At 47.0% G+C, this 60,948-nt stretch overlaps 6 protein-coding genes across 11 annotated transcripts in view; 3 read left to right on the forward strand and 3 right to left on the reverse strand.

Annotated features, from left to right (window-relative positions):
• Positions 1–3,236, reverse strand: part of HNRNPLL (heterogeneous nuclear ribonucleoprotein L like) — a 24,583-nt gene extending 21,347 nt beyond the window's left edge. Inside the window, exon 1 of the mRNA XM_062490694.1 lies at positions 3,030–3,236. Within this exon, the coding sequence (XP_062346678.1) occupies positions 3,030–3,236 (207 nt within the window). The remainder of the gene's footprint in view (positions 1–3,029) is intronic.
• A 12,326-nt stretch (positions 3,237–15,562) lies between these two features.
• Positions 15,563–22,691, forward strand: GALM (galactose mutarotase). Its single transcript, XM_062489487.1, has 7 exons — positions 15,563–15,758; positions 16,235–16,389; positions 19,155–19,361; positions 20,708–20,789; positions 21,719–21,860; positions 21,956–22,130; positions 22,614–22,691. The coding sequence occupies exons 1-7, from the start codon at positions 15,563–15,565 to the stop codon at positions 22,689–22,691; spliced, it is 1,035 nt and encodes a 344-aa protein (XP_062345471.1).
• A 2,944-nt stretch (positions 22,692–25,635) lies between these two features.
• LOC134042790 (serine/arginine-rich splicing factor 7) lies at positions 25,636–32,025 on the reverse strand. Of its 4 annotated transcripts, XM_062490695.1 has the most exons (9): positions 31,970–32,025; positions 31,463–31,643; positions 31,148–31,324; positions 30,183–30,257; positions 29,988–30,089; positions 29,560–29,613; positions 27,480–27,524; positions 26,865–26,900; positions 25,636–25,949 (listed from the first exon to the last, which is right to left on the reverse strand). In XM_062490695.1, exons 1-9 carry the CDS (start codon positions 31,995–31,997, stop codon positions 25,895–25,897), a joined length of 753 nt encoding a protein of 250 aa, XP_062346679.1. In that variant the 5' UTR covers positions 31,998–32,025; the 3' UTR covers positions 25,636–25,894. The 4 variants fall into 4 exon arrangements, with proteins under 4 accessions (XP_062346679.1, XP_062346680.1, XP_062346682.1 ...); XM_062490696.1 differs by lacking the exon at positions 27,480–27,524; XM_062490698.1 differs by lacking the exon at positions 27,480–27,524 and having other exon boundaries at positions 29,560–29,620; positions 29,986–30,089.
• Positions 32,026–32,096: 71 nt separating this feature from the next.
• GEMIN6 (gem nuclear organelle associated protein 6) lies at positions 32,097–37,177 on the forward strand. 2 transcript variants are annotated; one of them, XM_062489491.1, is made up of 4 exons: positions 32,347–32,489; positions 32,611–32,927; positions 33,512–33,657; positions 35,513–37,177. In XM_062489491.1, the coding sequence occupies exons 3-4, from the start codon at positions 33,530–33,532 to the stop codon at positions 35,919–35,921; spliced, it is 537 nt and encodes a 178-aa protein (XP_062345475.1). In that variant the 5' UTR covers positions 32,347–32,489; positions 32,611–32,927; positions 33,512–33,529; the 3' UTR covers positions 35,922–37,177. The 2 variants fall into 2 exon arrangements, with proteins under 2 accessions (XP_062345474.1, XP_062345475.1); XM_062489490.1 differs by lacking the exons at positions 32,347–32,489; positions 32,611–32,927 and adding an exon at positions 32,097–32,327 and having other exon boundaries at positions 35,513–37,176.
• Positions 37,178–37,338: 161 nt separating this feature from the next.
• Positions 37,339–43,559, forward strand: LOC134042792 (serine/arginine-rich splicing factor 7-like). Of its 2 annotated transcripts, XM_062490701.1 has the most exons (9): positions 37,339–37,410; positions 37,742–37,922; positions 38,060–38,236; positions 39,197–39,271; positions 39,398–39,499; positions 40,014–40,067; positions 41,326–41,370; positions 41,989–42,024; positions 42,674–43,559. In XM_062490701.1, exons 1-9 carry the CDS (start codon positions 37,389–37,391, stop codon positions 42,696–42,698), a joined length of 717 nt encoding a protein of 238 aa, XP_062346685.1. In that variant the 5' UTR covers positions 37,339–37,388; the 3' UTR covers positions 42,699–43,559. The 2 variants fall into 2 exon arrangements, with proteins under 2 accessions (XP_062346685.1, XP_062346686.1); XM_062490702.1 differs by lacking the exon at positions 41,326–41,370 and having other exon boundaries at positions 42,674–43,545.
• A 182-nt stretch (positions 43,560–43,741) lies between these two features.
• Positions 43,742–60,524, reverse strand: DHX57 (DExH-box helicase 57). The gene is made up of 23 exons (XM_062490700.1): positions 60,101–60,524; positions 59,221–59,373; positions 58,777–58,941; positions 57,620–58,422; positions 56,095–56,294; positions 55,839–55,960; positions 55,382–55,577; positions 53,841–53,965; positions 52,583–52,716; positions 51,745–51,799; positions 51,249–51,445; positions 50,679–50,795; positions 50,257–50,353; positions 49,628–49,801; positions 48,542–48,742; positions 47,821–48,097; positions 47,163–47,258; positions 46,980–47,063; positions 46,720–46,857; positions 46,211–46,285; positions 45,663–45,797; positions 45,109–45,309; positions 43,742–45,017 (listed from the first exon to the last, which is right to left on the reverse strand). Exons 1-23 carry the CDS (start codon positions 60,292–60,294, stop codon positions 44,874–44,876), a joined length of 4,083 nt encoding a protein of 1,360 aa, XP_062346684.1. The 5' UTR covers positions 60,295–60,524; the 3' UTR covers positions 43,742–44,873.
• Positions 60,525–60,948: the final 424 nt, after the last annotated feature.

The following is a 60,948-nucleotide window of genomic DNA, read 5'->3' on the forward strand; positions in this document are numbered from 1 at the left end:
TCCTCTGATAAGGATTCACCATCACTTCAACACTGCTTCTGTAAAGGTCATTTTTCCAAATCATACTCTCTCCCACTGAGTACTTCTGCAGGAGCACATCCTGCTCCTTCCCTGGTCAACACCCTGGTTTGTTCCTGGCTCTCCAGGCTCCTCAACCTGGAGATGGGCCATGAAGGAGAGGGTACACCTCTGGCTTACAAGAAGTGTCCACACAAGTGGGAAACTGAGGAAAACAAAGAGCAAGATCAATGTCAGATTCCCTCAGGATCTCACATAGAGATTACTAGGCACCCTTCTCAAAAAAAAAAAAAAAAAAAAAAAAAAAAAAAAAAAAAAAAAGAGGGGGAGAAAGAGAGAGGCATGAAGGGCTTCTTCAGCCAAATGCAACAATCCCAGAACAGGAAACTGCCACAATAATAAATACAGGCCAAGACAGTGACCCCAGCAACCTGCCAGAAGAGTCCAAATACAAAAGAGCTTTTATGCAAGGGTATATAATCCATAAGAGTGTACAGTTCACTGATATTCCAGGGCATATGCAAGGAATTTTTTTAAATCACATTAAATTAAACTAAAAAAAAAAAAAAAAAAGAAACAAAACAAAAAAAAAGAAAGAAAAAAACAAACAGCAAAACCCAACAAATCATAAGGCTGCCAGACTCCTCTCACTCTTTACCCCGATCATCATTTCACCATCATCTCCCATTTCTCCTCCTAATTTCCCACTTGCTGTAGTTCCTCCTACTTATTTTTCTGTTCTCTTCTGAGTGATCCAGGACACTTGCACTTCTTCCCTCCTCTCAACCCACCTTCATTCTGTATGTCTGAACCACATACAACTTTTACAAGCTGAGGACATTTCCCTGCAGAGGAACAAGTAAGATACGTCACAGAACAAGTTAGTTTCCTGCACATTTTTGTAGGTGTTAAAGAGAAAAAAAAAAATGAAAATTCACATTGACTAACTCTACCTAATAGAACTTGGCATTTTGCTATTAAAGCTTCACATAAAATTACTAACAAAACCTCTCAGTCATTCACTTTTCCAATCTCCACTTGATGTTACAGCTTAAGAAACCAGTTTGATCTCCAGCATCAAGACAATTTCTGCCTCTCCAACAGTAAACCTGAGAATATTTTGCCAATAAATTGTCAATGACACTGCCACAGACACAACCAGCTGCTGAAAGACCTGCTACACATTTGCTTCAGTTTCTTTACTCACATGCCTCAGCAGGTGCCATATTTGAGATCCAAAAGGTGAAGTTACATACCCCATGCTCCCATTACCATGAAGGATAAACTTGGTTAAAGTGAGATACTGAGACATCATTAAGACACTCTGAGCCAGAGCCCAGAAAGAAGGAAAAAGAGAAATACAAGAACTAGTTGATTTCATAAAAGTACTGCTGAAAAGAGGAAAAGCAAAAGCACAATCTCCTTTCTACTTGAAACAGTCGCTGCATGGTGTTCAGCTCTCCTACATGACAAACTTTGCAGATAACTTAAGCAACTGTAAGGATTTCTTTCAGCACTGGCCTGTAAGACAGAGCACATGAGTAAGTCTTCACTGCAACAGAGGTGATGGTCTGTCACAAGAAACTTGAGAGTAAAAAAAAAGTTCTCTACGGAAGTATATTTTGCTACAATTTATCAGCAAACTATTGTAATAATGTGCTGATTTGGGCTGGGGTAAAGTTAATTTTCTCCATAGTAGTACGGGCTGTATTTTGTACTCATGCTCAAAACAGTGTTGTTAATACAGAAGTTTTCCTTCCTGCTGATCAAGAATCAAGGCTTTCTCTGCTTTTCCTGCGGCTCCACATGTGAGCACAGCCAAAACAGTGACCTCAAGTGACCTAAGGAATATCCCAAACCCTATGAAATCCCCCTCAGCATATATAAAGTGGGGGAAGAACAAGGGAGAGCAGGGTTTTCCTCGCTTGTACCCTTGATTCCCTCCACCATCAGACCGGGCAGGAGTCAGTTGCGCAGCGCTTGGTTGCAGGAGAGGGTTAAACCACGACAACAAATTTAGCACGCACCTTCACTTTCAATAGGTTTAACTGATGGAGAAATGGTAACAACAAATGCTCCCTCATTAACCCATCCCAGTGATAAGCAAGTTCATTTTAACCAATCACAAAATACGTATTCCAAATTTCATCCACTGACACCGAACCAATGGTCTACTGATTTGGCTTATTCAAAGAAAAAAAAGAAAGAGCCATCAAGGAGAAAAATGGTTCGAATCAGGTGAATAATTAGTTAGATTAGGAATCCAACAGCAGACAGAAAAGACTCGTTAGCTCAAGTTTATAGGTCAAGGACTACCTTGATACTTAGATGCAAATTCACGAGGAAAAGGTACGTAGGGAAAAAGTCAATCATCGCGCTCATAGCAGTGGGAGGGAGGGAGAAAGCAGAATTAGAAATTAATTTTAAAAGGAGGCGATGGTTAAAGACCAGCCTTATCGCCGAAAGGCGCCGGACACAAAGGCAGAACGGAGGATGAAAAGAAACCCTCGGCAGCCGCTTCAGCCCCCGCCGCCCTCCCCGCTCCTCGGTGTTTCTATAGTTACGCTCAGCAACAGGGCCGGCACAAAACTTGCAATGGCGATACCCCGAAAGGCACCCGGCTGCCCGCGGAACGGCGGCAGCCCGCGAGCTCCCAAAGCCCCATCCCTCACACCCGCGCATCCCTCGGGCCCCGGGCTCAGCCCGCGCCCCAGGGCGGTCAGGAACACGCGCGCTTGAGGCGGGGAAGCACGGAGCGCAGCAAGGAGCCGGCCGGGAGCCCCCGCCATTCCCACCCCGCCGGAAGCGCCTCCATGCCTGGGAAGCTGGTGGAGGGCCCCGACCCCGGGAAGGCCTCGCGGCCGCGAGCGGCCCCCCCGCCCCTCCCCGGGGAGCAGCGGAGGGGGCGGCGGCGGCCTCGCCCGCGGTAGGGGCGGGGCGGGACGGGCCCCCTCCCCCCGCCGGCAGCCTGAGGGGAGCCGCCCCCTCCCCGCCGGCCGCGCGTCCCTTACCCCCCCCGAGAAGCCGCCGCCGCTGCTGCGCGACGCGGGGGGCTTGTCCCGCCGGCCCTCGCTCTCCTCCGCGCCGCTGTACTCGATCTCGCCTTCCTCGGCAGCGGAGCTGGGTTTCAGCCGCTTGGCCTGGCTCTCGTAGGCGCCGTCTTCCTCCTCCTCCTCCTCTTCCTCCTCGTACCGCTCTCCGGATGACGGCGACGACATGTCCGCGGGAGGGAAAGGGCGTCCGGCGGGGGAGACGACGCGGGAGCGGGGACGGAGCCGGCGGCGGCACCGAACCCGAGCGATGCTCTGTGCCGCGGCCCCCGCACACGGCCCGCCCCGCGCCGGCACACGGCCCCGCCTCCCCGCCCGCTGCCGCCGCCGCGATTGGATCCGAGCCGAGGAGGGGACGGGCGCACCGCGGCGATTGGTCGCTACACGTGTCCATCAGGCGACGGCGCCGTTCCATTGGAAGGGAGCGCGCCCGTCACCGAGCTGTGGGGCCGCCTCGGCCCCGCCCCCCCGCCGCCGTGCCTGAGGGCTCTGTCGGGGGGAGGCGGCGGGAGATGCGCTGAGGGTCCCGCACCGCCCGCCCTGCGCCCCCGGGCATTTTCCTTGCCGATCACCGCCTCCAGCCGTCCTGGCCGCCTTTGTCTCCTTCCTAGAGCCACCGGCTGATGGGGCAGCGGGTGACGCGGACCCCGGCGCTGCGGTCCGCGAGGAGCGGCGCGGCCGGCGTGTCCCGGCTGCGGGAGCCACGGCAGCTGTGAGCTACCAAGGTCACAGAGGCCTCGGTGAGCCGTGAGATCGCTCCCCGCCCCTCACACCTGGCCCTCGGCCCCGAGCGAGAAGTCGGTGCTGTTTCACGTGGGCCGCTGGTGTTCGGTGTCCAGCGGGGGAGAAACAGCAGCGCCCTCGGTGTGGTCCCTGCGAGCTCCGTGAGCTGGAGACCTGTCCGGACAGCTGGCACTGTGGAGCGTGCAGGTCTGCTTGATGGCAAACGGTGGGGCTGGCCTGGTTCCTTCTTCAGGGCTATGTTGGTGAAGATGGCTTCAAGAGCCCGTGCACAGTCATAGAACCACGGAACAGCCCAGGCTGAAAGGGAGCTGGAAAGATCATTGGTCCAACTTTTGTGGGTGGGAGCCTGGATGAGATTATCGAGCACCCTGTCCATTTGCAGCTTGGAAGCCTTCCGCGACAGGGACTGTACCATTACATCCCCGTGTTTCAGTCATTGGTTGTTCTCACCATAAGAAAATTTATGTTGTGCTTTGTCTTCTCCACGCGGTCCTTTGTGAGGAGAGCCTCCACCCTCTTTGTAGCACTCGGGTATGTTGAGATTAGCTCCCTGCCTCCAAGCCTTCTCTACTCCAGGGAGATAAGATGTAACTCCTTTGGCCTTTCCTCACAGGGCAGGTTGTCCCCACCACCCACTATAGTGGTATCAGCAACCTGGGTGAAGGTGTTTTCAAATCCATCGCCCAAATCCCTGTGAGGATGGACAGCGTGGAGCCCAGTGGCAATCTCGGGGAGACCCCACTTGCAGCAGGCTGCCACCCTGAGTTGAAAGCATTGGTCACAATCTTCTAAGTGCAGCCTGTTGGCCAATTTTCCACCCGTTTTGCAAACCACCTAACCAGTCTGTGTCTTGCCACTTAGTTCAAGAGAAGGTTTCCTCATCAGTGGAAGGAGAGTGAGAAGACTCCCAGTGTAGAAAGTGGCTTACAGGACTTTGTAGCTGAATTTGTTTCTGTGGCTGCCAAACCCAGAGGGATGCGGAGTGGAGCCCTGCTGGAAGTAGATCCGTGGAGAATGGGCATAGGATTGCTTTTTCACTTGAGCAGCCAAATAAGAGGGAGGGAAATCATTCAGAAGACAGCCAAAACCAATATTGTTTTCTTCTTCCTTTGCTGTGTGTGTGGGGAAAAACTCAACCCCCCACACTTGTGTCAGATAAAACGTTGTTCAATCTGAAATGGTGCTCGTAAGCTTTCTAAGGAAGAAAGGAAAGCAAATGGTATGCTGTTTACTCATTTTCAGTTTTCCTGAAACACAGTAATAAAGGCACTCCTCCAAGAAGTTGGAGGAGGTTCAGATTCCCATTCTGCCCGGCATGATCTGAATTTGCATCTCTCAGCTCATCTCATCATCTCTGTGAGCACATACATCTGATTTAACTCAACTTGCTGTATTTCTCACCTTGTTTTCTCTTTGGTCTTCGTTTTTTAGTTTGTGTTTTCCTCTCAGTATTTCTTATACTTGCACCTATTTTTAACAAAAAACCCTTGCAACTCTGAGAGCACACAGCCCACAGGGCTGGAGCTGTGCACACATCTCTTGTGGTTGAAACAGTCAATGAGGAACACGCCATCTGTGAACACGAAGCTTTCTTTTCTTGGCACTTCTTTTCAAATACACCACTGAAATTTCTGCTATGGACAAAAATGCTTACGTGCTACATAACATTTCTAGTAAATTAGTTTTGTGTGACAGGGCTCTGTGATTTTAGCAGACAGTTCCACTATAACACTGCAAAATATAACAGCCTGAGAAATCACAGAGTGTTTCTCCAACCAGAGTTGCAGAACGGCACTGGAACACTGCAATAATCAGATTTTCTTTAATAATTAAATTTTCTTAATGTTTTTAGAACTGCTTTTCTGAAAACGAGGAAACGACATACTGTTTGATCAAATTCTTATTTACTCAGTGCTCCCTGAAACAGAAAAGTTTCATTGTGCTTCTGTGCAGCATATGGGCTCCAGTGTCACTGGGCAGCAGACCCTGTTTTGCTGACTTAGTACAGTATTTAATTATCCCACTGGGAAGATGTTAAGGTGTTTTAAATATTTAAGTTGCGACATTGAGGCTTCCACGTTCAGCTACTGTGACCAGCCTTGGAGCAGACATTCCCTCTTGTCTGTGCCTCCCTCGTGCACAGGGAAAGGAGGGAAGGAATATGGAAATGCACCCCAATTATGTAAGTTTGGAACTGAGCATCTGATTCAGCAGAAGGATTTCACTGTCATGTTGCTTGTCAGACCTGCTTTTTTTAGTGTAAAAAGAGAGATGAAATGCTAAAACTGCCTGAAACAGATCTTTTCATACAATTTTTATAACCTGGAGCTGATAAACAGAATCTATGGTTTCAGTCCACTGCCCTCCAATACAAGTAACAATTAGTGTTATTTGCTTACCACCATGCAGTCAAGTACAACCACATAATTGCAGAAAGAGGAAAACAATTGCATGAAAAAAATTCCCCAAATCTGGTAGAAATTTAAATCACATGATTATGCTCATAGTTTGGAAGAACATGTTACTAGGGCATTTTTGTGTCCTCTTCCTTTTGTGTCTTTCTCACATCCTTTACTGCAATTTAAATTAAATTCTTAGTCCACTGTGGCAGGGAATGTGTCTCACAATGCTAAAGCATTACCTTTGTAGGGTGTTTGTTCCTTCTTTGGAATTCAGTCTCAGCAGTTTAAGAAAGAAAGTAGTGGACTGATCACCCTCCTATTGGAAGGTAACACTACCTCGGTTGCAGAGGGATGGTGAAAACACCAGCATACCTGGACAAACTGAACTAGACATTTTTGTCAGTTTTTATTATTTTCTTTTCAATTTGTCCATGCTCTCCTCTAGGCTGGACAGCATTTACTGCTCCTTGCCGCTTGCTACTCTGCATCAGACCCCAAATAACTCTTGAGTTTCATTCTCTAAGTAAACTTGGTCTAGTGAGTACTTCTGGGGAAAAAAAATTCCTTTGATTGAAACTGAAAAATGTGATTTTTAAATGCTCCCATGCCAGGGGAAGCCCAGCTGCAGTCAGTCCAAGCACACGATCCATAAATTCCCAAAACCAGAACTGAGTGCCAAATAAAATTGCATTATCTGTGAAATCAGGTCGTAAGCATTCTAAATGGTCCCTAAAAAAGTACATGGCTGGAACATATCTGGCCAAAAGCTGTCTACACATCACTCTTCTGCCCCTGCAGCATAGTACAGCAGCTGCTCACCTCACATGACAGCGCTGCACTTTCCCTGAGGCAATGAAAAATACTCAGAAGAAAACAAGACAGCTTTACCAGCGGAAGGAAGAGCTGAGGAGCTGCTCTGGGCACAGCCTGGGCTCCCTGGCTGAGTGGGAGGACAGCAAAGCCCCAGCACCTCTTTGCTGCCTGCTCAGTACACCACAGGAGGCTGAGCCCCAAGAGGAAATGAATCAATGGCTGTGGAATAGAAGTCCTTATCCCAACAAGTGAGGCACGAGGGGACAAAAATCGGTCTGCTTTTGCAACTTTCATCTTGGCATTTTCCCTTTTGTGTATTTTTGACTTCGCATGCTTTGTTCTTTTTCTTTGTTATATACACGGTGTGTGATTACCCTCTGCTAAAAGGATAAAAAGGCAACCTGACGGGTTATTCTGTGGGATTCTTCAGATGTGAATGCAGCAGAGATACAGCAGGAGATAAGAGCCACCACACTTGTTTGCACTAGTGCAGCCAAAGCAAAGATAAAAATCTCAGTGTCACAGGCTTTTACCCAGGTATGGGGCCCCTCGGTGGGTGGTGGTTGTTTTTTACCTTTATGGTTAATTTGGTTACCAGCATTCCTGCTTGGATGGACAGTGTAACCAGACAGTCTAGTCTGTACTTCCTCTCTCTGGTTCATACCACTTTTCTCTGCATAAACACTAGACACCATTTGCTGCTCAAGACACTGGAATAGTACTTTCACATCCCCATCCAGGGGATTTGCTTCTTTGGAGCTGTAGAAAAAAATTACTTCTGTTCTGGAATGTCTTCCTTTCGGTGGCAGGTTGCTGAATTGTGAGCATATTTGGAAGAGGTGGATGCCTCCAGAGACCTATGGGTGTGCTGCACACATTGCCTATGCCCTGTGCAAGGTCAAGTGCTCAGAAAGAATCCCAGACAGCTTCTTTGTCCTGCCTGGCTCAGGAAATGTGGGCACAGAGCCATGAGGAGTGAGCAGGACATTGGGGTGATGGAGAGAAAAAAGGACTGACCCACGTGGCATGCAGGGCTAAGAGGCCCTGGCTACCCGTCAGTGTTATGCTCTCAGGACTGCTCGCACAAAATAACCCTGGGGCAATTTGTGTTGCTGAGGAAGCCAAAAGCCTTCCTGTCCCATGGACACAAACCATGCCCTTAGCCAGCTCTGACCTTTGCTTACACCCTGAACTGCCATCTGTGGGGACAATTGTATCCAGACACACAGACTGTCCTCCCTATCTTAAAACAGCTGCTCCATTTTAAAGAGATTTTGGGAGCATGTTTTTGTTCCTGAGTGTTGCATCCCCAGAGGAGGAAGGGGTAACAATTCCGTAGTTACATTAGGCAACAGTTCCTAAAAATTATCAGCGTTCAATTAGTGAAGCAGGGGTTGCTTCTCAGACTCACCATTTGGTAAGCACCTGTGAATAAGAGCTACCAGAGCTACCAGAAAGGATGTGATCGACTAAAATAGTAATTTATGTCTGGTGGTTTGTATTTGCCTCTTTATTGGTGAAAATTCAATTGAAGCATAAAGCTCAGTGTCAAAGCAAGAAAATTTCTGGGAGCCAGGTGCTTTCCTATGAGTTTTTCCTGTTTCTGATCTTAATCTCCTTTGTCTCTTTCCATTCAGGATGGAGCAGCAGCACTGGACTACTTTGCTTGCTGTGGTAGGAACACAAACTGGTGATGGATTTTGATCTGACTGCTACACAAGGATGTCTACAGGGTGAGGCTGGGTACAGTACAGAGGTTTCCCCACTTTTGTGTTGGCTGGAGATGTGCCAATCCAGAGCACAAACTTGTGTTTTGCTGGGGTTCCCAGAGTGGTTTAATGCACATTACACAGCATGAATACTTTGTAAGACCAAAGCAGCTCTGCTTACTGATGTCCTTGTGCTTGATGTGGTACATGAGGATTGCTTCTATTGATTAGCACTGAAATGTTGTCTCTGCCTATTTTTGCCTATTCCAGAGAAGGTTCTGCTGGCTAAAGCCAAACAAAACATTTTGTACCATTCCACCCAGTTAAGTGCAATAGCCTTGACATAAATCCCTTGTGATTTCCCTATGGAATTACTTTTGCCACCTTCCTGGGCTCCCCATGCCTAACACCGAGCGCAAGGATATTGACTGTAACAAAGGGGGTGAATTCACCAAGTATTGCTTCACAGGGAGGAAAAATGAAATGAAATGAAATGAAATGAAATGAAATGAAATGAAATGAAATAAAATGAAATGAAATGAAATGAAATAAAATAAAATAAAATAAAATAAAATAAAATAAAATAAAATAAAATAAAATAAAATAAAATCATTCTTCCCACTTGTGCTTCGCCCAAACTGACAGCGTCTAAACCTGTGACAATGACGTGGCTGCTGCTGGCAACCACAGCTGACAGTGCTCTGGTGGGGGTGGAGGATCAGGCTCAGTGAATTCATGGAAGGTATCTCTGTGCACTCAGCTTTCTGTTGTGCAATTGCAACAAAATTCACCACCTGAGCTATCCAGGACTACTCATTCACTACTGCCCTGCCTGAGGAAGTGCTGTGAATACAAATAAGGGCTGTGGAGCATCTTTGCTGCCCCTTCAGAGCTCCAGTGACTTGGCTAGGAAGTTGCACTTGATGAAGCATGTCCCTAAGGTGCCATTGACACACATACTTGGGTGACACTTCATCTTTTCACACTCCAGGAGCATTCATGCGTTGTCCAGCTGCTGCCACACATTTAAACAGTCTACCTGCCATATGGTGATGGCTTTTCATCATATATGGGAGAGCAAACTTTTGAGGGTTTTCTTTTTCATCTTACAGTGTCTTTGCTGGAGAAGAGCTGCTGCTGAGAAGAAATCATTATTGTGCCAGCAAAAATACTTGTCTAGCACAAACAGTTTCTCCAGTAGAGGAAAGTTTTTGAAGCATCCCTGAATTTTTAAGGTAGCTGCAGCTTTTGCTCTTAGTGCAACAAGGCTTCTTAAAGTATATGTTCTAAGTCACTAGCAGCTCATTGCAAATGCCAAATATCAAACAATTAATAAGAAAATTGACTCTGAAAGAAAAATTTAGTGGTCCAGAAATACTCTCATTAATCATTCTGTAGACCAGTAGAAATCAAAAGTTATGAATTGCCCCTGTCCTGTTCCTCCCCTAAACTATGGTTTAGAAATCAGGAGTCATATTTTTGTGGTTAGATCAATCTGAATTATTTTGTTCACTTTGTGGTAACTTGAGTCTGTATCTCATAGCTGGATCATGTCTTCAATTATGATTTGAAGTCCCCACAACAACTGCAGATTTCCTGTTAAGAAAAGCCAAGATTCTCCCACACCTGATCCATTGTGAGTAAAGAAACTAATTTTGTTACTTTGCTAAAAGTGCAGGTGCTGGCCACTGTGAATACAGGTGGTATGTTTCAAAGACAGACAATAATCTACAGAATCAACTGTAGAATCTACTGGGCTGATTGTGAAATTTTGTCTTCACATGCCTTTGAGTTACTTTTTTGTTTCCTAAAGCATCTTGCCAGATAAATACTCTTTTTCCCCCCTTGTGCTTAGGATTTTGCTTCTTAAATATTGTTTCTACTGCTGTGCTTCAGCAACAATTTTAAGCTCTTGGTATGCTGCAATCCACCAGCACTTATGATGAAGCTAAATTTTCTGATACAAAAGCAGAAAACAGCCTGAGAGGTTTATAAAAAGGCCATAGGAAATAGTTGCTTTAGTTGCAGCATTATTGTTAAATTCAAGCCTCGAATAGAAGAAACAGGTGAGCATGGAAAAGGGTCCTTTATCCAGCATTGCCTGGGGGGAGTGAGGGTGCTCATACAGCTCCCCTCTGCTCAAGATCTTTTGGTACAGCACTGTGCTTCAGCTGCAGAGCTGTGCAGGCACAAAACCTGTGTGTATCCTATGCCTAAACTGGGGAGGGGGTGGGGATAGATCTGCACATCTACAAGTTCTTATCACCTGCAGCCTGCAAGCCAAGCACATCCCCCTCACACATGAAGGCCCAGTTTTGCCCTGTGGTTTCCCCAAACACCCCCCTCCCTGCATCTCTGTGTAGCTGTTGCTCAGAACAGGAACTGTTTTGCCTTCGCAGCCTTTAGCAGATGATGCTCTAATCTCCCTTTGGCATCTCCCTGCCAATTGTCAATACAGCCATGTGCACATCTGAGAGCAAATTTTCTAGGACAGCACTGGGAGGTAAAATTTATTGTCCCTATTTATTTTTGCTCTGCTTTCATCCTAGCTCCTCCTGCTCCCTTCTCTGACCCCTTTTTTATATCCTCCCCACCTTTTGCTGGCAAAACCAAACTGGTACTTGTTGCTGGTGCTGGGACCCTTACGTAGGTCAACCCCTGTGAGTCAAGAGTCTGAGCTGCAGTCAACCTGCACCTGCTTCATGATGCAAGAGGGTAATCAGGCTTATCACTTCTTGTGCCGCTTGCCCCTGCCTCTCTTCTGCTTCCTTGGAAGATCCAGAAATGCCATGTTGTGCCAGCCCACCTGGCTGCAAGCTGCACAGAAATCCCTGGCCTGTCAGTCCAGGAGCCCAAAAGCAATTCTAAGACCTTCCCAGAGCCATGAGCATGGGACTTGTCCCACTGCTGGGAAATGGTTGTGCACTGTGTTCTTTCAAGCAGACATCCAGAGCTGCAGTTTAAAATGTCACTCAGAAATGTTCTGTGCCTGCAGATGGAAGGGGAGAGGTGGTGTCTGCCAGCTGTTGGGTTGCTCTGAAAGGCTGTTTTGTCCACTGTGAGACTCCTTTGCCCCCTCCAGAGATGCAGGTCCACACAGGAGTTACCTCACCAGAGAGAAAAACGCTGAATGATGCAGAGCTGCCCTCCTTGTCACGTTCCTGCTATGCTTGCTTAGGCATTTTTGAAACTCCTCTGAGCCCCCACCCAGTGTTTTGTAGGGTCCTTAGCACCGAAAATCCATCTCATCATGAGCCTCAGTCCCTCTCCTACCAGCTTTCAGTAACAGTAAATGGACAGCAAATAGGAATCTTCACCCCATCAGAAACCACAGATGCAAAGCTGTCCTATTGTTTCATAAGATGCTTTTACTTTTGAGCCTTCAGACCTGTGGCGCATCCTCTGCAAAGGTTAAATTCAAAATTAGCTGCACAAGCATAGGGAGGAAAGTCTGTCTCTCAGCATGCTTGAGAGTCCCCAGCCCCCTCCAAAACAAAATGGAAGTGTCTCTGGTTCAAGGCAGCCTACACGGCAGCGAGCTGCAGGAGCTATAAGCTATTATTTTAGTTCCCAAGAAAAGTAATTACTATAGCAACCAACACATGCGAGTGGCTCTTTGGCTGCTGCCGAGACACAAACAACTTGCACACAAAGGCACATCAGAAACGTGCTGTGTAAAATGGTCTCGGGTAGCTCTGTGTTTTCGAGAGCTCTATAAAAATGCGTGTAACAGGCTTCTGAGAAATGACTGCCAGAATAACAGCAAGCAATTGTGCCATGCCACGATCCCAAAATAACCTAATCAATGGCTCAGTAGATTTGCCCCTGAAGAGATTAAAAAAAAAAAAAAAATAGCTGAGGCTCCATTTTACGCCTATGTGGCGGGAAGTTCCCAGCAGAGCTGAAGATGCATTCAACAAACAGATAATAAAATGGTGGGGGAACGTCTCTGCTTTTGTTCTGCGTGCTGATTCCAGCTCCCTGCAGGCTTCACGTGCCAGCTCATCCCCTCAGGCTTGTACAGAGTGTTGGAAGCAGGGATTTAATTACAGCCTTGTAATGCTGGAGGGTGTAAGAAGCAATGTCTGCGTTCCTTTCTGTGTCTGTGCAGCAACCAGCCCCCACAGACCACATCTCCAGCTGCAGTGCTGGGCACATCGCTGCTGCTGCTGCTGAACAAGAAAAGTTTATTGAGCAGCAACAAACTGTAACCATTGGCCACTGCTTAAGTATCACAGCGTTTGGAGTGTCCCTGTCACATTCAAATCAAAATGCCACTGGTGTGATAACAGCTTAAGGGCTCCTGGCCTCTGCCTGCAAAGCTGCACCACTTCATCGTGCCGAGACAAACACCCTGGGTTCCCCAAAACAAGAGATCTGGTCCAAGCAACCTGATCCAGGAGTATTGTCCAAAGTTTCCCCACAGGATATACACACGTCACCTGTCTCAAGGATGGTGAGCAGCATTAACGTCACTCTCCTGCTCCACTGCAGAAGGCAGCTGTAATGAAAATGGAGCTTATGGATCTGGCTGACTCAGAACAGAGTTGGATCCTATAAGTGAGCACAACACATCCCCTCTGAGACTTGAATTGCACTTTAAAATTAATTTCTTCATCAGTTGAGTCCTCAAGTCTTGCTCTGTGTCCAGAATAAACTGAAAATCATAGCTGGATTTAACATAAAGACAAAATGAAGGAAGGAAATGTAGTGATGTAACTTGTTACAGAAGTACCTTATGACCAAATAAAAAAGTATCTTCTCATATAGAGAAGATAGAGACAGACTTTTGGTTGACTGTAGCCTTTTAAGCAAAGTTACTGTATTTTGGATTAAAGAAAAGCATCAGGGAAAAAAACCACACACAGACTGACTCCCCAGTTTGCCCTTTTGTACTAAACAGAAATATCTTGCCTGGTGTCAAGAAGCTTGGACCAGTGTACCAGGCACAAAACCTGCCCTCATGTCACACTTTTTCTATACCTGCTGTGACAGAGGAGATAAATCCTTGTTCCTCACAAGCATTTTGCATTTTGGCCTGGGTAAGGCTGCTGCATTTCCAGTGAGAGAGAGGGCAGATAAGGAGTGCATTGCCCAGCTGCTCATGCAGAGCTGCAAGGCAGAGAAGTGAAACCAAAGTCTCAGAGATGAGTGACAAGCTCTTCTGTGCACTCTCTGGCTGTGGAAGTGCCCTGCTGCCAATGCCAGGTATGTTCATGCCCAGTGCTGCTGTTATCTGCTGGAAAGAAAAAGGAGAAAATGAAAGGAGGTTGCATTTGACCATCAATCTAAGCAAAACTCAGTGCCACAGTGAACAAGGCTCCAAAACCCCACTTTCTTAAAAGTAGGAATGACTAAAAAGAAAATCCAGTGTGGATGACTTGCTTGTATCCTCCCCAGCTCACCAGCAGCAGAGGGGCAGGATGCATGCAAAGGTGAACCATGAGAAATCCTCAGTCATGAAGCAGGACTCTTGGAATTCCTTGCTCAGATACTGAAGCTGACATTGCTCCTTACTGTTCCCTGCAGGATTCAGGCTTGTGCAAGCTGTTCTCATTTCTACTTTATCTGCCACCTTGAAAATTATGTGACTGGTTCACAAACAGATTTGTCTCTGGTATTGCTTTTGCAACCACACAGCCTTAGATGGCCACTAGGGCTTGAGTGATCTTGCATCTGTGAAGGGAGGTGAGAAAATCAGCGTTCATGACTGTTAGCTCCGACAAAGAGTTGGATCTGGACCTTCTCTGTTGTGAATCAGAGAAGTAAATCAAAATGGCAGCTCCTCTTGTGTTAAAAACTCCACAGCTTAATGAAATCTTATCTTTGCAGAGCGGGAATGCTGCTTCTGTCTGGAGAAGTACATTAACAGAGAGGTGTTGAGGGAGCCGAGGTGCTAAGGAGCGCACTTCTGGGAATGCTCTGCACGTGAAAACATTCCATGAACCAGTTATAAATGAGCCTGACCTCTCATCCATCCATCAAGATGCTCCTCACTCCAAAATTTGGGCTGCTCCCTGTCCTGTCTCATATGGGAGGTGATACTGATGAGCAGGAAAAAAAGGTATGTTTGCTTCAAATGTTGTTTTTGGCTAGAGAGCACAGGTTGGGAAGGTGCAGAAGGAAACACGGGAATTGCCATCACTAACAAAGAAATGCAGATTTCCAAACCATCTCTGCCCAGCCCCGGGTGGGAGGTTTTGTTTCTGTGTTGGCTTGAAATTTGTAGTTGGTCTTGTCAAAAGATTATGGCTGTGATGGAAATTAATATTTAGCAACCTCTGGTCGACCAATTGAGGCTTCTCGGTGGGAATTATTGCTTCTTTAAACAAATTTTGAAAATGAGCCCTCATAGAAATACAACCATATTGAATTGTAGTGAGGTGCTCCTGTGCCTTGCACCTAAGCCTTGCCAACAGAGGTCAAAAATGTGCAATACGTTACTTAAATGTTGCCTGAAAACACTTGCAAAGACAGGCAGAAGTCGGTAGGAGCTGCTGGCGGCGATGCTTCGGACCCCGAACTTGGGAGGCGGCGGCTCCGCTGCCCGGCCCGGCAGCGCCCGCAGCCTCTCCCCGTCCCCTCGGCATCCTTCCCGTTAGCCCCGGCATCCTTCCCGCTGCCCTCGGTGGGATACCCGGAGCTCCGCTCCGCCGGGCACGGCGCGGCTCCGCCCCGTGCGGGAGGCGGCCGAAGGTTGTTGTGGCTGCCCTTTGGAGCTGGGAGCGCTCCGAACCCGCCGCCATTGCTTCCTCGTCCTGACCGTCCTTCCTAGGCAGGGCTGCGGCTCCCGCCGGAGGTGCCGGCGGCCGGGTTTTAGGGAGCGATGACAACGGTGCGGAGAGAGGCGTTCGGGCGGATGCCCCCGGAGGAGGGAGGCGGAGAGGTGGAGAAGTTCGTCTTACAGTCGGACAGCGTGAGAGTGGAGATCCTGTCTTTTGGGTGCATCATCACCACGCTGGAGACAAAAGACAGGGATGGGCAGTTTTCAGATGTTGTCCTAGGATTTGACACTTTAGAAGGTGGGTCTTAATGTGTTTCTTGGGAAAAAAAAAATAAACAAACCCACAACCAGGCAATTTAACTAACATTTATTGGTTTATTGCCACACTGTGTGACCTGCTTGTAAGGCCCCCTCCCCCTTCCCAAATCATGGGCTGAAGAGATTGAGCTCCTGCTGCCTCTCCTGGGCTCTGTGGTGGATGTGGAACAGGGACACTGGTGGCAGTGTGTCACTCTGTTGAGGCGGCTCTGAGTCATTCCTTGGCTGGCTATGATAGAGACCTTTTCTTTGAAATTGCGAAGAATACAACACAAGGCTGGGCTAAACAAAGATGCGGAAGACTAATGAGCCGTGTGTCCTGTGAAAGGCTGGGACTGCAGTCACCTGTTTAGTCCTGGAGGGAAGCAGAGACACCTCTGAGTCCATAAGCACTCCTGGAGACCACCCATCCTGTCCCAAGGGTTCTGTTTAACCGTGTGCTGTTTCTCCGGCCAGGTTACACAAGGAAGCACCCGTTCTTTGGTGCCGTCGTGGGCCGTGTTGCCAACAGGATTGCAAACGGGAGGTTCAACCTGGACGGGAAGGAGTATCAGCTCTTCATCAACAATGGGCCCAACAGCCTGCATGGAGGAGCCAAGGGATTTGACAAGGTGAAAATCCTGGTGTCCTGCCAGCATACAGCCTGTGGGGCTGTGGCAAAATGTGTGTGATGTCTACACCCCTGAACCCTGTAACATTTTCTGGTGGTTACTGAGCTGAATCAGCTCAGAAAAGGTTGTGAGTGCAGAAACAGGGGGAAGTGAGACAGATCCCGTGAGCTGCTGGGTTGGCTTGTCTTCGCCTGAGTTTGCAGGACTGACTTACGTCATCCTTGGATGCCGAGCAGAGGGTTGCTGTGCTTCCTCTGCATGGCTGCAGCTCTGAGCCTCATGAGCCCAGTTCTGACAGGGCTGTTCGGGCAAGGTGCTGCTTCTGCAGAGCCTGGGCTGGGACATGGCATAGAGGACCCAGCCTCAGGAGCAATGGAGGCTCCCCAGGCACCAGCTGCACCATCCTGGAGTGTGTCATGGAGTTGTGCCAGTGCCCAAAGAAAGTTTCATGGGGAACAATGGTCTGTCCACGCAGACTCATTTCCACCTGCAGTTTCGTGGCTTTTAGCTGCCCATAGCTCTTCCCAGAGTCAGAAGGACTTGAGTTTGCAGAAATTTATCATTGTTGCTTGCCTGTGACAGCACTCCCAAGTAAGGGGAGAGCAGCGTGGTGCTGCAGGTTCAGTCATTGCACTGCCCCTTTCTGTGCTGCTTTCATCCTGTGACAGCATCCCCCAGGCTCTCACTCTGACTCACAGCAGCGGGGGATTAGTTCAGGCCTGCAAAATGCCCCAGGATTCAGGATCACTGTTTCTCCTTCCCAGCCCTCCCCTATGACCTCCTGAGATGAAACAACCTTTCCCTGGCCCCAGGGCATTCAATCTTTTCTCTCTCCTCCCAAGAGCTGGTGCTCAAGTCAGATATTTGTGGTAGAGGTGGTGAGAGCAGTGGAGGATCTCTTCTCTTGAAAGCCTTGCTGATAACCTTGCTTGATTGCAGAGCAAGCTCAGAAGTCTCTGTTTTCCTGAAGCCTTGGGCTTTGTTGGATCTAGTGCATTTGTAACCAGCAGGTAGCTGATCCTCCATTTCCCCCAAACAACACATGAATATGCTGGTGCAGCTGCTTTCATGGGGTTAATGGGTTTTTTGTGAAAGGAATCCCGGCTGATGGGACAAAAGCCAGGGTGCCTGGAAAAAAAGTCACAGTGTGAACTGCATCGGGTTGGGATGAAATGCTCCTAGCAGCCTTAGAAAATAGTGAGTATTGGGGGTGACTCAGCTGTTGTACCCCCAAAGAGGACTATTTGGTTGGTTTAAAGTTTCTTTATACACCCTGACACCTGTGATCTGGAGCTGAAAACGTGCATTTCTTTGTGACAACGCTTCCAAGCTGTCTTCTGCAGGCAGGGGATGCGGTCTCTTCTTCTGCTTCTTCACCGTGCTTGCTGAAGTCTCACCATCTTGCTGGGGACAAAGCAGTGACATCTCGCAGCCAGAGCTTTGTGTCCCCTGGCCCATAGGGCCCACTTGGACACCAGCCCAAGACTGCCTCCAGCCAGGAAACAATTAGTGTTCAGTAATTGTACAAGTACTGTTCAGCCCTAACTGGTCAGCCCTAACAAAAAACACACACTGCCATTTGGCTGTAATTATCTTGGTCATTTTCTGAGCTTTTCCTGATCTTGCAGACAGCAGTGCTGTGGTCAGCGTGTGGTCTGATGAGAGCAACTGGCAGCTGCACTTACAGGGCAGCAGCACATGACCACACTGCTGGAAGACTTCAGAAAATAGCGCTCTTATCTTAAAAGAAAAATAATGATACTTGTATGCTTCCTGGACTTTAATACCTTTTTTTCAGAGAACTTAAATAGAAACTTGTCTTTTAAAAACCGCAACATCCTTACAACTGTGGGAGCTGCAGTCAGACTGCACGCTGTGCAGGAGGGCCTGCTCTGCAGCCAGGTATATTTGGTGCCCTCAGGTTCTGTGTTTGGTGAAAATGCTGGCTTTTGACCACGACCCATATTGGTGATCTCTGTGTAAGACATGAGAGGGATCAACTCAAGAGCGTTATCTGAACCCTGTTCCTAAATGTGTCCACTTTGATTAGACAGTAACTGTTCCTTAGGGATATGTGAAGCTCCAGGGAGCCTCTTGTTGCACATCCGTCCTCTCAGCACAAGGCCCATGGCCAGTGCCAAGCAGCCTGTCTAGGCAGCTGTGTACAGTGTGCTGGCTTGCTTCCTTTGCCAGCATGTTTGGCTCCAAGCTGAGCACTGGTGCTGGTTCTCTGGCAGAGACAAGAGCTGGAGAGGTCCCAGCTCTCTCTGGATGTGTCTAACAGCACATCTAGTACCATTTAACCCAGTCCCAGCCCCTGGGCAGGAGTTCCCAGTGTGTTCTTACACGGCTCTAGAAGCCAGCACCTGGTGAGCAGAGGGAAGCAGGGCATCTTGTTGAAGTGGTGCTGCTCATGAGAAGATCCACAGAAAGGGAGATGAGTCCAGCTGCAGGGGAAAAACCAAACGTGGACTCTGAGGCATGGCATAACACAGGCTGGAACAAACCCCCTGTCAGACTTGCCTCATTGCCAAATTGCCTCATTTGTTTGGCTGCTCAGTGGAAAGCTTGTTCCCTGCTGGTGGTCTTGGCTGACCAAGACCAGGCTGGTGCTTGCTTTTTCTTTGGAAAGGTGATTGAAAAAGCCTTTGTTTCAGTGCAACATCCCTTGCGTGCCTTCTGCCCCCATTTTTAGCCCAGCCTGGGGCGGGAGGGAAGGGCACCGTGTTCCCATTCCTGTCCCACTAACGCCGTGCTCCTTGCAGGTTCTCTGGAGCCCCCAGGTGCTCCCAAACGGCGTCCGCTTCTTCCGGCTCAGCCCCGACGGCGAGGAAGGCTACCCTGGTGACCTGAAAGTCTGGGTGACCTACACCCTCAGTGGCAGGGAGCTGGCCATCAACTACCAGGCCCAGACCAGCAAGACAACCCCCATCAGCCTGACAAACCATGCGTACTTCAACCTGGCAGGGCAGGTAAGTGTGGGGAGATGGGCCCCGTGGAGACACACTGTGCAGGGGAAGAAAGCCTGAGGACCCATGGGTTGATCATTGGTCTGGGGACACGTCATGGTTTTGGGGGCACAGCAATGAAGGTTTTCTCTGTGTATCATAGGCTGCAAGCAGGAACAGGATTGAATTGTATGGACCTCAGCTGAGGACACATTGTCTCAGTGCATCTTGAACAGAGACATCCAGTTGAGCATGTTTGTTCTCCTTTTGTGTGTAACCAGGGAGTTTCCGCTCTCTCCCGATCCCTTGGGAAGATTACAGAGGAGATGCAGAGCTGGCATGCCCTAGTGATGGCCTGGCATTTCTTAGCTGTATTCTGTTGGCATTTCTGAGAGGGTGGTGCAGTTGAGATCAGGGCCTGGAGTGGCAGCACCAAAGTATCCTGGTCAAAATGCACAGAAGAAACATCATGGAAAGGGGGTGTGAGATTGCCAGGTTGCAACAGCAGGATACAGAGGGCTCCCACACGCCCATACAGGGTTTTATCAGCCACACAGACAGTGAATTGCAGCCATGTTTTAATCTCACAGTTTATACCAGGCTTGGAGGGAAAAGGATCTGAGAAATAAAGTGTTGCTGGGCAGAGCAACAGGATAATACAGTGCAGTCACATTTGGATGTGAGACAAAGGCCCTTGAAAGTGTTTGTGGGAGACAACCCGGCCCCTCAGAGCAGGAGCTGTGCCCCGAGAATGGCTCTGCAGTTGTTGGTGTACCCTCTGCTGGCACTCCCAGAGCTGCAGTATTACCAACACCTGCAGTGTGCCACTCAGGCGTGTTCCAGAGGAACAGGAGACCTTTGGGCACGAAATTGCTGCTCAGATTAGACAGTGGCCTGAAGGCTCAGCTTCGAGCCTGCTCCCCTTCCCGCCCAGCAGGTTCCCTGCCAGCATTGCTGAGGCTGTGGAAGAGGAGGAGGAGGAGCACATCCCCGCTGCAGTGTAGATGAGACAGGAGGATGGGTTGCATTTCCCCTTGCTTGCTTCCTTCCCCTTCTCCCTGCTGCTGTGTGCTCAGTACCCAGCATGTTTTGGCTAGTCAGTCTGCAGGGTGGTAGTGCTGGGTGAGGTACAAGTACAGACTGATGGTCTCATCCCTGTGGGATTTACAGCTCCTAGGGCCCATGAAAGTTTTGACATGAAAGTACCTTTGTCCTGTGCCCAAGGTCAAGGTAGAATAAGGGCCAGGAGGTGCTCCAGGCACTACCTGATCAGCTAGGGCACCACTGTGGACTGTTGCTTCACAGCTGTGCTTAGGGCTGCTTGAACAGTGGCTGCAACAAGAATCCCCGCATTTCCCATCCTCCTGCAGGGCTCCCAGGATATCTATGACCACGAGATCTCCATTGAAGCAGATTCCTACCTGCCTGTGGATGACACCAAGATCCCTACTGGTAGGTGGTGCAGCCCCTGGTGTGGCCCCAGGTGGAAGTGATCTTTCTGAGCCATGTTGGTGGGTGTGGGCAGCAGCACTGCCTGGCAAGGGGGACGCACCAGCACCCAGGAGACCCAGGCACACTGGTGCCTTCACCTTGGGGTGCAGTCCCACTACACCTGAGCAGGGTGGGCAGAGCCAGGTGCTGGTGACCGGGTCCATCACCAGCCCCATGGAGCAGGCAGGAGCAGCAGGAAATGGGGCCAGAGGCACATTGGATGTGAGGCTGTTATGTGAGTCCCTCCAGGAGACAAGCTCCCTGTGGCACCTGGAGGAGTGGATTCTCTGGTCCAGGTGGCTTCTGCTCAGCTTGGTGTGTCATGCTTGTGCACAAATAGGATCCAGTGCCCTGCTTCTCCCTTCTGCTTTCACCATGGAGTATTTCACATCTTAGTTGTGGCCAGCTTGCTACCCCTGCCTTTTGCAGTTCCTTCTTGTGTGGGTAGCCTTAGTCCTGGGGTGAAGATAAGATTTGTGCAATGGCTAAAGACAGACCCCTTACGTGCAATGCTTGCTGTTTTTTATGTAAGTGCCTGAATTGGAGTGGTTTCGTTTTTTTTTCCAAGGTGTTCATTCTGCCTTTCATGCAAAACCCCTCACCTTTGGGTTGGGGTGACTGTTTTTGCACTGTGTTCAATTATGTCCTGAGTTTGTTTGTGCTGCTTTATCACGGGACACTGTATGCCCACAGCAGATCTTAACGAGGGCTAGGTAGAAAATGCTGATTTTGTACATATCCAAACTTCTGTGCATTTTCTTGCTCCTTGTCTGTGCTTTGCCCTTGCTAAGAACAGCAGTGTCCCCAGGAGCTGCCAGCTGTGCTGGGGGACAAAGTAGGGCTTGCTGGCAGGTGGGTGAGTAGCTGAGCCTGCTGTGCTCCTTGCTTAGGGGAGGTGGCTGCCGTGCAGGGCACTGGATTTGATCTCCGGCAGCCTGTGGAGCTGGGAAAGCACTTGGAGAAGTTTCATCTGGATGGTTTCGACCACAACTTTTGCCTGCATGAGGGGCAGGACCGACACCTCGTGGCCAGGTAGGCCGGGGACCTTGGCAGGAGTCCCCACCCCCTGGAGTCAGGGCGTGCCCATTCAGCCAGTTCTGTGTCATTCTCCGCTGGCATCTCCGCAGGGTTTTGCACCCGCCCACCGGCAGGACCATGGAGATTCACACCACCCAGCCTGGCATTCAGTTTTACACTGGGAACAACCTGGATGGCTCCCTGAAGGGCAAAGGTGCTGCCACGTACCCCAAGCACTCGGCTTTCTGCCTGGAAACCCAGAACTGGCCCGATGCCGTTAACAAGGTGAGCTGTCCATTCTCCCCCCACGGGTTACTTGGGTCCTGTGACAGGGGACATACCCCACCACCCTCCATGTCTCTGGGGCACTAAATGGAGAAACAGAGTCGGCTTGTCAAGGGGACACTGCAGACACCAGAAGTGAGGCAGGCACAGGTCACAGTGGCTTTAGACAGGGGTCAGTCAGCGCAGCAGGGACTGGCCCTGTGCAGCCCAGCTTCCCAAAGGTGTGGAGTCTAGAGCAGATGACCCCTCTGGGGCCTCGCCACATCCTCTTATATCTGAACCATTCCTCATGGCCTGAATTCATCAACTGTAGGACTCATCCATTCAGCCCGCTGGCATGTGGTGGGTGGTTACACACTGCCCCTGGAAATGGCTGGGCGGAGCTGTGGGAATATGCCTTGGGAAGAACAAAGGGATGCAACCGTGCTTTCTGGTCCCACGGAATGTGCTCACAGGCTCACGTGTGCTGCTGCCTCTCCCCAGCCTCACTTCCCCAGTGTCCTGCTCCATCCGGGTGAGGAATACAACCACACCACGTGGCTCGTGTTCAACACTGCTTGAAGAGAAGGGCTGCTGATTCTCACCTCTGAGAGGGGTAAGTGCCTCCAGCAGCTGAGCCAGAAATCCTGCCAGGTGCCAAACAGAGCTTTCCAACTACCCTGGGTGATGCATCTGATCTGGGAGCCTTTTTCCTCCTCTGTCATTTTCACCTGTGGTTTCTGCTGGCTTTAACTCTTGTCACCACCTCTGTTGCTGTCCGGTCTGTGCAGAGCTCTCACACTCTTGTCCAGCCTCTCACCCTGGGCATTGGGTTTTATTTTGGAGTAAAAATGCCAGAGGCATGGCATGTCACAGCTCTGACTACTGCAGGGGAATATGTGGTAATATACAGGTGGAGCATGGGGGAAGGCTGATGCAGTTGTGATTGTTTGTTACATCTGCTATTTCCATCAAAGTGCTCTCTCTAAGTGCTGTGCAGTGCTCATGCAGGATAGCTTTGAGGAATATGGTGTACTGGGATTATCCCAGTTCCTGCTCTGGATGCTCTGGTTAAATTCCTGTACTCTGCCCTGGTTGCTGAAGTGGGCACACCCGTTTAGTCCTGAATGTACAACTGTAGGAGAAAACCCATCATCAGAACACTGTGTTTCGATATGAAATCTCCAAAACGCTGTATCGGGGAACTCCCTGATGAAAACCTCCATGTTTCTGAAGGTTCAGAAAAATTGGCACAAGCCAGGGGATGACAGCACCATCTTTTAGGGACCTGATAGCCTCCTCCCCAGGGAAACAGGTAGACATTCCTTGCTTCAGGCACAGTATCCCACCTTCTCCTGCCATGCTGCTGCACCCAGGGCCTGCAACACTTGACCATGCTTTCTCAGCTGCAGAGATGCAGGAATGCCCTTGACCCCAGTAGAAGTGCCTGGCCATTGGGCTTGCAGGTGTGGCAGCCCTGTCACAGTCACTTCTGCCACCCCGACACTGGAAGAAGTGCCCTGCTACTCTCCTGCTGTACACAGTAGCACTTTTATTACCTGTTAAGGGCTGGTATCCCTTGGAAAACAAAGCCCACCAACAGGAAACTCCAGGTTGGAAACCAGGGGAATCCCATTTTCCCTGAAAGTGGGGTTTGCCCACCACACTGGAGACTTCAGATACACTTCCCCTTGCCCCCCACCCCCAGCCAGCCCATGTGGGGCTGTGTGGGCACAGCCTGCCCAGAGGCACAGGGGCGCAGCAGCACCAGTCACACAGTGCACCCCTGTGTCAGGAGATCTTTTCCAACTGCTCACAAACACTGTATGCAATTTGTGGTGAAATCCAACTCAGGCCAGAGCTCAATTTTGGACAGCAAAGCTACACAGAAGCCACCTTTGTGACTGCTCCCCCTCTGCACCTTACAAGTGCTGGCTGTCCTTCGGAGTGACTGTCTGCACCAGCGCAGCCCTGCTCCTTGCTCAGCTTCTCACATCTGGGTTTACAGGAACCCCAGCCCCCCTGGAGAAACCCCAGGCTCTTCTGCTCGGTCTTCCAGTGTCTCTGGGTACTGAAAAACAGGTACCAGTAGAGCTGTCGTGTCAGTCTGCAGGTTTATTGTGGAACAGGCTTGCCTTGGGAGTACAGAAAATAAAAGGTGATGAAATTCCAGAGCAGTGGCGTAAGTGTGCCTTTCACCAGGTTCACAAAGCACAACCAGTAAAATATTCCAAACACTTATCATAGGCTTCAATCACTGCAGGGTTAACATTTGTGTCAGCCCTGCTCTCCCACTGCAGCAGCGGTGGGATTTGGTGAGGGTGGCCAGAATCCACCTGGAGCATCAGTGGCCATGGTGAGCCCCAGCGAGGATCCAGTCATAAAAGGCCAGAGGATGCTGCAGCAGAACAGCACCTTCAGCAGCTGGACTGTTGACTCATCCACTGGAAAAGCTCCATGCAGTCATTATTAACAGGAAATCTGTTTCTTGAAAACCATGAGCTACCCCAGGTATAACCAAGTTTATCTTTTATTTAAGCTGTTCTGCAGTGGTTTACACAGTGTAAGCAAACTGCCATGATAGATTTCATTGGAAGACCAAACAGGCCTGGCTTTCTATTCCAGTGCTTACTTGCTGCTGAAACTAGCCTTTATTTCTGCTAGATAGCCAATCCCAGCAAAAAGAAAAGATGCTTTTCTCCCCTCTGCCTACCAGTTTTTTGTTCACAGTCCAACATTGTTGCCAGTCCCTTGCTGTGATCAGTGCTGAAGTGCTTTATCATGCAATTCCTTCACACACTAAGAGGACAATTTGACACACCTATACACAAATAATGACTCCTGCAAGTTGTGTATTTGCCCTAAGAAACTGGCACCGTTCAACAAAGCCATCTCCAGGACATGGGATGCTTTACAACCATACCAGTTTCTGTGAAGCAGGTTAGAACTCCTGAGGGCAGCTGAGAATCTTTCATTTTAAGGATCTTCCCTCAAAGAAGGAAAACACACCTTGAGATACTTTAAAAAGTTTTCTTTATATCAATAGCCTAAGGAAATGAAAAATGCAACAAGTGAAAGTAGCAACTGTCAAGTTATTAATGATTTCTATTACCTCTAGAGGTTTCTGCATATGCAATTTGCTTAAAATATGTGTTTTGGAGGAAAGTATATCCTTACATTTTGGGGGCATCTGGTATCAACAATCAAACATCAGAGAATGAGCTCTGCAGAATAAGCAGATCAGGCAGAAAAATTAATGCCCACTACATACCAAGGAATGAAAATGACATATGCAAATTTTTATCCACCTGCAGACAGAGATGGATTTTAAATTCCATTTCAAGGAGAGAAGGAACTGATCCTTCCACCAAAGACCATTCAACAGTAGATGTGAAAAGTGACTACCTTGAGAAGACACCAGCTGGGATTAGTGGTTCCCATTTGAGACATTTTTCATCCACGTTACATGGCACACAGCTAAAATTACCCAAACGTTAACAGAGGCAGCAGGGTTACTACAAAGAAGTTTTAGTTAAAAATACACGTTTTATTTCAATGTGCCAATAAAAAAGTCCCACATTTTCGAATCACAGGAGGTTAATTCAAACAATAAAAAGAGACCTGCGCTAGTCTATTGGTGTGACTAACTCAGAATACCCAGATCATGCCAAATTTTAGTTGATATACTCTTCTATCTACATTCTTACATTTACAAAGACACCACAAAATCCCTTATAATAATGTAAGCAAAATAACTTTCTTCCTAAAAGATTAACTTCATAATTTTAATCCATTCTTTCAGGACTTGCACTTCGTTGAGGGCTTCCTGATGGTGAACGGCTGAAAGGAAAAGAATCCACAATTAACATTTCAGCAGCTGTTTGGGAATCACACATAGAGGAAAAAGCAACAGGAGTATACCCAAACTCTGGTTCCCTTTAAGCACTCTTTTTAAATAAAATAACCAATCACTATTGACTAAAGTTAACGGGTTGATGATCTGGAGATAACACTTTCCTTTTTTACTGTTATTTTTAAAATGAGATCACTGTAATGCCATCTAAAGGGTATTATTTACAGTGGCCTCCAAAGGGGCAAGATACTCCTTCACTGTTCTGATACAGCAGTTTGTCAAAACCTATCATGGTCATCACTCAGCATTTAGGAGGACTTATTCATGCCCTTGTGACTGTTTGACACTGAAGTTGTAAAAATGAACTGTTAAAGAATTCTAAGTGGGGGGAAAAGTGCTGCTGATTCTGTCACAATACCTATTCTACACATTACTCCATGCAACACAGAGAGAGAGAAAACTATTTACTGACTTAGTGGGAAAGAAAAATAAATCTAACAGCAGTGAACATAATAGGCTTGATCTTCCATTCCTGACTGCTGTGCCAGGTTACTCCACTCTACCTTCCCCAGTGTCACTGTAGCTTTTAATGAGACTGAAAGCTGTTTTCCTACATTTATTCTGTGCTTTAAGCTCATCAGTCTCTGTGCAGTAAAACTGTCAGTGAACCAAAAGGAGCAGGGCAGCAGACTGCTACATAACCCTGAGGATTTATCACCACATATACGTATTACCATATAGAAAGCCACAACCACAACACTGTTGCTGTGAAAGAGGTCTCAGCAAAATACCTTTCCAGTATTTTCCTACAAGCAGCAGTCAAACCCCTCAGCAGAGACCAGTGCAGATACTAAAATGCCAGCTCTACAGGGTCTGTGCTATTAGTAGGGAGACCAACATACCTTCTCTTTGGAGATGGTGACCGGGACTTGGAACGGCTGTCAAAACAGAACAGCATCAATGCAGCTTACATATCAAATGCAACCTCTATGTTTAAAAAAATCCCCAACCTATCAGAAAGTCAGTTACAGGGATCTAGCCAGAAGGTCTTTCCAATGGTAGTTTTCAGATCAACTTTTACTCTGATAGAGAGAGATTCTCCATTCATTTAGTGTGGAGGTGTATTTTAAGCAACTTTTTTCAGCAGACAAACAGAAAAACAAGGGGTGGTACTAAGGTGAGGCTTTGAGAAATGCAACATGACCAGATTTGTGTTTTATGAGAAGCATTAACAAAGCTCAAGCTCTTTATCAGATGGACAGAAAAATTTAACAGAACTGAGCACAAAGGCACAAAAAATTAGTACCCTGTTGGGAACTACAAAGAGTAAATGAAAACCAACAGGTAAGGAACACATTCCAAACAGCTGCAGAGGAAATGTTATCATTTCTGTCGTGTCACAAAGAGATTAGCTAGGGACCCATGTCTGGGGGATATTTTTCTAATGGACCAGGCTCTGTTGATTATGCAAACCTAAATCTGAGATGCTACTGCAGGCTCTATGTGTGTGTGCTCACCTCTTAGCCGGCGAGCCAGACTTCGATCTGCCATGAGACCTAGACCTGCAATAAGAAAAAGCACAGCTCAGCAGGGAAACTGAGAGCATGCAGGTTGCCTCTTCTGGGACTGCAGGATTCACATTCAGTAGATGAGTGCTGTCATGCTGAATACAAAGAATCCTGCAAGTTTCCAGGGGTTTGCCTTTTAAGTTTCCGAAGAAGTCTTTTTACATGGATGCTGCACATGTTGCTCTGTACTTTGGTCCCTACCTGATGACCAGTGTTTGCTCGTGCAGGTGGCAAGAACACAGGAACAACCCAAATCCTGACCAGCATTTTCACAGAAAGAGTAAAAAGCCATGCTCTGAACTTGCAGGTTTTATTAGACTTGAGCAGTATCTGCCACTGCAGTTGCAGACAGCTCGTTCCTTCCTTTTCTCTAAAGTTCATCTTTTATATTCACTTGCTTCAAGACTTTTTTTTACTTCATCATTATGAAAATAAGTGTGGGAAACGTCTGCCTTTGATACTGCTGCACCACAGGAACACTAATACTGCCCGACAGCCTCACTGAAATTTTGAGGTCCCCCAAGGTAGTGTTGTACATTCCACATCCAAGGCTTTCCACAAAAATTTCCAGATGTGTGCTCTGACACTGTCAAACCAGCAAATGTCAGGTACTCATTTGGTCTGTCTCCCTCATGAACCCAGAGCCTGTCTCTGGGTGCAATGCATTCCTTGGACTCTCCTATAAAGAAACAATCTTTCAATTGCATAAGCACAATTCTTTGGCCCCTTCTGTCTAGCTGTACACCTGTCATTTCCTACGCCTCGGCCACTTAAATCCCTACTTACAATGCAAAGTGTCACACAGTAGTCTATAGAGATGTCACTACAAATATCCTTTTCCCTGCAGAAAACCAGCCTGGCGCCAAAAAGAGGAAGCAATGGTCATAAAATCAAGATGCTTTCCTCGTTGATAGCCTGCTGACTGTAGCTGTTTCCTGCTCATCACTGACAGTGAACAGTGGTAAGCCATGATTAAGTCAGGTTGGAACAACCAGTACTAAGATTCAACGTGATTTAGCCACAGGTGTACCCAGTCAGAGAGGCACTGCTCTCCTGCCTTGGGCAACCTTCTCTTTTTACCAGCTTCTGGACTACTTGTGTGAGCTTCTGCTCTTAATTAAGCCATCTGGTCTTCATCTCTCCTTCCCCTTGAAACTCCCATCACAGCTTGCTATCCATCCTCAAAAAATGCCACCTTCAGCTGTGGGCTTTTCCATTTGCTCCCTCTAGCAGAAGCTATCCTGTATTTTCCTGTGCTTCTTCATGGTTGACTGTTCCTCGTTTCAAAGAACAGCCATTAAAACCAGCACAGCAGGCACAGGGATGGGCTGGGTCATAAACAATTCCAAATCGAGATCAGAATTTCCATTTCCTCTTGTTCTTGTTGAGGACATCCAGACAGCTGTGCTGCCAGGACAAGGCTCCATGAAGCACAGGCTGCATTTACTAGCTAATAAAGTTTAAGGGAACAAATAGCATAAGGTGTTCCTTGGAGATCTGACTGTTACTCTTGTGACATGTTTATTGGTACAATATAATTGTGACAGGTGTTTATCTCATATTAAAATCAGCTCCTGCAGATTGATGCTGATATTCAACAGAGCTGGAATTGCAGCTCTAACATTCAGGAGGCACCAGCAATCCCTTCAAGATTTGCCTGGTTGCAGACAATAAAGCATTAACACACTACTTGAAGGGCATCCTGCTTTCCCTGAAAAATACTGGGAAGAACCCACAATCTTGTGTGTACTACACAAATAAAAAGAAACTTTTGATATTAATTCTACATTGGGTAGCTCTTAATGCAACTTGGTCAAACTAGTATTTGTGATCATTATGGGGGCCTAGATGTTAGCAGTGTGCAAAAGAAACAAAAGAGGAAGAAAATCTTCTGCACTGCTTCTTAAAACTAGAAACCGCTGAGTAAGTGGAGGGAGAACTTATTTTTCTGGAAAAGAAACATTCCAGTTGTTAAGAGAGTCTGAAGAGAATTTTAAGCAGCTTTTACCAAGTGTGTACAGTCACATACCTGCTTCGGGGCCATGTAACAGATCTGGATCTAGATCTGGATCTCGATCTAGACCTGAAATTTAAAAATTGAGATAAATTAAAAGGAAGTCAGCTCAAGCAGAAGCGATGACAATTACAGCACTGTATAAAGGAAAGTCTACGTGTGAACTAAAACCTACACAATCATAGACCTACGTGGTCATCAGACATCTTAGACAAAGAAATTCATTGTGGGAGATGCCACTGTCTCAAGGTAAAGTCTCAAAACTCATTAGCACGCCTGTGGAATTTCACTAGGATTATCAGAAACTTTTTCAAGCATGCTGACTTGTGGAAGTCAGCATCTTTTGAAATACGCTATCCAATACCTTTTGGGATATAATTAAAACAAGAAAACACCAACAAAAATAAAAGTACGTGGCCCTTTAAAAATTAGCAGTAATTTACCTTGATCTCTTCAAGGAACCCGACCGGGAGCGGCGGGGAGACACAGACCTGGACCTACGAGGAGACACGGACCTGGACCTACGATAGGAAGCTGACCTGGACCTGCAAAGGAAAGCAATTCCAAAAGTAGGTCAAGTATAGCTTTTTCTGGGCAAAAGAAGGCAACGGGATAATAAAAGACAAACTCAAACATACCTCCTACCACGGCTGCGACTGCGTGAGCGGGAATACCTTCTTCCTCGGGACCTCGAGCGGGATCTGGAGCGGGACCTGGGTTTAGGTTAGAAAAAACAGGTATCAGCAGACAGCTGCAGCAACCAGCATGAGTGAGGCCCTGCTGAAGTCAAAACATTTTTTCAGACAACTAAAGAACTAGCATCTGTCAGTTGGAAAAATGTCTGGGCCTACTCGTCTTGATCATTTTTTACTACCTAGAAAAATGTTAAAAGCTGAATTACATTGCAGAATTACATTAGAATAGAAAACACTGTAATGCGTATTTAAAATAAACCTTGCAAGTTTGCAGGTCGACCCTCTTTGGCCCAAGGTCTAGCAGATCTAGACGATCTAGAAGTATCTATAGGCGAGCGCTGCATCTAGGTAGGTGTTCTCTTCAATCTAACGACGATCAAACTGACAGCCCAATGAGCCAGGGTGAGGCTTGATTGACGCAAGAAGATTTTTCTAGGTGGGAATGTGGTCAATCTGGTGTTCCTCTTTCTAAACCGGAGGGGGGCCCCAATTGAAAGCCAAATTTACTGTTACGGCGGTCACCGTCTCAAATTTTCTGCCCTTAAAGAATAAGGTGAAGCTACGTGTAGATGGCTCGAGGGGATCTGGCCTCTTATGCTGATCACCTCAAGGTCTAGGAGGATCTTAAGTGTCGGATTTGCAAGGCGCCTCAGCATGAAATCTTAAGGCTCGTGACATTCTGAATCAAGGCGACTGACTCAAACGAAGAAACCTGAAAGGTTTTGACCAGGTTGATTATTAAGATATTAACATTTGATAGAAATAGCAACAAATCGTAATATACACCTATACATTTATTCTAGCGTTTAAGTTTAAAGAAAACCGGTGTAACATTGTGTTCTTTGCTAACAAGAACTACACAAAAGCGAGCTGGCGAAGCAACGCGGCCGCCCCGGCCCTGCACGTACCTGCTCCTCCTTCGCCGGCTATAGCGGTGACAGTCATAGGCATAGTGGCCTTTCTCACCACACTCGTAGCATCTGTCGTTCGGGTCGAAGGGGCGCCGGGCAGGGGGCCGGTCGTAGCGGGAGCGGCGCGGCATCCCCGTGGATACTTCCACTCGGACCCTGGAGCCGCAGATCACTCTGCAAAGAGTCCACCAAGGCTCTGGGTAAACACCTGCAGTCCATGACACAACTACAAATACACGGGGACCAGGGAGGAAAAAAATCCCCGATTCTCTCTCTCTCAGTAGCCTCGGTAAAAACAAAACGGACACGTACTTCCCGTCGAGTCCACGGACAGCATCTTCAGCATCCCGGGGGTCTTCGAACTCCACGAAGGCGAACCCCGGCGGGTTCCTGGCTATCCACACGGTTCTCAGCGGTCCGTAGTAGCTGAAGGCTCTCTCCAGCTCGCCTTTGCCGGCGCCCGTGCCCAGGTTACCCACGTACACCTTGGTCTCTGCGGGAGCGGGCCGGGGCTCAGCGCGGGCTGGGGCCCAGCCCCGCCCTCCCCGGCCGCCGCCATCTTGTCCGCGAGGCCCCTTCCCGCCTGCACCGCGAGCGCCGCGCGCCCGGCCGCGCTCCCTCCCCCACGGCCGCTGACGCAAAATGGCGGCGGCGATCAACGGCGGCCGCGGCCGCGCCGCCTTCCTCCCCTCCCCTCCTCTCCCCACCGCCGCCCGCCGCCCGCCCGGCTTCCCGCGGTAGTCGCCTCTCTCTCAGAGCCGTCTCGCCTTTCCCCCCGCCAGCAGCCGCCCGCCGCCCGCGGCCCCCGGGAGCTCTCACCGCCTCCATAGCGGCCGTAACGCGACATCCCCACGGCTCCGCCGCCCGCGCGCACGCGCACCTGCCCCGCTCCCCCGCCTCCCCCGCGGCGGCGCGCATGCGCGCGGGGCGGCGGCGCGCGCCGGGGGCGGGCTCCTCAGTGGGAGCTGGGCCTGAAGAGGAGTTTAGGGCCTGGGTGGGAACGTGCGGGACAGCCTTTCCCTGAGAAAGCGAACCGCCGCTCCTGGTGCTGCGGGTGGAAGTAAAACCTGGGGAATCGGTGGAAGTAAAGCCAGCAGGGCCTTTCTGTGCTGGCGTCTGCTGGGTGGGAGTAATCCTTGGACGCATCCAGTACTGGAGGTGACATCCCCATCGGCTGGTGCGTAGCCGCCTCTGGAGTGCAGTGCTTGTTCTTGGAGTGAAAACAATTCGGTTTGCTCTCCCTGCTTTCTAACAGTAGGCGAGCTGTGACTGAAAGAGAGCGGTGGCTGAACGCAGTGCAACAAACTATTCATGCGCAACGATCCCTGAAGGGGCTGAAGTGAGACTCCCAAAAATAAAGGGGGGGGGGGGGGGGAAGCCCCTTTAAGGCTGCGTAATTTGCGTATCTCTTTTTTTTTTTTTTTTTTTTTTTTTTTTTTTTTTTTTTTTTTTAAATGTAGCACTGCACAGAGCGTGCGTCTACCTCCGTTAGCGCGCACGGACGAGGCGCGGCTCGGCATGTGGAAGCCGCAGCCTCGCTGCACCAGCAGGAGCATCCCAGGAGCAAATCCAGCTCCAGAGGGGCAGAAAGCAGCCGGCATTCAAGTGCCGCACGCCCCGACTCCTTGCGGTGCAAACTTCTGTGTCGTTTACGTGCCCCTTGCACAGCCATGAAAACTCCGGGAGCATTCGGCTAAGCCGTGCCGGGGGAAGGCGCTGGAAGCGGCGGTGCCGCCCGGGAGCCCCGAACGGGAAACGGGAACGGGAAGCGGGGCCGGTGAGCGAGAAAGCGGGGTGGGGTCCGGGGCACCCGGAGCTCGTGCATCGGGAGAGCTGGGCCCTGCAGGCTCTCCCTGCCGGGAAGGCATTCCCGGGGAGCAAAGCGCCCTCCGGCTCCTGGTGCTCCCCGAACCGCGCTGCTGCGCCCGTGGCTCTGCGGCCCCGCTCGCAGGGGATGGCGGGGATGGGAGTGCTGGACGGGGGGGAAAGGGTTGGAACAGCGCTTCCTGGTGCTCCAGCGCGGGGGATGAGGAGAAGAGCGCTGAACTTTTACCTCCGAGGTTTTGTAAGAAGGCTGAGCAATGGATGGAGTGTTGAGCGCAACGGGAGAGCGTAAGGTTACCAGAACAGTGCGGTTTGAGGCTTTGCTGTGTGCCTTTAAAACCAAGCGGACCCCGCGGGGAATTACAGAACTGCACCTTTATGCAAACCGCTTGTGTGAATGTCTGCTTTTATAAATTAAAAAAAAAAAAAAAAGTTTGCTTAAAACAAATCTTGAAGGCAAACGTAGTTCTGACGTAAAGAGCAAAGGGAAAAAAAAAAAAAGGATCGCATCTGCTGATTGATCTGGTTGTTTTCTAGGTCCTGGATGTAGGAAATATGAATGACTGGCAGAGAAAAAGCCCTCTAGACTGGGAAACGTATGTGAACAAATTGGTGAAAGTTGTTGCAGTTGAGAAACATGAATATGAAGGATGGGTTTTAACAGTTGACCCAGTTTCTGCCACGTAAGTACCGAAGCTTTTATTTCTGCAAAACTAATAAAAAGCAAGATTTTTAGGAGGAGAAAAGATCCCAAGGCTGAAGCAAAGTTATTTTTGGAGCAAAAATGGCATGTTATCTTGTTAAGTTGCAGCTTCTGCTGATGGCTGCAGCCTCCTTATCTTTTGGTTTGTACTTCCTGCCCACCTCATCTCTGTCTGAGCATGGGAAACTAAAAGTCCTTGATTTAGAATAAGCAGTACTTAGCACCAACCACAATATCAGTGTGCTAGGAATGTAATTTTCACTGTAAATTCAAAATTCAGCACTGTGCCAGATTCTAGGAAAATTGCTGAGAAAAATGAACTCTCTCCCAGAAAAATGCATGTGTTCAAGGTGAAAGTTCACAGCTTGCAGCCAAGGTTTCAGCTAATCCAGCCACTCAATTCTAAGCAAGTAAAGCTAAGTGAACAGCATATTAAATTACTGAGTATTATAATTACAAGCGACTTACTCCTCTTTAAAACTTAAGTATTAAACTATACTATTACTTCTCAACAATCCATGTGTTAAGGATTGCTGTTAATAACATAGCAAACGCTGCTTTACGAAGAGTGCAGGAGTGCTCCCAGTGCTTTAGGTGTTGAAATCCTTAGCCTTTGCCCAGAGTTCTTGAATTGATGCCTGGCTTTCCACTCCAGCCAGACACCCAGGAATGTGTAGAGACTTCTTTGGAGATCAAGCAGGGAAAAAATCAGGGGCATTGGACAGAAAGTGGTACCAAACATCTCTGGTATCCCAAGTGAGTAACTTGAAAACAGGGTTTGAAAGGCAGACGGTACCAGGGAATGGGCAGAAATTTTTTTTCCTCGCTGCCAGAGCTCTTTCATACCATATGGAATGTGAGCTTGTCCCACATGAACATGGGATGGAGGCTAAAAACGAAAACATTCAAACATTCACCTTCTGATATGTTTCAGAAGAATTGGTTTTTGCTTCAGCTCTGGAGTAGCTCAAATAACCTCCTGAAATTTCTTATCATTTTGGTGAGAAAGGTGCACGTGGCAGTGAGTGATTCCGGTGATGGTCCAGGCCAAAATCAAGGCATGTCTCACTGGATACATCCCAAAAAGTCATTACTTCCACTAATGATAGCAATAATAGGCTAGAGAAGTGCTGGCATCGAGTTCTGGAATCTTGCTTCCTACAAGAGGAAGAAAATGGTTTCTGATGCTCTTTGTTGATATATATATGTGAGGGAGAGATCCTGGAAATATAACCAGCTGCCTTCCTACTTGCATTTTAGGACTTCTGGGATGCAACTGTCCTTGGGAAAAGACTAGGCTGATACAATGTGAGCTTGAGCCTTCTGTAGTATGTTCCTGTTATATTTCCATTTCACAAACTGGCAACAGTCAGAAAAAAATACTATTTTGGCTATGATCAATAAATGCTACTATTTTTTCATTAAAAGTTTCTGATGCTGTTAGTTGCCTTCAGCATTCAAAGTGCTGTATGTATGAAGGTATCATTGTTTAAGAACGTTTAAATGTTTTAGGTTCTTCAGTAGTGTTGGGAATGCTGCACAAAAATATTTAGATTTCTAGACCTGACTTTTTTAAAACAAAGTGTACATCAGTGTTCTTTATAGCGTCTAGAGTAGTTTCAAATTCAAGACCAGCAATTGCTTGCAGAGCCCCACATTTTTAGTATTTTAAGGGTTTAGCAGCACGCTTTTGAAAGGAAAATGCTGGGTGCTGGATATCGCTTAAATACCTGCATTAGGCTGACACTAATGAGCTCTTACCTCCAAAACCTTGGAGGCTGCTTCTCAGTCTTCAGTTAGGAACAGTAACTCACACCATCTTCTTCCCTCGACAGCATCGTCCTTGCAACGTTCCCAGAGAACGAGAAAGTGTCCATATCATTCATCATGGGCCACGCCATCCAAGAGGTCGAAATACTGCAGGAGGGGGACAGTGACATGAAGCAGCGCCTCGCTCGCATCTCTGCGCCCGAGGAAAGCCAAGCCTACAGCCCGGAGGAGCTGGAGAAGAGAAAGAACGCCTTGAAGACTTGGCTGGAGACCAACCACATCCCCGTGGGCGAGCAGGGGGAGCTGGGCAGGACTCTGAGCGTGGCGGGGGTGCTGACCATCGAGCCCCCGTACGGCCCCGAGCAGTGCAGCAGCACCAACGAGATCATCCTGTGCCGCGTGCAGGGCTTGCTGCAGGGATACCTCCAGCAGCAGCGCCCAGACCCTGCTCAGGAAGGAGCCTTTTGTCTCTAGGAACGCTCCTGCTTTAGGAACTGCCCGGGTTTTGGAGCTCTCTTGAGGATCAGCGTTCACTCTTTGCAGTAATGCTGCGTTTTGGGTACTTCTGTCTTGGTTTTTGTACGTAAAGGAAGGGATAAAAGAAGCATAAACTCAAAAGCACAAGCGTTTTTTTTTTTTTTTTTTTTTTTTTTTGTGTGTTCATGCGCTGTTTTTATTAGAAGCAAGCTGTTGGGTAATGCTGATGTGTTAGTTTAGGATTTTTGTAACAGTACTGTAAAAGATGATCTATAATACATTTACTCTTTTCCCTTTGAAACTAGTTTAATTATCTAATGCTGAAGGCATATTTATTTGAACTGCTTACCAGATTTTTTTTTTTTCCACCTGGACTTCCCGAACCAAATTTCAAGAAATGTTCAGAAAGCTGTTTCGCTGCTTTCTTGGCTGGTTGTTTGTTTGTTTGTTTCCCCATTACTGTTCTCCTGGTTTAGAACATAAATTACAATGTATGTCCAAGTTTGTAAAATTATTAGGGAAGGTTAGCAGGAAAATAGCAGATGTAAAAACCATTACCTATCTGTATTTGTTATTTTATAGCAGCGGTGCCTGGAAAACCAGTGTTCTGTGAAAGGAAAATTTGTAGCAATTCAGGAAGTCTGCACTTGTTAATGCTCTGTTTCTAGTTTATGCTAACACACTGTGCAGGAATCATCATGTGATTACTCCTGAGATTATTAATGCAGTGAGGAACATTTAGAGCCCTCATTTGTATCCGTCTATTTGTTCTGCTTTATTAGGAGATAAGCACATTGGTGTGGTCAAATGCAGCTGGGAAGTTTGCCTAAGCCTTGTTCCTAAAAGGCTCTCCTCATTGCTGCTGGGATTTACCTAAAATCAGGTAAAACTACTTCGAATCTGTCAGGTTTGTGATTATTTTTTTCCTACGTCTGCTGCACATCCGTTCTTCTGCGTGCCTTCCTGGAAAATTTGAGATATGGCAGCACGCGACAGCTCCAGCTGCACGCCAGATACGAGGGTATAAACCAGGGCCCGAACTCCCAAGGCCGGTTGGGATGGATGCAAGGTGTGAGCCCTCACAGGAGACTTGGAGCAATTCGGGAATGCCTTCCCAAAAAGGCACCGCTCCCTCCTGGCCCACGGCATCAGCTCCTTCACCCTCAGCGCAGGGGTGCGAAACGCAACGAGTGGCTCCCTGCTCGTCTGCCCCCTCAGAACCGGACGGGACCTCTCACTGGGGGCTGCCATTGGCGAGCGTGTGCGCAGGAGGAGCCGGGGCCGGCCCGCGCCCCCTCGCGCTCCCTCAGGCGCGCGGGGTCTCCATGGCGGCCGCGCGGGAACCGCCTCTCGCGAGACCCGCGCGGGCCCGCCCCGCCCCGCCCCTCGCGCGGCGCGCAGGCGCAGGGGCTGTGTCTCTATAAAAGGGTCGCGCCTGCCCGGGCTCGCGCTGCCGTCGGGAGGATGTCGCGATACGGGCGATATGGTAGGGGAAACGGGGAGCCTGGGGAGTCTCAGAGGCGTGTGGGGGCTGTCTGCTGGGGGCGAGGGGAAGGAACCGGGAACGGCGGCGTTCGTGCCGCTCCGGCAGTCGGAGAAGGTGCTCGTTTACCTCAGGCGGGGACTGAGGGCGGGGGTGGCGGCGGGGAGGGGGCGCGGGGTCGGTGCGGGGCGGGGCGGGCGCGGTCCGGCCCGGCCCGGCCCGGCCCGGCCCTGGGAGAGCGCTCTAAGATGGACGCGGCGCCAAAGATGGCGGAGGGGAGGGGGCGGGGGAGGGGCGTGCGCGGCGCTGACATGGCGGCCGCGTGTCCCCGCAGAGACCAAGGTGTACGTGGGCAACCTGGGCACGGGCGCCGGCAAAGGCGAGCTGGAGAGAGCCTTCAGCTACTACGGACCGCTGAGAACCGTGTGGATAGCCAGGAACCCGCCGGGGTTCGCCTTCGTGGAGTTCGAAGACCCCCGGGATGCTGAAGATGCTGTGCTTGGCCTCGATGGAAAGTACGTGCACGCCTGAAACTTCTCGGAGGGCCGCAGCCCTCCATCTCCCTACCTCACACCGATCGCGGATTTTTCCCGTGCGCTTAGGCGCATCAAACGAAAATACTCCTTTGGCTAACAGCTGCCGTGTCTTGCAGGATAATATGCGGCTCCAGGGTCCGAGTGGAAGTATCCACGGGGATGCCGCGCCGCTCCCGCTACGACCGGCCCCCTGCCCGGCGCCCCTTCGACCCGAACGACAGATGCTACGAGTGTGGTGAGAAAGGCCACTATGCCTATGACTGTCACCGCTATAGCCGGCGAAGGAGGAGCAGGTACGTGCAGGGCCGGGGCGGCCGCGTTGCTTCGCCAGCTCGCTTTTGTGTAGTTCTTGTTAGCAAAGAACACAATGTTACACCGGTTTTAACTCTAATTGTCGTAAGTCAACAGGTGTATATCACAATTTTTTTTTCTGCTGATACATATAAAATGTTAATATCTTAATAATCAACCTGGTCAAAACCTTTCAGGTTTCTTCGTTTGAGTCAGTCGCCTTGATTCAGAATGTCACGAGCCTTAAGATTTCATGCTGAGGCGCCTTGCAAATCCGACACTTAAGATCCTCCTAGACCTTGAGGTGATCAGCATAAGAGGCCAGATCCCCTCGAGCCATCTACACGTAGCTTCACCTTATTCTTTAAGGGCAGAAAATTTGAGACGGTGACCGCCGTAACAGTAAATTTGGCTTTCAATTGGGGCCCCCCTCCGGTTTAGAAAGAGGAACACCAGATTGACCACATTCCCACCTAGAAAAATCTTCTTGCGTCAATCAAGCCTCACCCTGGCTCATTGGGCTGTCAGTTTGATCGTCGTTAGATTGAAGAGAACACCTACCTAGATGCAGCGCTCGCCTATAGATACTTCTAGATCGTCTAGATCTGCTAGACCTTGGGCCAAAGAGGGTCGACCTGCAAACTTGCAAGGTTTATTTTAAATACGCATTACAGTGTTTTCTATTCTAATGTAATTCTGCAATGTAATTCAGCTTTTAACATTTTTCTAGGTAGTAAAAAATGATCAAGACGAGTAGGCCCAGACATTTTTTCCAACTGACAGATGCTAGTGGTGTGTTTTTGTTGTTTTTTTTTGGTTTCGTTTTTGGATTTTCATTTTTTGTTTTATTTTTAAATTCTCTTTTTAGTTGTCTGAAAAAAAGTTTTGACTTCAGCAGGGCCTCACTCATGCTGGTTGCTGCAGCTGTCTGCTGATACCTGTTTTTTCTAACCTAAACCCAGGTCCCGCTCCAGATCCCGCTCGAGGTCCCGAGGAAGAAGGTATTCCCGCTCACGCAGTCGCAGCCGTGGTAGGAGGTAGGGCTCTCTCTGCCTTTTGTGTTTTCATTCCCAATCCTTCCTCTAGGGGCCCGTCCTTCCTTTCCTGTAGTTGTTGTGGAAAGTGCCTTGCAGTGATGGGTTGGTTTTCATTTCGTTTTGCAGATCCAGGTCGGCTTCCTACCGCAGGTCCAGGTCGATGTCTCCTCGTAGGTACAGATCATTCTCACCCCGCAGGTCCCGTTCTGGTTCTCTAAGAAGGTCAAGGTATGTGGTTGCTGTTAAACCCCCACAGCTTGCTTGAAAGGTCTATAACTTGGAGCTGAAATACCAATTATCTATACATAGCATATATAACCAGTAATTTTTGTTTCACAATTCACGTGTTGCTAGGAACCTTTGTTTTGTTCTGTGCATAAGAATTGTTCTGAATACTTTGTTGAAAATGTAAGCGTATAATTCTGGAACTGCTGTTTCTGAGATTTTATTGTTGTTTTTTGTTTTTTTTTTCTAACATTGTACCAAAGTTACAGGATTTCTCTGTAGTTAAGGCTTTCCACATTCAGCTTCACGTGTACAGGCTGTAATTGCTTAGTCCAGTAAGACATGGGATTCATTTTACATGAATGGCAGTACTGACCAAAGGTGCTACAACCTTCTAATAATGAAAATTACTTTTCCAAAACCAGCTAAGTTCTCGGTCTTCTGGGATATTTACAGTGGTTTTTCTCTCACCTGTATGAAGCATGTGAAGGTGGAGCTTTCTTCATTATTTTTCCAGGTCTAGGTCCAGGTCACGCTCCAGGTCCCGCTCTGTTGTATGGCCTCGAAGCAGGTGAGGCACTCATTTTAATTCAAACCAGTAATGGTTCTGGTGTGGTGTTTGGTTGTGGTGGTATATTGTTTCTTGGTTTTGTTTTTTTTTTCTCCTTCCCTGGGGGAATCTGTCTGGAAGCACTTAGAAGGCTGTCCAGCAGAGCAGTATTTGCACTTAATAATTTATGCCTTTTCACAGACAAAAGTAGTGATGCACAATTAAGGTCTGTGGAGAGAATTTTTAAATACAATTTAATTCTTAGGTATGTAGTAAACTGAGGATGGTTTTGTGTGCTGTGCTGCTTTTTACTTAGCAGTGGAAGAGATGCTCATGCTGCTGAGTACCAGTTCTGGATGGTTGTGAGCATTCCCATCTTCAGTAACTGCGATCCAGTAAAAACTTCCTTGTTCTAGGGAAATGGGACACACAGTGGCTCGTGACAGTGAACCAGGAAGGCTTCAAAGCAGTGCCACGTAGCATTTTAACATGTGCCAGCACTGTCCTTGTAGTATTTCTGTGAGTTAATAGGCCAAGTAAAAGTGAAGTTGGATTATCCTTCAAAAACAGTTCTGAGCCGAATTGGAGTTAAAAGTATTTTGGTTTTTTGGCCAAGCTTGTTGAACAGAGCATTCGGATATTGAGCGATGGCCTGAATACTGGCACTCTAGGAGGACATTTCTTAAGTGATACCAAATATTTGAGTTTATAAAGTAACATAATACATGTGGAGCAAAGTCTCACTGCTCAAGTAGTTTTTAATTTCTGAGATGAACGAGTAGTTTACTCACTAGTAGCTAGATATTAGTGCAAAATCTGTATTATGCTTGAATAAAACTGGCATTGGAAACTTGAGCTGAAGAATGCACCAGCTCTTCAGCACACCCACTTACTTGTGGCTGATTCCAGGCTCATAATGTGCTGTTAAAACACTTTCTGAGATGACACTTGAAATTGTCCTTCCCTTTTTAGAAGGGATACTTACAGGTAGGAAGCAGGTGTGGGAGTTGGGTGTGGTGTTGTGTGGAACTGGCAGCTGAAGCTTTGCTGGGGAGCTTCCTGTGCTTGCACTCGTGCCTTCTGATGAGTGGGGTCTCTGCAGTAAGAGCTACAGGATTCCCTTGGGAAGGTCCCAGGGAAGGCCTGCAGCACCAGAGCCTTCCCTCTGTGGTTGGTGCTGCTGCGTGAGGTGAATTTGCTGTTGCTGGTGTAGCTAACTCTGGATGTGTTTGCATGCCCACTGGCTGCTTTGCTGAGCTTTATTTTTCTCCTGTTGTAGGTCTGAGTCTCATGGTAGATCTAAATCTGGCTTACCTGCTAAAAGGTGAGCGTTCCTACAAGTTACCACTCAGTTGGTTTTTTGTTTTGGTTGGTTGGGTTCTTTGGTTTTCTCCTCATGATTCAAAATGTCTGTTTGGACCAGCGTTTCAGTTGCAGGGTTCTTTTTTAACTTTCCATAACTGGTTTTGCAAACGTTTTTCATTTATTACAGTTTGTTTGTTTAACAGATTTTTTTTTTTTTTTTTTGTGGAACAGTAGGCAGTTCTTCCAGGATTTTTCATACAGATGTTTTTCACTCATTATTAAAAAAAAAAAAAAAAGACAGGATTTGGGGCATATTTTCTCCAACCTTTATTCTCAGATGTCCGTAGCTCTCCCTCTCCCTAACTCTGCTCAATTCACTGTTCCTGCTTTGCAGGGTTACTGTGATTTACAGCAGCTTTGAAGCAGTGTGTTGCTCAGAGGGCTCTGGTTTCCAGTGTTTTTCCTTCTCACCTGCAGCTTCTTGCTTAAAGTAACTGGGTACACGTGCTACCAGCAGTGTCAATGCATTTAACATCATCTCATTTTTCTGTTCTTAAACGGTGAGAAGTGGTTACTGAGAGTACCCAAGTGTACCAGCCACACTGATGGGTTGGTTTGTTTGTTTGTTTTTAAACAGCCGCTCCAAGTCCAGATCACCATCTCCAAAGAGAAGGTAGGAATGTCTTAAAACTGGAGTCTGTCCTGTGGTTCAATAGCACTTGAGCTGGAACAGTTTCTAGAGAAATTTACTTGGGCAAGGATAAAAGCTCAGGTTTTTCACTTGCCTAAATCTGAGGACTATGAGAAGATGGGCATTTCGTGGATTCGTGGGCATTTCCTGCTGCTGGTAGTCAGAATGTCATGATGATAACTCCTAAGGAAACCTGCTTTAATGAAATGTTTCTGAGGAATTTAGAATCTAGGGAATGAGTGAGTAATGTAAGGTGTGGAGCAAGCCATGAAAGTGGTGTAGGAATAAATTCGTTCTGGTGACTCCTGCAGGCTCAGGAGTTGCACAGCTGCCAATCTCTGCTGTGCTCCATGAAGAAAGAAGTTTTCCTGTGTTACCACAGAAGTCTGTGCTGGAATTGAGATTTCTGAGCAGGCTTGATGTCTCAGCTCTCTTAACTAGCCTTCAGCTTTCAAGCTTAAAGCACTTTTTGTGCTGAAGTGTAAAATACAACACTTCATTATTGGAGAACAGTAAATGAAAATAGGGGCAGAACTTGAGAGGAAGGCTGGGCTTGCATGCACAGTTCCTGTTGGTTTTGCTGTAGGAGGTGTTCTTTCTTAATGATTTGTTGTCTTTTTTTTCCTTTCAGTCACTCACCATCAGGAAGCCCTTGAAGAAATGAAAGTCCTAAAGGAATGGGTTCAAATTTAAGAAGTTTAGTAAAAAAAAATATTTTGTTTACATTATAAAGGATTTTGTGATGTAAGGGCTTACTCCCAGAAGGCAGTTTATAGTGACTAGCAATTGGCATGAACCTCTATCTTCTAAAAGTCTTGTCAGCAGACTAATACAAAACTCTTCTGTTGTGTTCGTGTTCTGTGATTTGAAAATGTTGGGCTTTTTTTTTTTTTATTATTATTATTATTGGTGCATTGAAATAAACTGCATTTCTAACTAAGAAATCAACTGTGATAACATTGCTGTTCCTATTTGGGAAGGGGTGGCAGGCACTGTGCCCAAGGGAAAAGGTACCAGTGTCAGGTGTTTGTTGTGTGTATACTACCTGTCTAGAAACCCTTTTTTTTTTTTTTAGGAAATTTGAGGGGTTGTGTGGAGATGCCAGGTCCTAAGCACAGCCTACAGGTCAGGTTCAAGTAGCAGGATCTGTGGGCATTGGAGAGCCCAAGTTCCTCCTGTCTGACCCTGTCTGCCTCGTTCCATCCTGGCAGGGAAGCGTGCCCTGGGAAGGGCCTTGCTGTGCTGATCCATGGCTGCTTTGGGAAACCAGGCTATCCCCATCTCACCCTGGATCAGTTACTGAATTGATAAAATAGTACAGGATCTTTGCCAATTTGATGTATCTTTACAGCTGATAATGGCTGCTATCAGAAGAACAAGGAATGGGGAGTAGGCAGGTAATTCTAGCAATGTTAGGAAAGACAGCATGCTGCTTTCCCACAGTGGCTGAACACCTGCCTGCCCAAGGGAAGGGAATAAATTCTTCACGTTGCTGTGCCCGTGTATGGCTTTTGCTTTATTAAACTACTTTTATCTTAACTGGAATTTTCTCACATCATATCCTTCTCCCTCCTTCCCTTGCCAGGTCATGGAGGTGGGAGGGAGCAGGGAATAAAGCCAGCTGGGGCTCATCCACCCCAGCAGAGCTGCAGTGGCCATTCTCTGCACAGGGGTGTTGGTCTTGGTACTCCTGTCCTCTTCTCCCCAGGGGGATGTGTCGGTATGAAACTGCCACAAACCATTCATTTGTATTTAAAAAAAAAAAAAAAAAAATCTGTGCTCCAAACAACGTCCTTCCCTGCCTCCACTCAGGCTGAAGGGGGTAGATCAGACTGGTGCTGGAGGCAGTGCTCCCTCTGCTTTTACTGTGAAAGGTGACAGCCCAGTCCTGCCCCTTCAGGCACTTGGTATTGGAGCAGCTTGGCTGCAGCAATGCTCAGCACTGCAATTAAACAAGGCCAAAGGGAGGAAATAATAGTTCATTATTGCTACAGCATTTTACCACACTGGAGCAGCCCAGTCCCCAGAGCTGGAGTTTGGCTCAAAGCTACCAAAAAGTGGGACTTAGTTCCAGCTGTGCAGGGTGGCAGGAGGACTACCCCATACCAGAACACATTTAATGCACTACAGCAGTCCAATCTTAGCTGTTTCACTTCTTCCCACTGCAGGAAGGGCTGGAACAGCCTCTCTTTCAGGGAGAATGCCCACACTGTCCTGGAGTTTCACCTTGTCACCAGAGCAACCTGCATTGATCCAACATCACACTGACTGGTCCGGTATATCTCCTCACCAGAGGACATCATCTGAATTTCAGAACCTCTTCACATAAATCAAAATTAACCTCTTGGTCACTTGCACAAGGGCTTTGGGTTGAACCATAAACAGAAGATTCCTGGTCTGCCAAAACTGCCTCAGTTAAAATCTTGGTCAAAATACGGAAGTGAGTTTAAACCAATTTGGGAGCAGCTCCCCATGTCACATGATGCCTCCAGCCCTGACTATTACAAGAAACAGCTGGCTACCTGGTGTTTGTGTGACCAGAAACCATGACTGCCAGGCTGCAGCCCCATAAAAAAACACTGAAGTTTCTACTCCTTCTGGAAGAGTTGTTGCCATTTTCCCAGTTCCCAGAGTCTACTGTAAGCCACCTTAATTTCAACGAGCAAGCAAACCCAATTTAAAAAAAACCCCAAAACTCAACAGTACAGTTGCCAGTCTTCCAGAGGTCAGTGCCATGTTTTGAACCAATAAATACATCGGGACACTGATGTTACTTGGTCTGTCCTCAGACAGTGGCCATGGGTGATTCTTTACAGAAAGCTCTTCTGATGTCACTGTGTGGTCACAAGCTTGACGATCATCCCAATGATCCGAGAGCCACGGGGGCACACGCACAAATCCATGCTGGGATTCTTGATTTTATCCTGCAGCAGCTGGTCCAGCTCGCAGCGCAGCTCCTTCACCAGCTCAGCCACCTAATACGCATTGGGAAACACAGAGGCAAGGTCAGGCTCATCTCCAGCTCAGCTCTGCAGCTCTCCCAGCACGGCCCCTCCTCCTCCTCACCTGGTGAGAAGCAGCCACGAAGCGTATCCAGCCGTCATCCAGGGAAATGACAAAGTCCCCCTTGAGCAGCTGGATGTGCACCTGGCCGCCCCCGAGCAGCACCAGCGGGTACACGGACACCATGCTGCAATCCCGGATGAACACACGGCTCGTCTTCATCTTCTCGTGGTACACCAGGTACGGGCTCTCAAAGTGCCTGGTCTGGGACAGGGACACAACAGCCTGGTCAGAGCGACACTGCTCCTCCTGCCTCTGCCACGCAGGCCTCCTCTGCCTCTTCTACGGCTGCAGAGAGCAGCGAATGTGTCTAAAAGTGCAGCGCTAACAGACCCACCCTGACCCGTAAGAGCTGCCAACAACTGTTTGGAATTTAACTCTGTGCCCAAGAGGACACTCCTAACTCAGGAATGCACCACAGATTTACAATCCTAGCACCGGATTGTTCCATCACTAAGATTTTGTTATTTAACACATCAACAGGGAGCCTCACTGTAATTTTAAATACTCAAGCAACGGTGATTTCTTTTATAAAAAAAAAGAGCACGCATCTTGACCTGGTAATTCACAGATGAAGGGTGAATATGAACATAACCATCATTTTTAGTAACAAACTTCAGCTCTTCTGCTTTTGGTTGCATTTTGACTGCTCCTGTACTGGTCTTTTGGTATTTACCCTCTGGCTTTTTCACCTGTATGGTAAAAAAACAGGTTATAAAAATCTTTCTGCACCAGAAAATCTTTTTAAGTTTTTCAGAAACAAATTCTGTAGTAGAAACATGTCAAGTCACTGGAGACAGGTATTACATTCCAGGTACTATCTAACCCCGACTTCCTTTGTAACCCCAGCCTTCTAAAAAGGTGAAATTTTAAGTGTCTTCTTAACATTTGCAGCTGGCTTCTGTGTGACACTGCCATCAGCCCGTAGGAACAGCAGCAGTCTCAAGCAATTACGAACTGGGGCTCTGCTCCAGTCTCTGACACCACAAGCAGCAAACTTTGGCCACCTAAGCCAGGCTCAAGGCTGCCACACTGAGCCCAAATGAAAGCGGGCTGTTTGAATATGCTAGACAGAAAAAGGAAAAATGAAAAAGCATTATTTTACCTGGACTACATTGGGATACAGTGCAGCACACAACACAGCTGAGATCAGCTTGATGTTCTCTGCATTTGAATTTGCCTGTGAAATCAAGAGGGGACCGTTAGGGATGCTACAGTTCGGAGTGTAAAGGTAAAGCCCTGCTCCAGGAATGACTGAATTCCTGAAACCGGTTCACCTTTATAGCTGCACTCTTGTGCTTGGTAGAGGAGTACAAGTCATTGCTCCTGCGGTCTCAGGCTGGACCTGGGCTGTGTTTCCCCCCACTATCAATGGAACAAATTGGCCACCACTTTCCTGGTGCCCAGCTGAATTGTTCTCCGACACCTGGCTACAAAATGTCTTGCACCAGAGAAAGCAAGCACAAGTTGTCCCAAAGCACAGAAGATCCTACAAGTACCGAACCCTGATCATCATGTAACCTCAGGACATCTCTGCCCCCAGCCTTTCTGAAGGCTGCTCACATGAAAAACTGCAGCAGCATTTTGAAGCACTGATGAAATGCTGTGAATTACCTCCTCCCCTGTGGCATCCAACACACCATCACCTCCTTGGGACCACTTCTTCTCAATATCCCTGGCTCTCAGTCCCTCCTTCACAAAGCCAATGTCAGAAAGCAGCTCTGCAAACTGCCTCTTCAGACTGGCAATTTCCTACAACAGAGAGAGTGTGCTGTGACCACTGCCATGCCCAACAGGAAGAGTCTGCCCCAGTGGCTTGTTTCTGGCACTGGGATTCTGCCAGTCCCTGTGCCAGGCCACAAACACTGACTCACCTGAAGAACTCTTCCTGACAGAAAGTTCTCCCTGCAGTAGTTGTAGCTTGCTTGAGAGCCCTCTTTCATACTTAAGCGCCATCCCTGATTGAGAGGATGGGAGGAAGCTTTTAATAAAACTTTTCTGCTTGAATTTCAAACACATCACAAAACCCCAAGAGAGGCCACTGCGTTTTAACTCACCTTATAGGCCTGGAGAAGAGCCAGGTAGTCACTGTTTCCTACTGCAAACTCCAGCTTCTTTTTGTTTGCTTCTTCCCTTTTATCCCATGGTGACACCTAGACAGGCAGTAACAGGTTAGTGTGTTCTTCCCCTCACCACTTAGACAAGCCATTCTAGAGCTACATGCTACATTCTCTTTGGTATTTTCACAGCAGCTCACAGGTCAGAATGCAAATTTTCCCTCTGGATAACAGAAAATATGAGGCATTCAGAAGAGCATCTGATTCAAAAAGCCCAAGTGACAGTGAAGACACAAACTGAGGTCCAAACTGATCTCTGCATTCACAGCTCAGACATGTCAGCTCCATCATTGTAACTGTTACACAATTTATACTACCAGTAATTTTCACACCAGATTCTGACAAAATGTGTGCACTTCCTAGCTACAAACCGAAAATAATATCCACTGTTTCTACTGTATACAAATATCACTCTTGCTGCTACCACATGGTTTTGAACTTCTGCTTACAACTGGACTATTTTAACAAGGACTGCATTAACGCATAAACAACGCAGGTTAAAAAAATAATTAAAATACTCAAGTGTAGTGTGCTGCAAGTCACAACAGCATTTTGCTGCTGCACAAAAAAACACAGGCCTTGGGTTAAGAATACTTACAAAAGGTGACTTAAAGGCCAAGCTGGCTGCTATGGTCAGTGCAGGATCCAGGCAGCGGAAGATGGTGCCAAACAGCATGAGTTTGCCAATCCTGACATCCACAGGCAGCGAAGCCAAGTGGTATCCCAAAGGGGTGAGCTTTTCATCAGGAGTTAACGCCCCCAGGTCCCGCAGCCGCACCTTTGATGCCTGCAAAGACTCTGTCCTAGGAGGCTCGATCAGTCGTGATAAGACAGAGTGAAGACTCTGCTCAGAAAACATCTCCAGGATCTTGATTCTTAAGAGTAGGGGAGGGAAAGTTAAAAAACAAAGAAAGAAAAAACGAAGCTTAGCTCCACACACAGCATAAAAATAGCAAGCTTTTGTAAAAACAGAACGAAAAAAGCCAACAGAAAACATGGTTTCAAGAGCACACTCCCTAGAAGAGGGCGTGTAACACAAAGCTGAAGTCAGGGAGCAATGTGGAGTAGCGAGTCTGTAAGAACAGATTTCCATTTAGCACACTAAGGTTTGAAATAAAGTTTTTACTGCAGAACTGTAATTTGTGCTGCTTTGTTTCCTTTGAGTGCAAAGGGGTGCACAGCACGCAGCAGGAATAGGAGGGCCTCTTCCTTTAACGTTCACATGATGATGGTGCTAGGTGTGGGTTGTGGCAGCTGCTCCCTGCAGCACAGGAAGGACATTCTGCACGCTGGCTTCTTCAAGAAACGCAACATCTCACCTTAGACAAAGCTGCTCCAAGGGCACTCTCTGTATTTCTGGCAGCTGCTGTTTTACAAGCTGATGGTTGTAGTGGTGGCTGCTGAAGAGATGGAAGCAGACGCCTGAGGCCACACGTCCTGCCCGCCCTTTCCTCTGCAGAGCATTGGCCTTGGACACAAAGGTGTCCTCCAGACTTTCCATTCCTTTGCCTGGGTCGTATCTAGAGGAGAGCAAGAGACAGGCCTGTATTCACAGAGCCACAGAATGGTTTGGCTTGGAAGGGATCTTAAAGATCATCCCATTCCAACTACCCCCTGCCACATGCAGGGACAGGTTCTGTAGGATCATATTTACAGGAAAATGGACATGTACTAAATGAACCAGCCGAAACCTTCTGAATAAGGTCATCTCTGTGGGTAAAAAAGGCTGATGTTGCAAGAAGAACCAGAAAGCTGCTGACAAAGGGGTGGCAACCCAAGTAAAATGACATTTACAGTATCAACCAATTGGATGAAGAAAAAGACTTGTGCTTGCCTCGTGGACAATATAGAGGTACCAGTCAAATAATGCGTGACTATGTAATTCAAAGTAAAACAGAAGTAAATATAAACAATGTTTAGAAGCACAATAAACAGCTTTTGATTGATTCACATTGAATTGTGAAGAGTCCTTTGTCTTCTCAAGATTCCTCTCAGAGCCCTGTCCAGCCTGGCCTTAAACCCTTTCAGGGATGGGGCAGCCACAGCTTCTCTGGAAAATCTGTGCCAGTGCCTCACCACAGTAAAGAAATTCTTCCTAATATCCAATCTAAACCTGCCCTCTTTCAGACTGAAGCCATTTTATCCCTTGTCCTATCACCTGCCCTTGTAAGGAGCGCAGAGAGAACAGGCTGGAGGTTGAGCAGGCAGATGCTGCCAACCTCTGAATTGTTTACAAGTGCATTGGATACAATTCCCACCCCTGCACTTGGATCAGAATTTAGACTGGCTTTCTCCACCTCACAGCAGCTTCCTACAGACCAAGTCTCCTTCCAGTTTTTCACAGGCCTTTGGAAAACTCAAGGCTCAAAACAGTACACAAAACCCCGAGGAATGAATGCCAGTACCTTTTCTCTTTCATTTTTCCAGAGTCAATCACGTAGACAACATCATCGATGGTGACAGATGTCTCTGCAATGTTGGTAGAGATGATAATTTTGGTAACTCCTGCAGGAGGCCTGAGGAACACAGACTGCTGCTCTTCACTGGACAGTGAGGAATGAAGTGGATAAACCACACACCTGCAAGGACAACAGGACAACATGCTCAGGGCATCTCCAGCCTTCTCCTTCTTGGGAACAGCCTGCCTGCACACATTTTGCCTCATTAGACACTGTCCAGAGAGTCACTTTTTGTAACCATCCAAGGCCAAACACAACCACAACTAAATGTAACTCAGAAAACATTCTGATACAAATCAAGGGCTGAGATTTCAGCAGCCTGGATCTTGCACAGCACAGAATAGAAACCACTCCTTTCTAGGGTCTCTGAGAACTTCAACAACTGACCTTCCTGAGCAGAGGAGAAAAACAAAAGGAGCAAGCCAACAAGAAAGGAGCAAAGGAATTACCCCGACTGGAGTCAGCTCACACATTTAATAAAGCTTATTTATCCCTGCATAAAGGCAGGTTTTGTGCAGGAAATGACTCTTCATTTATGGGTAAAGACCAACTGTATTGGAGCTTTTCTGGCTTACCTCTTGCTGTGCCTGTTATTAAAAAGAGCATTAGTCTGAAGCTGCTCATAAAGCATCTTGATTTCTGCTAGGCCAGGCAAAAATATCAACACCGCACCTATAAATGCAGATTTAAAAAAATTAAAAATCACTCAACAAAAAGGACAGCACGGTATTTTATTAACGTGCAATTATTGTACCCAAAAAAGCACGCAGGCTGCAACAGTCCTTCACAAAAGACTTTTCAGAACATACAATTTTCTCACCTTCCCCCTCCCATGTACATCACAAGCTTTGTAACTCAACTAGAATTTTTTTTTTTTTTTTTTTTTCAAAAACAGTCAGTAGCTACAGAAATTCTGCATGCAAATCATCAGCACTGGGCTGCCCAAGAAGCTCCCAAGAATCTTCCTTCCTTTATCTTCCAAAGACAATGAAATTACCTGGGGGGTATGAATGTCTGCCAGCAACTATCCATTCCAGCAAGGCTTCAATTAATTCCAGATTAACTTTGTCCAAGTCCATGACAGACATTGTTTTCAACACTGCCTTGCTAACCCCTGGGAAAAAAAAAAAAAGAAACAAAACATGCAGTAAATCCATGCCATGTAAAAAACATCTGTGGATGCATGGATGCAGTTACAGCTCTGTTTAAAAAGCACCCTAGCTTACATCTGAAGAGGGCAGATCCATGCTTTGCCTCAAGCAAAGCTGCTTCAGCAAGAACAGATACAGAGAGCAAAGTGGAACTAACAAGGCAGCTGAAAAGGGATGGAAAGAGAGAGCAGCTGAAAACTGTCCATTTTCAGATGCTAAGAACTAGTTTCAGCCAAGATGTTTGCTGTAGTATAAGAGAACAAAGGGTTCTTTTTTTTTTTTTTGAACTGGCACTAAGTTTCTCATCTAGAACTTCACAAGAGCAAAGCTCTGAATTATAGGTAAGCATTCAGCTTACCGTGCTAATATCCCACGTTGTCTGTGTGCAAATTTATTACATTTAAGAAGGAGCTCACCTTTATATCGTATTAGGAGCTGCTTCAGAGTTAATTTCTGGTCTGGGTCTGAATCCCTGACCACAGTGTCAGTGGTTTCCAGAAGGCCAGCACGCCTCAGGTCTTCCTCCACTTCTTCAAACGCAGTTCTTTTTTTTCTCTCGTTCTGTTCTTGCTTTACCTTCCTCCTGTAGGGACTGCTGACCTCTAAAACATACCTGGACAGTAGAAGAACATTTGGTGGTGTGGAAAGAAGCCCAACAGTCTCATTCCAATAATTAACTACAGAGACAGAGTATCCAAAATATTTCTTTTAAGTCTGAGAGGACCTTTGTATTAACCATAGATAAAATGAAGGACAAGGTGCTTTACTGGAGCTCCAAGAGTGCAGGTGATGGGAGAGATCTGAGAGGATTTACTTTTTAAATAAATGCACAGAATTACTGCAGTCTCAAAGTCAAAACTGCAACCTCAACCTCACCACTCAAATGCATCTGAAAATGTGCAAATTTCACACCTTGTCATTGCAATCACATCTTCCAGAAAAAACTGGTCCACAGGAAATGTTCGACCTGAAAGGAAACATGACAATAAATTTATCTACACGTGCCAGAACAGTATGGAGAAAAGAGGAAAAAGACCAAAGATTACTGTAATTTTCTATAGGTTATTATGACATATACTGGCTTCACAGCTCTCATCTACACTGCACTCTTCAATGCAATTTCTGACTAGGATAAACAGTGGGTGTCTTCCAAGCAAGGAGTGGTCAAGGCCAGGTTGGATGGGGCTTTGAGCAACCTGGTCTAGTGAAAAGGCATCCCTGCCCATGGCAGGGGGTGAAACTAGATCACCTCTAAGGTCCCTTCCATCCCAAACCAATCTAGGATTTCATGGTAACATGCACAATGCACTCACACAGGCAGAGAAGGGTTGATACACTTAAGGGAACACACCCGTGTTCCTCTCCTGCTCCACCTCACAATTCAGGAATTTAAAAGCACATTTGGCTAAATGTGTACACATCCAGCTGGATGCTCTCACTGCTCCTTTTCTCACAAGGATACAGAAGAGTCATAAGCTGTGCTGAAACTGACCCAGGGAACCATGCAATGCCCACACCATATAATGATTGTCTTCTGAGGAGAGAAATTCTGCTGGTATATAGACAGCACAAAAATGTCAACATTTCCAAATCCTTTCTCTCCTAAATCTCATCAGTCTCTCCCTCCAAGTCTTCAGCATCCTATTTCTTGCATACACCCTCATCTTGAATTGAGGAACACTTGGCAAGAAGAAATAGTGAAAACAAATCTCCCAAACAACGACTGATACTAGAATTGAATGGTTATCACCTGGTATGTTAATGACTGGACAGGAGTGGAAGTACTGAGAGAAAAGCTCAGCATTCAGGGTGGCACTCATCAGTATAATGCGCAGGTCTGGCCTCTGGACCATTATATCCTTCAAAACCAGCAGCAGGAAGTCACTGAAATAAACAGGCAAAAGAACATTTTAATGTCTTCAGAGTCAAATTTCAGACTATTGTTCACCTCCTTCTGCCCACCTTCCTGGTGTTTTCCAACAGCACAGCAACACCATCACAGAAGCATGAGCTTGTTGGAATGGCCTCGTGAAAGGCAATCTGCAAATCTCACTCTTTTTCTGGTTGTTCTTTACTGGAGTTGTCAGGGTTACTTAGCAAAACCATTTAAACAACAAAAAGTTTTATAAATTACTTATATTAATGACAACACAAGAACATTAGATAAGAAATTAACTCCAAGAAACAGATGAGTCCTTTTCCCTCTTCTTCACTGGAAGAGTTACTCAAACTTACCCACTCTTCCCTGCTCCTTGTATTCTTCCCTATGTATTTATACCTTTTGTGACTATGACTAGAAGACTGGCTTGAAGTGATTTTAAATAAGAAGGAAGAGGAAATCCTTGAGAGACACAAGCCCTTTTAAGTGGCTAAAATACTACCTGAGCTGCAGAATACAGGGTAAGAGACAAAGCCTCCTAGAAACCCACTGCACTGCAGTGTTTTGACAAGGAAAACAATGAAAAGGATGCTTGCCACATAGTTTAGAGAGATACTGACAGACATTATCTTTTGCATGTGATCAGCAGGTAAGCAGGGTAAAACTGCAGGAGGCTAGAGCAGGATAGGATGAGACTTTCTAGTAAAATCTACAGACTGGAAGGAAATGTGAGCATTTGTCCCTTGCTCTGTTGAAGCCCATGTTTTGAGAAAAAATTCCCCAAAAGGTATGTGAAGAATTATGGTATGTGATAAAAGTTGAAATAAGAAAACTGTCAGAAACAGACAGGTCTGGTTAAAAAGTTACTTAACCCTCCAGCCCCATTCAAAACCTCTTGGCAAGACTGCTGCAATGTGAGGGCACATTGGAGGCACAGTGACTTATAAGAGATGTGCTTTCTCACAAGCTGTTGCAGCACAATTTCCTACTGCCCAAAGACAAGAACCTAAACCCAGACTCCTTCCACCATCCCATATTACTGCCACAGGATCAGCTACGTGCACCTTAGCCACCTTTATCCTTCTGACTACGTTTCCTCATTTTGCTTACAGGATAAGAGATTATTTACCTTTCTTCTGTTCTTTCGTGAACTTCATCAACAATAACATGAGTGACTCCCTGCAAAGTGAGATCTCCTTCCAGCCTTCTCAACAGCACACCAGTCGTGCAGTACAAAAGCCTGGTAGCTGAGGACTTGAAGGGTAAGACAAAGCATTCAGTTGACGCTGGGCAAATTAACACAGTGCAAAGAGAATATCTGCTGCGGTAAAGCATTTGGTTTCAGCTCAGCGCCAGGTTTGACAGAGAGGGAACAAGCAAGCCCTGCTGGAGATGGATTTTAATTTCTTGACTAACACTGATAACACCTGATTCTTACCAAGGAGAATTGCTATGTATCTGAACTGCTTATCCTGTGGATATTGTTTTCTGACAAACAATTCAGATCTCTGTTCCTAGAAAGATTTGGTGAGTCTCTTTTTTTAGCATACTTCTTGGACAAAGCAATCAGCTGCAACACAGACAGAACTTCACTTCCAACACAGCAGTTTCTGTCTGGCTGTAGCTGTACCCTTCAGTCTCCGCTTGGGAGACACACAGGAATGGCAACAGGCAGAAGAACAGCCAGTAGCCTTCCAAAGGATAGCAGTATAACTCACAGTATCTGTTGGGGGTTGGTTCTTTCCCTTTTCCCTCTGTGGAATTTTCCCCATTGTCATGCTAAGATACCTGTTGACTGGGCCCTGGTGACAAGGGGGAGGGGACGGAAGGGAAGAGGGAAGAGGGAAGCCCCGTGAGATTCAAACAGCCAGAAGAGGAAGCGGAAGGCTGGGTCTCGGCCCATTTCCCCCGCGGAGTTCGGACGAGAAGGACGATCGCTGCCTGTGTCCCATCCCAGCGTTGGGAAACCACCATCGGACCCTGCCCTGCTGTCTTCTCGCTGTGAACTACCACCATCCAGCACTCTGCTGATCATCGGGACCCACACCGTGAGTGGAGAGCTCTCTCTCCATCTCTCTCTCCCCCTGGGACAGCGCTGCCATCACCCCCAGCCCTCCTGTGGCTCTGCGGGACCCGCCCGCCCCCAGCACCGGGAACTGCAGCTCAGGGAAAAGGTGCCTGCAGCCAAAAAACACTGGGACTGAGTTACTGTTCTGTTTGTGGGTAATTTCATAGCTGTTGTTGCTCTTGTTTGTCATGTTAGGTATACTAGTAAAGAACTGTTATTCCTACCCCCATATCTTTGCCTGAGAGCTCTCTTAATTCCAAAATTATAATAATCGGAAGAATCACTTTTTTTTTTCAGTCCAAAGGGAAGCTTCTGCTTTCCTTAGCAAACACCTGTCTTTCAAACCAGGACAGTATCAAACTCCTTCACCTCGCTCAACAGAAAGCAAGACACAGCACCGCACTCTCATTCTGCAAAGTGAACTGTGCAACTTGAGATCCAAGTAAAATACAGAGGATGTTTCAGATTTTATACAATACAGATGATATAAACTTGTTTATCTCCCTGCATGGCTGGTATAGGGCAGAGATTCTGTACCCTAGAGAAGCACCAAGCACATTTTAACAGGAATAAATGAAAAGCAGCAAGCAAAGCATACGTACCTTTACACTTTCCAGACGGATCTGATATCCAACAGTGAGTCCAATCCTTTCTGCTCTTTCCTTGGCTACACGTTCAGCCACAGAAATGGCAGAGATCCTGCGAGGCTGAGTGCAGATGATGTTTGCAACTCTGCCTGGAGAGCCTTCCAATGAAGCATCCAAGATAAACTGAGGAATCTGAGTGGTTTTCCCACATCTGGACAACATAATCAGGAATTAGTTACAAACCCCACAAGTCCAACACCTTCCACCCACATAAACTGACTGCATTCCACTGGAAATCTGCTTTGTTTCATTAGTGTGATCCTTCACATGAAGCTCACCTAGGACTGCTGTCACTGGTCACACTGGTCACAGATGAGCCACCACCCCAACCTTTCCAGAACATGGATCATATTTCATGTTATTCTGTGTATACTTTGGTACATAAAGTCTGCAGGTACAAGCACACTCTTACCCTGTCATGCCACTCACAACAAGAACTTGGTGACTCTCAAGCAAACCCAGAATGTTTTCTCTCTCTTGCCATGCAGGGAGCTTCTGTCGTTCATACAGCATGGACTGAAAGTGCCTGGAAGACTGGTGGACAAAAACAGACAGCACAGCAGTAAGAACGTCACTAGGACAGAATAGAACCATCTGAAACAACAGCTTGTCTCTTAAGTATTTATTTCTCTAAAGTAAGCAACAAAACTATGTTCTGCACACTGTACCTTCTTCTGCTGAAACCGCGCGCAGATTTTAACATTTTCGTTATACAGAGACTTTGCCTGCACATCATATCTTTTGGAAAGCTTCTTCTTCAAGTTCACATAACTCTCATTCTCCACAACAACTTCTCCAGGCTCTTCTTCCTCCTCCTCCTCCTCTTCTGCCACCACCTCTTCTTCCTGAGGATCTGACACTGTTGAGGCTTGAGACAGAGAGTATACAGTTTAAGTATTGTTATTACTAAGGAACAGGCAATCCAGGAAAGAGAGACATGTTCCAGCAGCATTCCAAACAAAGAGCCTTGTTACACTGGGCCTGAGGGTCTGCAGGACTGTTTCTGACATGCATTTAGTTCAACACCACCAGCAAACCTCCTCTCACCTCACCCAATCGCCCACAGCTTCTCCAGCCCCATCCCACCAGGGGCAGGGTGGCCACACAGGGAGCCAGGATGGTTAAGTGGTTTGCTTTCCTGAACGTTTTCCATGTGCCTCAGCTCACCTCTCCAATACACAACCACTTCTGTGCACCACAAAATGCTTCGATGATAGCACCAGCTTATATGTTAGTGTCGTTTTAATTAATTAACTGTTAAACCACTGCCAAGTACTTTTAAACCAAAGCTGAAACTGGACCAGGTACTTCATTCCCCTTGCCTATCAATGGAAGCAGAACTTGCTCAGACTCTCAGCCAGCCCTTTTTACCAAAAAAGGTGTTTTATAGCATAAGGAATATTTTCTAACTAAAGAAAAATTTTAGGAATCTCCTCTTGGAACATAGCTGTCTTTCTGCAGAGGTGTTAAAAAACACGGAATACTTTGTCTTACTGAAGCAAAAACAGTTTGTCACTATTTAAGTGCTCTTGAAAACTGTCTTGAACAAAGGTCGCCTTAGATAAAGGTAGCTTTGGAATTGAGAGCTCTAAAGTCCCTCTGCCATAAGTGACAAAGCCTCAACTCTCCCTCTGTGAAATCAACCTGCTTGCACCAGCATAAATAGAAAAGGATTATGCCTTGAACAACATTCTACAACCACCTGCCACATTGGCTCAGCCTCAAATCCACCTTTGTAAGTTAACTTTGAGGAGTTGCTGGTAATTTTAAGTAATCTAACAGAAGAGGTTTCTGAACTGATGAGTAACAGATGCAGCAAAGCTTGCAAACAACCTTCCCTGTTCCCTTCCATGCACACTTCTCTGGTCCATTCTGGTGAGCTCACACCTCTCGGTGCTTTCCATGGATTGTGTGGCAATGGGCACCACTCACTCAGCCAAACCAAACTCTGTGCTCCTTGAACTGAGTCCTGGCCAGCACAAAACCTCTCTGCTGCAGCTTGTTTACAGAAGGAACTTCCTGAGGCACAGACAGATCACGGATCTGACTCACCACATGACTCTAATCTCCAGAAATAGATTTGGAACAGATGGCTGAACTGAGGGCCCTGCCTAGTCTCTTTTTTTTTTTTTTTTCCTTTTAAATCTTTCTGACTGTTCTTAGCCCAGAAACCACAAAGGAGATTTGGTGTACCTTCAGCTTGTTGATTTGAAGCAGGTGCACGCTCTGTCTGTGACTTTAGAGGAGGTGATGCCAGCAGGGACACGGGAGGAACACTGAACTTGTGCTGAGTATTGTTCAGTAACTCCCTGATCTCTTGTTCATCTTCTAAGCAAGTCACCAAGGTGTACACCATTGGCTCATGAGACTCTGCAGCTGCCAAGGCTTTTCCAAAGAGGAATTCAGCAATGTGCAAACGACAAGCAAGAGGCAGATTCTCGTCAGTGGAGTAAAATGCAACAAGAGGTGCCTGAAGAGGATACTTGTTCTCATCAGGAAATCTTACTTCAAGTTCATATATGGGACCATCATTATGTCTGAGATGAGCATCGTCTACAGAGTTCTTGGATGTGTTTAGTGGATGGTTTGGAGGGAATTCATGTCTAAATCTGCATTTTGAACCAAACCTGCAGCCTCCTTGGCAGTAAAACTTACATATTTCCTTGGAAGTCTCTTTTGCTGCGCCCCTTGTACTGTTTTGTTTAGATTTCCTGAGCCTGTGGGCTAGGTAGTCCAACTCCAAATTCAAAGTCCAAACACGATTTTTAATCCTTTCTACAAATTTTTCTCCATAAATTGACCGGAGGGCAAAAGCTTCCTCTTGTCTCTGCTCTAAACATTCCTCTTGACTGGCTTCAGCAGCTGCTGCAGAAACCTGCATCTTCTCTCCATACCTTTCAGAGAAGCACTGCGATAGCAAATACTCCAGCGATGCCCCAATATTACCATTGCAGGATCTCAGCACTGCCCTACAACGCTCACAGTCAAAACCATACCTGCACCAAAACAGAGAAAATAGGGCAACAGGTGAGTGAGAGGCTTGTATGAAGCAAAATAACCCCAGATCTGCTTGATTAGGCTCACAGTAAGGGAGCATGCAAGGCACTGCCTCACACCTCAGAATGTAGCACTTAATAGTTTCACGGTTAGATTTTGCCACCCAACTACAGAAATAAAACTCTTCAGAAAAAGCTGTCACACATAAAATGCTCCCAAACAAAGCAAAAGTATTGAATAAATATCCACGTCTGAGCAAAATGGATGAAGAACACTTACAAGGAGGGCTTACAGAGTACTGAGACCAGTGATCTACCTCTTCATGATACAAACTATTCACTAAAAAGCATCACCTGGAGAGTTTGTGCACAGCAAATGAAGACACTTCACTGTCCACAATTCTGTGCTTGGCTGGCTCAGCAGACAACTTGGGCATTACATCAGAAGCTTCCTGTTCTGTTGACCAGCACTGTTCATCATCGAGGTAATCAGGCTCATCTTCATCTTCTCCAGCTACACTGATAAAAAGAGTTATCAAGTTAAAATGAAACAAAATTAAACTGTTGAGTAGACTTAAAACTCTGCCTCTGCAGTTTTAAATCCTTCATTTAAATGAAAAACTTGGCTACCCCTTCACCAGAGTTAATAATGTGGAAGAACAAGGCAGAGTAAAAACCACAGGATTTGAGATATAATTAAAAGTTAAGGGAAAATATACTGTTTCCATTTCTAACAGTATGCCTGCTAAAGCATGTTCATGTAGAAAAGCTGGAAGCAGTGCCTCCATTTAAACTAACTCCGATTCAGGAGCCAGCTCCTGTCCTTGCAGCTCTTGAAGAAGTTCTTTCACTCTTCTCTGGTTCTCTGATGTCATGTGTATGGTCTGCAGAGGCATTCTTGCTTCAGGTCTCTGCTTCATTTGCCCTCCTCTTCCAGCAGGGGCACTTGATCTGAAAATTAAAATAGGACATCACCACGTGTTATTTGCCTGGCTCAAACGTTCATGACTGAATTGGGATGTTAGGGCCCAACTTGTAATTCAAAACAGGAAAATCAAAATAAGAGAAATCTATCACCTAAGGATTATTCATCTGGATTCACTCATGCGTCACCAGGATTTGTCTTTATCTGCACACACATGTGCATATATGTATTGTACCTTATGTCACATCCAAAATTATTTACTGGACACTTTGCTAGGTAAAGCTGTTCTCAGACTGCAATACAACCACATATTTCTAAGCTAGATGGATCAGAACACACACAGGAAACTAAACTAATTCTAAAACACTGATTTTACATGGCCAGCTTCTGTTTTGTAATACACCAACGTTAATATCCTGTGTTTATTAGTGTGTTCTGACCAAAAGTGTCCTGAAATTACTTTATGACCAAAGAAGAAAATCAGAGGCTCCAATCTTTAAAAAATAAAACACTTTCCTGGGTATCAAATTTATAAAACATGAATCAAAAAATACACGTAAAAACTGCTTCATACTGAAACACTTTCATCACCCTTTCACTCTTCTCTATATTCAAGCACGTCCAAAAACCAGCCCCAAAAGTCTGTGTATGACAACATCCAAAAAAGTATCCCAAATGGCCCAAAGTATGCCAAACAATCGCCAAGTATCCCAGACATCTCTAAGCCAATCCTCCCCAAATTAACAGAAATACCTGGATTCTAGCCTTGGTTCCTCAAAGAGACAAAAATCATCTCCATCATCCCAGATTTTGGTTGAACATTTCCTATTTCCACCAAGTTGAGACTTGTTTGAACTGCCACTGCTGCCTCCTCGTCTTCCACCGCCTCCTCTCCCTCGCCCTCCTCCTCTGTTGGGCTTTCCTCTTTTCCTCCCTGCCCAGCTCATGTTTCCTTGATGAAGAAGAGGAAAAAGCAGCCCTTAGTTGTGAAGGTGATTAAGTACACTGTGTATGTCTGAGCACACAATATTTGTTTTTTTTATGTGACAAGGCACTCTCTCAAACCACTGCTCATTATCTGCATGTTGGTGTGTCTGTATGCACCTGGAGCAAAAAATATACTTCTGGAACATTGTTTAGTAAGTTCTGTGGCTTTAGAAAATGAAATACAATTATTATGAGGATTATTATAATAAATTACATTATATATAAATAATATAATTTAAATTATAAATAAATAAATAAATATTATTATGAGGAATATAAAACAATATTCCTTAGCCAAAAGCTGCAAGTTTGACAAAACTCTCTGGCAAAAGCATGAGCCTATCAGCACTACTGGCAGGAATTGGGAACCCCAGTTCTGCCACTCTGATGGAACCTTCTTGGTCCAATGAAGCCCACAGGACAAACCTCCAAGGGAAATTTCACAGAAGAAAGCAGCCTCTGCCCCGTCACTTTTAAACTCAGCAGCTTGCAGGGTGGAGACTAAAAGACGGAAGGGGAGCTAAAGCTGATGATACAATGTTTTTGGGTTTTTTTTCCCACGTTATCTCACATTGAGCTCCTCTGCAGGGAGGGCTGCGGAGCCTGGTGAGTGG

Source organism: Cinclus cinclus, chromosome 3 (genome assembly GCF_963662255.1).
Source record: "Cinclus cinclus chromosome 3, bCinCin1.1, whole genome shotgun sequence".
NCBI lineage: Eukaryota > Metazoa > Chordata > Aves > Passeriformes > Cinclidae > Cinclus > Cinclus cinclus.

What these genes read in the sequence shown, in the direction of transcription:
- LOC134042792 (XM_062490701.1), top strand. Translation starts at nt 37,389, where the DNA reads ATGTCGCGATACGGGCGATATG. An exon ending in GTCGCGATACGGGCGATATG is followed by an intron (nt 37,411 to 37,741) that starts GTAGGGGAAACG and finishes GTGTCCCCGCAG; the next exon opens with AGACCAAGGTGTACGTGGGC. An exon ending in GTTGTATGGCCTCGAAGCAG is followed by an intron (nt 40,068 to 41,325) that starts GTGAGGCACTCA and finishes CTCCTGTTGTAG; the next exon opens with GTCTGAGTCTCATGGTAGAT.
- DHX57 (XM_062490700.1), bottom strand. Translation starts at nt 60,294, where the DNA reads ATGAGCTGGGCAGGGAGGAAAAGAGGAAAGCCCAACAGAGGAGGAGGG. An exon ending in TTGGAGCAGCTTTGTCTAAG is followed by an intron (nt 48,098 to 48,541) that starts GTGAGATGTTGC and finishes CCTACTCTTAAG; the next exon opens with AATCAAGATCCTGGAGATGT. An exon ending in TGTATCCCAATGTAGTCCAG is followed by an intron (nt 45,798 to 46,210) that starts GTAAAATAATGC and finishes TTTACCATACAG; the next exon opens with GTGAAAAAGCCAGAGGGTAA.
- GALM (XM_062489487.1), top strand. Translation starts at nt 15,563, where the DNA reads ATGACAACGGTGCGGAGAGAGGCGTTCGGGCGGATGCCCCCGGAGGAG. An exon ending in TGACACCAAGATCCCTACTG is followed by an intron (nt 20,790 to 21,718) that starts GTAGGTGGTGCA and finishes CTCCTTGCTTAG; the next exon opens with GGGAGGTGGCTGCCGTGCAG. An exon ending in GACCGACACCTCGTGGCCAG is followed by an intron (nt 21,861 to 21,955) that starts GTAGGCCGGGGA and finishes GCATCTCCGCAG; the next exon opens with GGTTTTGCACCCGCCCACCG.
- GEMIN6 (XM_062489490.1), top strand. Translation starts at nt 33,530, where the DNA reads ATGAATGACTGGCAGAGAAAAAGCCCTCTAGACTGGGAAACGTATGTG. An exon ending in GTTGACCCAGTTTCTGCCAC is followed by an intron (nt 33,658 to 35,512) that starts GTAAGTACCGAA and finishes TTCCCTCGACAG; the next exon opens with CATCGTCCTTGCAACGTTCC.
- LOC134042790 (XM_062490695.1), bottom strand. Translation starts at nt 31,997, where the DNA reads ATGTCGCGTTACGGCCGCTATGGAGGCG. An exon ending in AGCCGGCGAAGGAGGAGCAG is followed by an intron (nt 30,258 to 31,147) that starts GTACGTGCAGGG and finishes ACCTAAACCCAG; the next exon opens with GTCCCGCTCCAGATCCCGCT. An exon ending in GTTACATGGCCCCGAAGCAG is followed by an intron (nt 27,525 to 29,559) that starts GTATGTGACTGT and finishes TTCTTATTGCAG; the next exon opens with GTCTAGGTCTCATGGCAGAT.